This window comes from Pelobates fuscus, chromosome 5 (genome assembly GCF_036172605.1).
Source record: "Pelobates fuscus isolate aPelFus1 chromosome 5, aPelFus1.pri, whole genome shotgun sequence".
Taxonomy (NCBI): Eukaryota; Metazoa; Chordata; class Amphibia; order Anura; family Pelobatidae; genus Pelobates; species Pelobates fuscus.
This window is the reverse complement of record NC_086321.1, coordinates 119,626,885-119,686,995: the sequence shown is the minus strand read 5'-3', so window position 1 is coordinate 119,686,995 and position 60,111 is coordinate 119,626,885. Positions and strand designations below refer to the sequence as shown.

Here is a 60,111-nt window from a genome sequence, read left to right as displayed (position 1 = left end):
TTCTGAACTCCCTGTACCTATACATACAATACATGAAGACGTAATTAATTATGTACAAAGCAATGATTCCCAACCCAGTCCACAAAGCACACAAGTGGTCCAGGTTTTGTCAGTATCCCCAGTGGAACACAAATGGGCAATGTCTAAATCCTAAACTGTTGGTGTGCCTCAAGGACTGAGTGGTGCAAAGTGGTGGGTAAAGTTCTAAACGTGGAACAATCACCATGGAAAAGCATGGAATATTCCAGCTGTTTGTTCCAAGTCTAGAACTCTGAACTATAAGCAATCCCCTAGAACATTGAGGCATATGTAGTTTATGCAGTGCATATATTAAAACAAAAACATATCTGTCAGTAAGTGTAAGTTTCCTGTCCCTGTAACCTTGTAACACAAATAACAAATGCTATTGCATAGGGATATGTTATTCAGCATAGGATAGGATTGTTTATTTTTCCTAGATTTATCTCTTTTATAATTTTTTTTCACTCCATGTACATTACTTGGATATTATACCTGTCAACTCTTTGCTTTTCTATAGTGTGTTTATTTTGTCACATGTTTTGTATTTATAGGCTAGTAAATATGGGTCGCTCTCTGTTAGACAAGTGGCAAGGTTCACAGGATAGAGTCCTCCGTAGGAGGAAATACAAGGTTCATCTCATTTAGGATACAGGTTAAAAAACATTGCGGAATTCCAGGAGCAGAATACAATAAATGTATCTGTGTTTCCGCAATGAAACAAACCCAGCCGCGGAGGACTTGCTCCTTCTAACAGGGATCCTGTGGTGAGATGTGCATTGTGCTCTCTGGCAGAAGGATTATTGAGGTGTAACTTCATATCCATTTTCATCATAAGTTATCACTTGGGTTACCCACTTCTATGTCTTCAGAGATGTCACCGAATAAGGCTGGACTGATGTCTGTAAAAGTAAATAAGAAGACTGTTGGAAATACTTAATGGAACACTACATACAAAAATCAAATTACGAACATTTAGCAGATATACTAGACCCAGATCAACGCAGACACTTACTTCAACCTTGAATTATAGGGTGTCAGGAAAACATTTGAGATTTATAAAGTATCCTGTTCTCTTGAAATCTTGAAAGCCTGCAACACTTTTATGAAAAAAGCCTGCAGGGACTGGAACATTGAATATCACGCCAAAATAACCAAGCTATGACTACAACAAAATTTGGGAATTTTTACCTAAAGTCAGCCATTCTTACCTAAATTTTGTAATTCAATTTTCAACATACTACAGCCTTATAACTGCGTACTTATGGGAATTTACTAGACTTGTGCTCAGTGGCAAAATGTGTCCAAAAAAAACAACAAAAAAAAACAGGAAGGCGTAATTTAAAGCTTATGGTCGTTTGACTCATTAGAATTTTGTATACTGAAAAGCAATTTGGGAAACAAATCAGAGAAAACAAAGGGAAAAAATGGGTCAATCAGTGTACTAATGATAGATAGATAGAATTTTGGGTTCACATATCAGGTGGGAAAAAGTAACCAATAGAGGAAGATAAACAAGATGCTAAGCAATAAATCTATAATATAATATATAGAGATATTTTTTTTATTTTTTGTTACTGATCCTCACTTTTTCCCCTCAATTGGTAACTTCTCACTTGAAACGGGAATAAAATCAATATTTAGTTGCTGTCGCCTAGCCATCAATTAATTTTTTTTCCCATTAGTTATCTTTTTTTTTATCACAAACACAAATCAAATGAACATGCTTGTCCATTGCATGAGTAAATTTTTTTGTGATTAGTCTATATGGTAGAAAATTGGGAATTCGGATGAACCCCCAATCTCAGTTAAGTAGTCTGGGTGCAGTGGCCCTCCTGTTTTGAGTCTGTGATGTAAATATTGCTGTTTTAGAGATACAATTTCATTGCGGGCTACGCACAAGACTCGTGACTGTGTCCCTGATGGCTACTAGATGGTGCTTCCACACTCCTAACCAAGTCTTTGATATTTAACTTCCAATTGCATTGCATGAGGATGTAAAATGTCCTCTGATGCTTCTCATAATTCATTGCTTCTCTATGAGAAGCATTTGATTGCCAAAGTGTGGCAATTGGCAGAGTACAACAATTTGCACACATGTGCCTTTTGTCCACAATGCTCTTGTATGAGAAGCACTTGATTGGACAAAAGGGTATCAAGCATGATGTCCTCAGAGAGGCTGATGGGCTGCTCAGAAGAGGACTTCTTTCGCTGGATTCAAAGTGAGTAAATTATTATTTTGATGGATTCTTTTTTTTTTTTTTTTTATTAAAATAGGGGGCCCCTCAATCTAAAAAAACTGCCTGGCTATTTCAGCACCAATTGTTTTATATTTTATATTTACTAAGGGTATCACAGTGTTCGTTCACACTAAATGTGAATTATTGGGAGTTAAAGCAAAGGTCAAACCATTGACTTGGAGAGTTGTTGTTTTTACACATCAGCTATTTTTACCTAAAATGCTTAATTCAGGGTTATCTAAAATGTGAAATTTGTAGCAAATTAAAACCCAAAATGTATGCTAAAATAGCTTCTTTGGAAATATTTTCTCAATCCGTGAGTCACAGCGCAGCTATTTTCCATAGCGCTTTACAATATTGTAAGAGGGGGGATTTAACTATAAATAGGACAATGACCAGAAAACTTACAGGAACGATAGGTGGAAGAGCACCCTGCTCAAATGAGCTTACAGTCTATAGGTTCTATCAATACTTGTAGAGTGGAACTAAGTACCCTAAAGGTTTACATATTACTTATCTCATATTACTGCTACATTTTTCTCATGTCCCTAGCTACAGTGTTACCTTGCATTAAGTATAAACAAAGTCTAATACTTTATTTTACCATGTACGTTGGTTAGTGGAAAACCGACCAAGTGTAAATATGGCAACCTTTATGTTTAGACCAAGCACAAAGGAGAGTTGTGTTTATTTTCTGCAGTCAGTAATTCACTTGTATAAAAGGACAAACAATCTGACGTTTGTTTGTAATAATGCAAGCAATCCCACAGCAGCGCACTCAGTTATTAGTTATTTTTCTCACAACTTGTATTTCAGAATAAATTACTTTGTCCAGGTTAATTACAAAGCAAAAAGGTAGGAGTGATTCTGCTAGGGAAATTAGGAAATGCACAAAATAGTTCTTAACTTGCCTTTCCTATCTTCCCTAGCAGTATCGCCCCCCTCCTGTTTTGCTTTGTATCTTTCCTTAGGATTTACGGCCTAAGGAAAGTCTAATTCATTTATTTCTATTTTTTGCACACAAAATTTGCACTTTATAAGGTTTGATAGGTTGTAATGGTCACCACAGATATTTATATAGGTTACTTGATTATATAGCACAATCCAAGCACCCTAATGAACGATGCTCCTTACATAGATCTACCGGACCTTGTCTTACCTCATCTTATTCATAATCGCTGCAGTATTTAGCAAGCATCATTGCATGTCCACTTTTCACGTTCCTATTCTGAGATTTTATAACTTCATGATCACCAAACAAAATCTTGTATGGTTATGTATGACGGAAATTATAGGGAAACACATAGAAAAAAATATGAATAAAGGACTTCAAAAAGTTAGTAGCAGATAAGGGGCAAACATCTTTACCTTATTTATAATTTTGTATGGGAAAACCTATATTCCATTATAAATGTGGTGCAGCTACTGGCTGGAGTCCCCCATTTAAATGTGCAGAGGGCAACAGGCTCCTCTCAGTAGTCCAAATGAAAATGTTATTTATATATTGGCCAGTGCTGGCCTCATTCAAACATGATACAAGTTGGCAAGTGCTACAAAATATTATGAGATACCTACACGGACTAGTTTATGTTCTATATACAGTATCTCACATTTTTGTAAATATTTTGTTATATCTTTTCATGTGACATCACTGAAGAAATTACACTCTGCTACAATGTAAAGTAGTAAGTGTATAGCCTGTATAACAGTGTAAATTTGCTGTCCCCTCAAAATAACAACACACAGCCATTAATGTCTAAACCGTTGGCAACAAAAGTGAGTACACCCCTAAGTGGAAATGTCCAAATTGGGCCCAATTTTCCATTTTCCCTCCCCGGTGTCATGTGACTCGTTAATGTTACAATTACAAGGTCTTAGGTGTGAATGGGGAGCAGATGTGTTAAATTTAGTGTTATCGCTTACACTCTCTTATAATGATCACTGGAAGTTCAACATGGCACCTCATGGCAAAGAGCTCTTTCAGGATCTGAAAAAAAGAATTGTTGCTCTACATAAAGATGGCCTAGACTATAAGAAGATTGCCAAGATTGCGTCATATCCAGAGGTTATCTTTAGGAAATAGACATTTGAGTGCTGCCAGCATTGCTGCAGAGGTTGAAGGGGTGGGGGGGTCAGCCTGTCAGTGCTCAGACCATACGCCGCAAACTGCATCAAATTGGTCTGCATGGCTGTCGTCCCAGAAGGAAGCCTCTTCTAAAGAGGATGCAGAAGAAAGCCCACAAACAGTTTGCTGAAGAAAAGCAGACTAAGGACATTTATTACTGGAACCATGTCTTGTGGTCCGATGACACCAAGATAAACTTATTTGGTTCAGATGGTGTCAAGCGTGTGTGGCGGCAACCAGGTGAGGAGTACAAAGACAAGTGCGTATTGCCTAGAGTCAAGCATGGTAGTTGGAGTGTCATGGTTTGGGCCTGCATGAGTGCTGCCGGCACTGGGGAGCTACAGTTCATTGAGGGAACCATGAATGCCAAAATGTACTGTGACATACTGAAACTGAGCATAATCTCCTCCCTTTAGAGACTGACCCGCAGGGCAGTAATCCAACATGATAATGACCCAAAACACACCTTCAAGACGACCACTGCCTTGCTAAAGAGACTGAAGGTAAAGGTGATGGACTGGCCAAGCAGGTCTCCAGACCTAAACCCTATTGACCATCTGTGGGGCATCTTCAAATGAAGGTGGGGGAGTGCAAGGTCTCTAACATCCACCAGCTCTGTGATGTCATTATGGACAATTGGAAGAGGACTCCAGTGGCAACCTGTGAATCTCTGGTGATCTCCATGCCCATGAGGGTTAAGGCAGTGCTGAAATATAATGGGGGCCACACAAAATATTGACAATTTGGGCCCAATTTGGACATTTCCACATAGGGGTGTACTCACTTTTGTTGCCAATTGTTTAGACATTAATGGCTGTGTGTTGAGTTATTTTGAGAGGACAGCAAATTCCCACTGTTATACAGGCTGTACACTTACTACTTTACATTGTAGCAGAGTGTCATTTCTTCAGTGTTGTCACATGAAAAGATATAATAAAATATTTACAAATATGTGAGGGGTGTACCAACCTTTGTGAGATACTGTATCTCCTGCTAGACCATGGTGCTGTGTATACATGTGTCACATATATTCACTACATCATTCAAGAACGACCTGGTAGGTACTCATGCACATGACATTGTGGGAATAAATTTATATAGGCTGAAATAATATATGAAATACCGGTACATTGTAGTAATCCAGAGTATGTTGACTGCTGTTCTGTGTACTTCATTATTTTCACAAGTAGCCAAACATTCCAACACAAAATCACCATTAGCGGAATTATTCCTGTGTGGAGGTCATTTTTTTACATTCTTTCCTTTACTTACTGTCTGGAGGATGATGGAACAAAGCTTCATGTTTGTAGATATTTCCATTTACAGCAGGAGGACTCTCAGTCTCTGTGTTCAAGGTACTTTCGGTCGGTTCCCTCATATCTTCCAACTCCTCTTCTTCCTCGTCATCTACCAACACCATGACTTCAGTTCCTGACGATCTAAAACAGTCAGGATAAGTGATGTTTATCACCAAGCGAATTAATCTTACCAACAAAAACATTTACTATTTCTGCAAAGCATTGTCATCGGGGGAAACTATGTATTGTTTCTCTCACTTGTATGAGACCAATTTTATTTTTAAAATATATAAACTAGATCTTAGCAAACTATTGTAGTCAGCTCTGGGCAACAGACCAGTGCAACAATTGCACTTTTGTATATAGTATATAGCATAGTATAGCATAGTATCGTTTTTTATTTTTTTAAGCCTTTTCTTTTCACCATGTGTTTTCTTTCTGTTGGAACACTCTAAATAATTGTTTTCAAATAACCACAGAGGTTTACCAGTACAGTCCTCTCTGGTACTTACTACTGGACTGATTTTCGATTTCCTTTATTGTGCTTTAAGGGATTTATTATGTTCCCTGGCCGACGTGCCATACAAGTGTTCATGATGCTATACTCATGCCTATTTTTTTAGTACTTAACCTTTCAAGGCAGTGCATTGACTTCAATGAGATAAAGCAGGTACAGTGTATCTTTTTAACATGCATTAAAGGGTCATTTTTTTAAATATATATTTTAGGTCTGAATATAGGAACTGTGCAACAGCCATGACTGGTTTGTGCCACCTTCTTCTGTTCTATGAAAGGTAGACCCCAGCTGTTGCAGATCTACAGACCTCACTAAACAGAGTGGAATACTTTTATTTTATTTTTTAAACACAAAAAAAAACAACAAAAAAAACTGATAATGAAAACAAATTAAAGGAACACTTCAAATACCATTACCATTAGAGTACACTGTAGAGTTTATGGTGCCAGAAGAGCATTCGTGCTCCCCCATCGCCCAATGAAAGTAAGGGTGCCAGTGCCACTCTCCAATCCTCACGGCTGAATGTGAGAACTGGAAGGCTGCTAATTCTAGGAGGTTATTATATCTCCTGAAGCTCTGCAAGGTTAACTGAGAGCATCAAAGTGAATACATAAATTACTATAAACAAAACAAAGAAACAAAAAATAGTGTAATATTAATAATAATGATACACCTATACAATAAGTGGAATATTGCACTCAAAAGCTCTACATTGATGTTAGGTATATCACCCAATAGCTGGTACAAACTTATACTTCCAAGTCATTTGGGTGATATAACTACAATCAAATCTACTCTTTGTGAGTGCAATATTCCACTTATATTATAGATGTATCAACAATATTATACTATTTGTTTCTTTGTTCTGTTTGTAGATATTTATGTATGTATTTTGATATTTCTATTAAGAGGATTCTTTTATATCTACAATTTTAGTGTGGAAATGGTAAATGTAATTTCAGATCCTTCCATATATTTTACAGTATTTTACAGTATAATTTAACTGAGAACATCAGTTGATCATTCTCAACCAATAAAATAAGCCCTGCACTATCAGGCTTTAACTCAGTGATAGACCCTAGGTAAAAAGTAAAACTTAATTTAAAATTAAAGGAAATGGGGGAGCCAGGGCCTGTAGTGGTTATGGTTTCTGGAGTGTTCCTTTAATTTCACAGTGAAGACTTTTCATGAGCCCCAAGTATTTAAAGCTCACCATGATCTCAATTCTCAGAGTAAAAAAAAATCATAATCAAATGTATCTTAAGAGTTTGCTGAGATACCATACATGATAAATTATAAAATGCTCATGACCTTATTATCATACTTTTGCAATAAGTACATAGATGAAGTTCTAGAGAACAAGCAAAATATACATACTCACCGTAAAAAATGTGCTGCCATAGTCCAACAAGCAGAATGAAAAGAGAAATAAAGAAAGAAAATTATGTTACTAGAACAACTAGCTTACTTTCATAAACACATAAAATATTTAGCTTTATAATAATTGACATGTTCTGCTAATTAATAATAATTAAATGTATTACTTTTACACGAACCAACAGAAGCTAGACATATGTATGAAAGGTTTTCCCTGATTTTTTTTAAATCTACGTTTCTTTTTAACTGTATCAAAATATACCAAAAAGTGACTTAACATGATAAAACTTTAAAATAATATCAACAAATGCTATTCACCTGCATGCCATTGCCCTTATTAGGTGAACACGTGAGATGCAGGACACAGCTACATGGAGGCAAGCACATGTAAAAAATTGTACAAAAATTTACCTTCACTGTGTACAAAAATATGTATAGTGAAGGTAATGGGATTTAATGAGGTAAAAGTAAGCTGCAATACAGCTGCAAACATATATGGTCAACATATCAAATTCTGAATATGTGATTTAATGAGGTAAAAGTAAACAGACAAGGTTTTCACTAAAGTATAAAAAGTTGACAATGCAAAATGAAAAGGCTACTCCGAGCATCACAACCATTACAGACCACTGGATGAAATATGATGCTAGTAGTACCCTGGCACCGTTCCCCAGTAATGGGGCAAAACATTTTGCAATGGGTTGCCTCTTTTCTGGGTCCCACCGGTTGTGAGTCTCCTCTAAATGTCAGGAGACGCACATTTAGCATCTTCTCTGCAAAGCTATAGCACCCGTATAGAGATCCCATTTCATTGGCCTAGTGTCAGCTGAGCACTGCCAGCCAATGAATGACCCTCTCTGCAAGGAATATGCACAGTATTGACATCAATGTTCCAGATGGAACCATTAGCCACCTATATTCCAGGTATCTTATGACGTTGCCAGAAAAGGAGTTACACCTTCAGCAGGTAACTTTAATATCTCTGTGTGTGCGGTGTTTCATACTGAAATGCTACACATATAAAGTTTAAGCCCACTTAATATTTCAAATCACTAAAGTGATCATGGCGCTTGGAGTAACACTTGCTTTCTAAATTTTAGGTCATATTAGCCGAATTGAAAACATGGCTAGCTGATTTGGAGATGATTTCTTCTTTGGTTATTTTGGTAAAAGTTTTGGAAGTCCCTTTGAATCCAGTTATTTGGATTCAGGTGGGAATATGTATGGACAGGATTTGTATGGCTTTGGTTGATGGGTATTGAAATCTCACATTTGCTGGAAGGACACTGATCTCTCTGGTATTGCAATAAGGAATGTTTCGTACCTTTCAGGTAGAGTTGAGGGTCACAGTAATAAATAATGCCTGTGATTAAAGCCACCACCAGGAGAACGAGGATAAGGATCGCAAACACCAGTCCGAGAATGTTACGTGGCTCTGAAAAACAAATATAATACAACACAGCACATTAAGTAATCCTTCAGTTTAATCCTTTAGGGACTAGTAACATTGACTGCAAAATTCACAATGTAATTACTGAAGTCTTTTACCGGTATCAAATTTCCAATTTATGTAGCATAAACAGCACTAGATGGAACTAGTACTGCCAAGTGGGATTTTCTATTGTGGAATAGGATGATTAAAAACAGGTTGTTAACAAGGTTAGACTGTTATTGGTCCTTAAGGGACCGTTAATAATGAAATCTTTAATCATGAGATCCTTGTCGGCAGGATACAGCTATGGTGACACTGACCTGAAGGATGAATATTTAACATTATACAATAATGTTTTTTATGTGGTCCTTGTAGGCACTGGCAGGACAAAGCTATGAGGACACTGACCTGGAGGATAACCATTTAAAATGACACTAGTTACCATTTCAAGAGGTTGTTACACTTAAAAGGAATGAGCACATTCTGCTGCAAGACAAAAAAACAAACAAACAGTAAAAACATTTAAACTACTTACTGGTTACTGTCAGATATACATTAATCTCTTTCATCCCCAAGACGTTCTCTGCTTTGCAGACATAGTATCCCTCATCTCCATCATTGGAGCAGTTGGATATTGTGAGAAAGGAAGTCGTGTTGCTCTGGAAGATTAAGTATTTTTTTCCTGATTGGAGTTCCATGTCTGGGTTACTCCAGTTGCGAAGCCAAGTGATCACGGCCAGGGGAATGGCCCCCGAAGCAGTACAGGACAGGGTTACATTCCCCCCCAGGAGACAGGTGCGCAAGGGCTGGGACTCAAGCACAGGAAGTGCTGCAATAGAGAAAGATTATAGCTCCAAATCAGTGAACACAGAAAATGTAACGGGGAAGCAACACCAGTGGAGGAATTTGCACACAGAATTCGCAGCTAGATGCCATAAGCACTAAATCACACATAAGTCTGGGAGGACCTTACTACCATCCCAACATGGCATGGTGGTCTGTGTCTCATCCTCTTGGACTAACGGAAGCCTGGCAAATACTGTGCTCTAAATTGGGAGAGTGTGTTGCACAAAAAAAACAACTGTATCCGGTAAAATAGAAGCCAGGTTGAAGAATGTGAAAATGTGGACAGTTTGACCTAAGTGTTGCAATTGCCCAGTCAATACTCAACTTTTTCTGGTTTAGTGGAATAAAAAAACTAAAAAAAACTCATGCATTATTCAGATTTTAAAATGAAATATTGATTCAAATGTAAGCTCATTTTATGGATGTTTTATTTTTTCCTGGTGAAGTGATTTCACTGTGCAGGAAATTACCACTAAGGTAATGCCGGATACATAACAACATTTCATCCCATGAGAGTAAAGGCTGGAATGAGATTTGATATTTACAGACTGAACTACCTGCATGTCATTGGAGTTTACATGTGCTAATAACAAGCCACCAAGGAATGTTGTGATTGCTGGTATACTACAGCACCCTCTCCTGGGATTTCAATTGTATCATTTCCAGAGTGAGAATTGTGCTCAAAGAATGTCCCTGCCATGCTGCTCAACAATCAAAAGCCATTTTTCTAAGGGTAAAAGACAGTGTATAGTAGAGCTATTTTCCCCTTAAAGTGGTTATTAGTTTTAGATTTTTTTTTATGTTTTTATATCATGACCAGTGAAATACAAAGAACAGGTGTACAGAAAACTAAAGCAGCACTACACAGAAATACATGGTGTGCGCTAAATGACAACATTTTGTGCGTTCCATTTAGAATTTCTTATCTCCTACTTTGCTAATAGCCCGCAGGAGCCGTGTGTGATTAAAGTTCAATTACCAGAGCAGGAGATAAAACAATTCAAAATTCTTAAAGCACACTGTACTGTAATAGCTGTCTGAAAATGAAACCATTTTTTCATGCAGATGTGAGTCACCAGCTAAGGGAGGTGTAGCTAAGGCTGAATAAACAGAAAAAAAAGTTAATTGGCTCCTAATTATCATTGAATTAATCAGTGAGAGTTCAGGGGCATGATCTATACGCCAAAACTGCTTCATTAAACTAAAGTTGTTTTGGTACCTAGGGTGTCCTTTTAAAGGGGCACTATAGTCACCAAAACAACTTTAGCTAAATTAAGCAGTTACGGTGTATAGATCATGCCCCTGAGGTCTCACTGCTCAATTCTCTGCCGTTAAGCTAGCATTACAATACTGAAAGAGGACTACATCTTCACATCGAAAAAAAGATCCTCTGAGGAAGTCACTTTGAGTGATGAAACGCGTTGGGCGGGTACCATTGGTGACATCAATGGTAAAGTTGATTATAGGCTTCTTTTATATGTTTTTATGTTATGTATAAAATAAATGCGCTGTTTATTTTATTATACTGGTGTCCTGCACAATTTGTCTTTCATTTTATTTCATCGAGGTTTTTGCCCTTATTCTGTTTCAAATTGGTGAATAATGGACCGGTAAAGATTTTACAGATGGCTCTCTTATATTGATGTTTATAAGAGACAATTTTTGGTGGCGGTGTTTAGTGGGTACTGCACCATTATTTTCTTTATATTCTATAGGAACTGCTGTATATCCGCTCTATATATATATATATACTCTATATATCTTGGGTGAAACAGACTTTTTTTTACCGAAAAGTATATTTTATATGATTTTATATGATCATATGTGTGAACCACTGTCACAACTATTTTTTCTTCAAATAACAGTAGTCTGACCAAACATGACTGCTCAGCCAGATTAAGAATAATACAATGACAATGTCTAAAAAAACAAATACACATATATATATATATATATATATATATATATACACACACACACACACACACACATAATGTAAAATATGTACACTATTAAGTGTCATTAAATTTAATAAACATTTAAAAACTGAGAAGTGAAAGTGAAAATTTGATGACAGTTATCCTTTAACTCACGGCTTAACTCGCAGAAAAAACAGCTGGGTGTACTTACTGCTTTGTGTTTTCTAGGAAGATATTTCGAGTGATGTTTACTATACTGTTATATCAACTTTTTATAATGAATGAATGACTGCATATACACTGCAGCTGCACCCACTACATTTCTTATTTCATACTGAGTTATTTGAAGAATGTTTTCACTTATCCGATAATAAAGGACTTACAGTGAAGCTCTGTCACCCACTGATGTTGACACGCCAGGCTTAGTAATTGCTGTTATCAACCCACATCTTTCATGCAGTGTAAATACCATACAGGGCATGCCATTCACGTGCTAGCCTAGTTAATAGCCAATAGGTTTTGGAATGATTGTACACTACTGTTTTAGAGCAGTGTAGGTAAGGTTTTTACAAGCTAACTGTAAGAGCGGGAAATCATGCATGCAGTAATATTCAATACAAACAGAGGGTTGTGTATGTTAAGTAACTATAGGGGGTAAGAGTCTGAGATGAGCAATAAAGCCAGAAACTAATGGAATTAGCTCACAAACTAATTTAGTCCCTGTGATGATTTCTCCATCTTTTTACCCACTCAGCGATATTTTTATACATTTCCCCAACAAACATTTATTAACAAGTGACAGGAAACAGCCTAAACATGTATTATATTATTTTACACAGAAAATACACACAAGCATTGTTTTAACAGATTATACAACAGGGAAGTTAAATAAACTGTTCTAGATAGAAACTCTCAGTGGACATTGTCCAGGAAGCTTAAATGGACACTATAGTTACCAAAATAACTTTAGCTTAATGAAGCAGTTTTGGTGTATAGATCTTGCCACTGCAGCCTCACTGCTCAATCCTCTGCCATTTAGGAGTTAAATCATTTAGTTTATGCACCCCTAGGCACACCTCCCTGCATGTGACTTGCACAGCCTTCCTAAATACTACCCAAATAAAGTAATGTTTACACTTCCTTTATTGCAAATTCTGTTTAATTTAAAATTGTTGTATCTCCTTTTCTTTTAATAACCTTCTAGACCCTACAGGAGCCTCCTGTATGTAATTAAAGTTTAATTTACAGAGCATATGATAACTGTTGAATTAAGTTACATCTGATTGATAATTAAACCATTTTCTTTTCACCTTGGCTGTGTCAGTCACAGACAGAGGAGGTGTGTCTGTGGCTGCATAAACAAAAAAAAGTGTTTTAATACCTCAATGGCAGTGAATGTCAGAGGCATGATTTATATACTAAAACTACTTCAATAAACTAAAGTTGTTTTGGTAACTATAGTGTCCCTTTAAAAACAATATTTTCCAATAAAGCATGAATGTACCTCAAACCACATATGGTAGGGATTACTCAATTATGTTCAAATGGTTCCTGAAAGTTCGATTGAGAACAACTGGTCTAAGTACAAAAGTACTTGCGTTCAAAACACAGACATTTACAAATAATTACTACTTGTCTGCATTTAATACTAGTAGTACTTTACTAATCAAATTGCAAATTGTATATGTGCACAAATTAGAATTATTTTAGCACTGCTAAGTATATACTAAGTAATGTGTTCTATTTTGTGGAAGTGATCTTGTCGGTGCACTTTTTTTTATTATTTATCACAGTAGTACAATTATATTGTAGATTTGTTACAATTAAAGCCAATACAAGGAAAATAAATCTGATTGTTAATTTATTATGACTTTTTTCATCATGCTGTTTATATTTATGATGATTTTTTTTTTTCAATTGCGGCCGGTTAGTACATGCCCCTCTTAATGTGCAACCTTGTCTTAAAGAAACACTATAGCATTAGAAATGTAATTATGTGTCCCTTTGCCCCGGTGAATTACATTAAAAAAATAATTAAAAAATTACAATTATTCTTTTCCTTACCTGTCAACCTCCCACATCACAGAGGAGGCATAGCATAGTGATGGTCCTATACTCCTCATACAGGAATAAGCATGCATTCAAACTTACCTGGGCTTCCGTGTCATGTGACCGAGTTTTACTCAGTCAGTGTCGCAGAAGCATCTCTAGTGGCTGCTATACTAACAGCCACTAGAGGAGGACTTACCCTGCAATGTAAACATCGCAGTTTCTCCCAAAACGGCAATGTTTTATATTGCAGAGTTAAGACAACAGGGACAATGCACCCAGACCACTTCTTTGAAATGGAATGGTCTGGGTGACTATAGTGTTCCTTTTCCTTCCAATTAGACTTGACAAAGATTTGTCAGAGCTGAAAAATAGTCCCACATGAGTTTGCCACGAGCTCCTGGAGGAGCCTGCTTGCCAGCCTCCTGCTCACAGACTACGGGCCCTGCAGAGAAACCTGTAAAAGACTACCGAATTTGACCGACCGTTAAACACTGATTCAGTGGAACTGTTTTGGGCATAGGACCATGTGCACAGTCGGTTAACCCCTGAACCGATCTGGGTGATTTTTGGATATGTTGGTCCCACAGATCGGGGCTATCAGGGGACATGACTGTGGGGTTTCCATGTGTTTTGGGGGTACTTTCAGGTTATTGTAAAATGTATGCTTTCTGTGCCTGAAGATAATTGAGTTTAGTACAGTGCCTGACTCAATTATCTCTCAGGCACAGGGGAGTGATTACCCTGTTTTGTGTGGGAGCGTCCTGGACCTGAGAGCCAATATAATTACAGTGTGTACTTTGTCATAGTCCCCTCTCAGGTCCAGTGGGGAATGCTCCTGAAATTTGTCATGGACTTGCATATAAGGCCAGTTGTGGCTGCCACTAAACAGTTCCTCTTCACCCTCAACATAGAGCCTTGCCTCATGTGTGGAGGGGACAGCAATATTCACTCTGGGGATAGCTATATCACTATACTCCCTTGGATTACAACACTAGCCCTTGTAAGAGCTATCCTGCTATACTCTCTGGAGTAGGAGAGGTCTGCCCACTGGAAGCTGGATCCCTGACTGGTGGGTGGAGGACAGTGAGACCCCAGCCAAGCTGCGGCAGCTGTGGGGTTTACACTGGTTATGGTGTTCCAGTGTGGTGCTAATGGTGCTCGCAATTACTAGTAATCAGCCAGGCAGTCCGTTGCACTTCTATTCAACTAAAGTCTTCCTTAGCACGACTCCTGTGTGCCCAGACCACTTCTTGATATCTATTTAACATCCCGTTAGAGACACCAGGACAGCATTTTAAAAACAGAGATTTAAGATTTCCACAATCTGCATGATATTTATAAACACACCCTAAGCTGCTTCCAGAATTATTTACTAAACCATGAACTGATCAGGGAAATACAAACTAAACTGGAAAGTAATAAGTTACAGATTTTGTTTTCTTCCCATTCATTATGGCTTAAAATTTGCAGCCTCACATGTGAGTTCTCCATAAACTGTTTAATGAATAAATCACTATGTATTCTTACCATGCATTTAGAATTAAAATTAATTTAGGGTGCATATGAACTATGCATTTTATTGGGTGGCCCTCAGTCAACACCTCGCTGCAATGACTAATAGAGGTATGCTGTAGGATTTATGTACCTGGGTAAGGCTCATATAAAAGATTCCATAATATTCTCAGGCTCCCAGCTGCCAAAATCCTCTACTACTCCATCTCATTGTTCCAAAGGGAACAGGCCTCCTTTCTCACTCCCATGTGAGTCTGTAATGTGTGACGTTATGACATAATAAAGACAGCAGTCAACCTCCTACTATCACACCAATCAGATAAAGCCTGGCAGTGAAATTTTAAACTTTTGGGGACAAGGTGCTAGGCCCTGGTGTTCATGGGTGTTAGGAAGTCTCCTAACTGACCTCACACTGGAGCTGCCTCAGATGACAAAGTATCTGTTTTTGCAAAACACGCAACAACTGCCATCATAAACACAATAGTAAGACTTTCTGAAGATATCTCTATGTTGGCACCGTAGACCAATAATTTTAGGCATGTGTACAACATTTTAAAACAAGAAAGTGCATAGGCTAGTTATTAAGTCTTTATAAATACATTTAAAAAATAGGGTAAGCAGGTAAAAGATCAGTTTATCCGGTATATATGCTTAAGTGTGTTCCACTGACAATGGCGGGAGGGGACGGGGGGCGCCACTCCTAAGTTTCACACAGGGTATCTGGAGGCCTAAATGACTTTGTAATTGTGATTTAGCTAATTCAAAGTTAAAGTCATTTTCACATGGTGTTCACCATTGTATCCCTCCCTCTATTAGTTATAAGTCAGCAAGAAGCAGACCTGTATTGAGGGCAGCATAGCATGTGATCAAGTTCTCTGACAAGCCTGGCCAATGATACAAGGGATACAGTCAATGTAGAAACTGAATCCATATAATTATGAAATGTTCAACATTTCGTTTAGTGTTATATTTCTGGTATACCGATTTGGCTAGTTTTACTTCCCTAATCTCTGTACTCCTTATTCTGACCTGGCATTTAGTTTCTGTGTACTTCTGGATTCTGTGACCTTGTTTACTGACTTAGTCTTCAGGAAGGAAGCACCCTTAGTGGCTGTTAGTCTGACAGCAACTAGAGCCATGTTTTTCTGAATTGTCAGAACGAAGGTGCAGGGTCTAGGCAACAAAGTCACTTCAGTAATATGAAGTGGTTTTAGTGCTTAAAGTGTTCCTTTAAATATTTTACCAACGATCACTTGCTCTTCCACCAACATGACCAGCTAGATGTTGTGAACAGAATATCACAACATGCAGTTGCACATGCAGCCTCCCATACCGCTAATCAGAGAGCACTGAGATATGGACAAGTAATAGCAATAACAAAAAATAATACATTGTAAAAAAAAAATACACCGATGCATTTGCTAACAATGTAATATACACAATATACAGATGGAATTTTATTCTTTATAAAATGCCACCAGGCTGTTACATTATGGAAGGTGCACTTTAAAGAAACATTTATCCACAAAGAGCATGCTGTGTTCTTGCATACAAATATTGCATTGATACTGATTATATACTGTCCTAAAGAGGATGATAAAGCAAGACAAAAACAATGATTTTACTATGTTTTACCTGTCTGAAGTTGGCACTTCTCTTTTCTTTGATCATTTGTCAGGTGCTTTCCTTGGCATTCAAATTGTTGGCCAGCACTAAGCTGGGTGCGATTTAATGATAGTACCAAGGGGTCACTGATGCCGGTCTGATTTTTCAGTGCTTTGTCATCTTGTATCCACTGCAGATCTGGAGAGGGGTATCCCCCTGGCCAGCTGCAAGAGAGAACTAATTGCAAAAGATCATCTGAATTGTTTGCATAGCATGCCATTGGAAAGCTAGGTGGATCTGTAAGAAATAAGAGTAAATAAGACCACTAAATAACAAAAACATGTAGAACTGTAATATCTGTGTTATTTCACAACAGAATTATCAGAAAAGGTAAGTTATAGTGATGCGCTGTGACTTTAAAAAAACTCTGGCAAGAGACAAAGGGATCCAATGTCTTGCTTAAAGGGACAATCTTAGCACCAAACCTACTACAGCTTAAAGAAACACTATGGGCTATTTTGTCTCAATATATTTCCTACGCCTGACATTTCTAGACACTGGGCGGAGCTACCAGTGTCCAGAAGTGTCAATCTCTGACTCCCAGCCATAACCAGTGATGGCTGCAGAGATATTGGCTGTATCTATGGAGAATCTCGCGAAATCCTCCATAGACCTCAATGCAGTACTCTCACGCATGCGATACGATGGATGAGGACAGATGAAGGCCAGCCAAAAGAATACGGCTGCACCAGCGAGGGACAGGTTCAGGTAATAAAACCTGACCTTTCTCTCTCCTCCTGGCCACCGGACCACCAGTGGTTACACACCAGTGGTATAACCAGTGGTTATACAAAGTTCCCAGACAGACAAAGTGCTGCTTTAAGACCTTCAAAAATTAAAAGGTCTTCATTTTCAGTATCAGGATGAAGAGTATGATGATGCCAAACCACATAAGTATTCTGTACTTCACTATGAAAAGCATCAGATTGTCAGAGTGCGGCAATTGCTGTGCATGTGTATGAACCCTATGTCCCCAATGCTTCACTATGAGAAGTACTTAATCAAATTTCCAACCTACATTTCTGTGGTCTTTCTTAAAGCAACCCTCTATAAAACACTCCAAAAATTGATGGTTATTTCCCATGGCATGCTGGACGAGATGCAGACACAACATCCTTCAGAATTACAGTGTCTGAGACAGTTTGTTTTGTTTTATTAAGTTTTTCATATGATATGTAGATCCTGTGCAGTGGTATAATTGAGAACTAAATAGTTTTAAAGGGAACCTATAGTCCCAAAAAATAACAATAGTTCTGTCAACTACCCTTTGTCCTCCCCCCTTTGTTATTAAAAAATTAAATAAAGATTACTTTGCCTCATTTCCAGCTCAATGATTCCTCTGCTGCAGGTTCCCCCTCCGCCTTCGAAGAGATCAGCCTGACATCTTCTGCAATCTGCTCCAATCCAATGCTTCTCATAGAAAGGCAGCAGATTGGAAAAAAAGCATTCATGGCCAAATAAATGTTGCTATAATTCACTCAGTTCTGGAGAAGGAAGCACCTCTCGTGGTTGTCAGGAAGACAGTTACTAGAGGTGCATTTAACCTTGCAATGTTGTACAAAACTGCAGTGTATTACAGTACAGGGTTAAAATATCAGGACCCCTGCACCCAGACCACTTCACTGAGATGAAGTGTTCTGGGTGATTTAAGTGGTCCTTTAAACATATATGACATCTCCAGCACAAATCTTATAACAGTAGACTAGTGCAAAAGAAAAGAACTGAAGGGCATGTTCTACTTACGGTAAACCAGAAGTTCCATGGTTGAGGACACTTTCCGTCCACTTACGGGGTTCTCTGATGAACAGGAATAGTTACCCTGGTAATCAGAAGCTATATGGGTAATGTTAAAGTTTATAACGGATGCATTGTTATGATGAAACTGCTCTGATGTATTTTGTAATCTGTAGAGTGTCCATGTCATCTTTGGTTCAGGGTATGACTGACAGGAACAGTTAAAAGTCAGGTTAGCACCCCATGATGTGTAAAATGTGCCATTTGGGAGAATCTTTGTTGGAAAAATGTTTGCAGATATATTATGTGGACCACCTGAAAAGGGAGATAGAAATATCATGAGGCTTTTACATTGTTTTAAAATTATATAAAAAATGAAGGGGGTTACCCAGTATACCTAGGGTGTGAGGTTAAGCATTACTGACACATTTTAGCAATGAGTAATACTTTGCTAAAGGAATTTGCCTGAGCCTGATAATAAGAATTTGAAAACTTACACTTTCACATTCCAGCTAGAATCCATTTGTAAGCAATTTAACCGGAATAGCTATTTCTAAGCTCTCATAAAATATTACTTTCGGATCAGCCCTGAGCCTTTTCTTTTTCTGTAGTTTCTTTCTTGAAAACTGCTGTTTACAGCTGTACGATATATTCAAGGTAGGGACTTACCATTAATTTACAAAAAGGCAGTAGTCAGGTTCATGACTTAACTTGGCAGCTGTTGACTGACATTTTAACCTAGTTCACATGTCTATAACTACTTCTCAATCGTTCTCTTTTAACAATATCCCTAATCTTATATAGGTAAGGTCCATAAGGAAGGTATTTATACTCTTTAAAGTATAAATAACAGGTTTATTCTCCATGCCAAAATGTGTAACTTTGCATTTATCTACAGCACTGAATCTCATATGATCAGTCCAGTCCCGTAATTTATCCAGATCCTTTGGTAGAAAATATATTTAATATCCTTCTCAGATGGTATTACTTTATCTAATATTGTACCTCTTTCTAAAAACTGAATTTCAGTATAGTTTGCAAGATCATTAAACATGTTAAAAAGAACTATACCAAGTATTATTGTTTGGTGTAAGGTCCTAACGTTGATTTATATTTCATCAATCATTTGTTTCCATTGCTAAATATTCAAAGCAGTGTTTTAAAAATACCTGCCATTTGCTGACCCTCATTCACCAATTCTGTATTTGTTCTTTTTTACATCTTGACTAACCCTACCTCACTGCTAACCTATATTGGTTTTGATTTACTTGTCTGTTTGTTTCGAGGTGGATAGTTGAGCAATTATTTTTAGATTAATAATGAAAAGATAGTTTACATTTTTTTAGGTTCAAACGGCTTTTATTTGTGTCACCGAAAATTTATAACAATGCGATAGGATAGTAAAATAGGAGACACGCAGGGAGCAGCCATATAAATATAAATAAATGAACACTGAAATAATATTAACAATTAGAAGGTAGTACAGTAGCAACATCGTTAACTTAGTTACGGTACATGTAGCAAATATGCAAACATCTGCATCTTATAGTCGGATGTGAAGGGGTAAGTTTGTCATCTCTGTGTGAGCCAGGTAGTAACTGTGTAGTATATGGTCAAGATACGCCAGTCATCATAATGGCTGTGTACAGCCGAGGAGTATCTTTGAAGCGGATAGGGGCTATTATAACGTCTGTGGTAAGGCTGACCTGAAGATATAAATCGGAGAGAGGACTCGTCGTCCTATATATTATTGAGGAATAGTGTGTTTCCATTGGTTCCCATTGCCTCGCGTGGGCCCTGTTTTGTCGTGCGAGTTTTAATTTTTTTTAAATGATCTCAGATGACACCAATATGATTGCCAGGTCACTACTTCATAAATACCCCCTTAGCGTCCCAAACAAGGATAAATTGTAATCAACTCTAATTTAGCAGGTTCACACACATTACATATACATATGTATAAAAGAAACATGAAAAGTGACTGCATGATTCGATGTATTTTGGAACCATGTTGCATATATCTGGATAGAATTTGGGAAATTCATAATTCTTTTTTCACAATTCTTTATTTATTTGTTTTACCTTTTAAAGGGTAAAATAAAAGTGCATAATATGCCTATCTTGCTATCTGTGCTGCTACTTTCATTTAAATGTTAGCTCCAATCATCAATAAAAGTAGCCTTTGGCCCTGTAAACATAGAAACATAGTAATAGACAGCAGATAACAGCTGATTGAAGAGAAAAACATTCTGCCCATTTAACTGGTTGGAAGAATCTAACATAGAGGTGCAATAGGGGATAGAATCTGCAGCAAGCTAAACGCTTTATGCGTGGAGCGTTCCTTTAACAAGCCAAGCGGTAGCATAACTAACCCTTCTGGTGTTTAATTCCAGTCTCACTGTTCTTTATCTATGAATGTGTCATTTCCTAACTTTTGGAAACCAAAACTTGTACATAAATTCTCAAATCTCAAAATGGACATATTAACCCCTTAAGGACACATGACGTGTGTGACACGTCATGATTCCATTTTATTCCAGAAGTTTGGTCCTTAAGGGGTTAAAGGTATTATATCATCAACAAAATGTATTTAACAGAGTCCTCTTCAAGTATGTATATGTGTATATCTATAAATCATGCTGGTGTAAAGATTAAAATATGCATTTATCTAAAGAACAGATATAGGTCTCTTCAAGCTCCATCAGAAATGGCTGCCAGTTTGTTGTGCATGCAGCCACCAACAGCTATTTGATGCCCATGGCATCCCACAATGCATCATGTGTGCTTTCCATAGAGCATAGTACATTAATTTCTATTAGACATTTCTTTTCACGTATTTCCCATGCCAAGGTAGGTAAACTACTTTACGGGTTCCTCCAAGTACCATGACTACTTCCATGATCTGGAGTGGTCAGGTGCCTGGAGTCTGTATGTGCAGTGTTTCGCGTATATGGAGATTAACCCCTCCACTTCCGACAGTGTCTATGGTGGTCATCAGCCAAACAGGAACGCTAATCTCAATACTGTGCAATTTTCAGCCAAACAGGATCGCTAACCTCAATACTGTGCAATTTTCAGCCAAACAGGAACGCTAATCTCAATACTCTCAATACTGTGCAATTTTCATTGCACAGAATGTCAGTCATTGGCTGAGAGTGGTTAGCTGACATTTTTAGCCACTGAATAATTACTGTGGTAGTCGTCACCAGACTTTCATGGAGCCTCAGAGCCCAAACACTTTAGAATGGGACTCTTATGCTTGCCATGAGAAAGGCTTCTAAAATATATATTCCCTACAGAATTTGTGCTGTACAACAGTGTAGCTCCAGCCTCAGAGTACACCAACAGACCGGATATTGTCAGTATGGAACTGAACTGAGAAATGTATTAAATCGTTGTATTAACTGTTGGCATAGCTTAAGGACTGGTCTGGGAACCACTGCTGTGGACCACATAAACATTTTGGTAGCCTTAAATTGAAAGCTGCGACATCCAGAAGACTGGACGCTGTTGGGATGGTGCGATGGAGGGTGGGAGGAAAGGAAGTGGGCCAAGGATTTGATTGTGTCACTGGCTCCACCCCAAAAGGGTCTGCCAAGCAGAAAGGGGAAGGCATGCCCAAATTACTAGCAGGTCAACCTGATGTAAATGCATGCCAGGCTACCTACCTATTGTCCATACCAGCCCACTGAGGACATGGCATGCAGGGAACACTGTTTCAGTGCTGTCTGCGTGGTCCTAGTGCCATGAGCATATTGTCAGTCTCCTGGTGTCCCGATAAGCGGGACTTACGGGAACAAAGTTGGGACAACATAACAGCACGCATAATTTGGGACTGTTCTGCTAAAATCGTGATGGTTAGGAGGCCTGAATTGATTTTGAAAGATATTTAGAGTTGTATTTTAACATCTTAATAATATGTTAAAATAGAATATCTAAAGAATGCAGATTTATCTTTTATCCATATGAGAGAATCTGGTCATGACAAGATGACAGATCTACGTCTGTTAAATAATAGATTTCTTAGAAATGTTGGAAATATATTCATACTATAAATGGTGATTTAGTAAGCCTGTGAGAAAATGTGAAAGTTTTAAAACATTGATTTATAAAATATTACAATGGCTGCTAATTTAGAATACTCACAAACATGAATATTCTATAGGCAGCTGAATATTTTCATAATTACTAATTGATTGTATTTCTGCTTTGATCTCAGCAATGGTTGATGATGCTGACACAGTGACGATAGCATCAGCTGCTCCCATTTTGATGGCATGAAGTTTCATAATTGAAATTGTGCATGTTCTTATAAATGCTGTGTCAAAATGATTGATCACTTTATCTGTTTAAACTGTAATAAGCTTAATGTTAATATTTGATTATTAGAATAAATTAACTATTACCATTGACTGCTAGTTCACGACTAGCTGCTGCAGTGAAACCACTTGCTAATTTATATTTTAAAACTGTGATTGCAAAGACAAAGCAGCATTGTTATATGGATTTAGGTGACTTAATATGAAAGCCAAATTAATACTGCAGGTAGTAAGCTAGTAGAGGGACTGGCCAGAGCTCCGGGGGAGAAATTAATTTATTTGACTTTTCAAGATCTTTGCTGGAGCAGAGGTGATTGTCAGGTATAAAAATAAAGCATTGTTATTCTTTCCTAATTTTGCATAACAATCTATGATTTCACACTTTGTGAACTAAAAGCAGTAACTACACTGATGCTACCCGTTAGCAACAAATCATATTTTAGTTTCACCTAGTCCTTACCCCCTCTGTTTTAAGATATCTATTTTTCATTTTTTTTTTATTGCGAAAATAAATGACAAGGGGAAGCAATGTAAACTGCTAGCATTCAGAGTAACCTCCCCCTATACATTATGCATTACATAAAAATCATGTTGCTTTTAAATAGATATTCAATTTTTGGCTATTCTAACAGTTAGAGGTACCTATATGCATCTCTGGGGTTAATGAGACTTGTCTTCACAGGGCTATCACATTCACCATAATGGTCAGATTTAAAATGATGTGATCCTTTTTCCCATTTACATATATTCTATACAAAGCTGCATACCAAGACCACAAAAATGTCACCGGGTAACATTGTTTTGTTTTGTTTTTTAAATGCAGGAAAACGGGTTTTCGTCTCTAGTGGGTCCATTGGAGAGGGACAGTATTGGGACAGTCTTGTAGCAGTCTTGAAGCAGAAGCAGTGGGTGCTTCCTGCAGCAGGACCACTTGCTATTTCAAGTCCCCATCTCGTTGGTGGGATAGAGCGAGCTAGTCTGTCTACCTTCCCCAGGTTGGTACACAGCCCAGCTCCTGGAACACTATGGTGGGAGGATGCAGGGTGAAGAAACCAAACCCCCATCCCTCACTGACACTGGGTTACAGGGGATGATGGTAAGTGTGAAGGACATGGTGTGCGTGACTGTGTGTGATTGTGTCTGTGTAGCTGTGTGTACTTGTGTGAGTCTGTATATAACCTTGTGTAACTGAGTTTATACTCATGACATGGTGTATACTGACTGTATATGTCAGATAACAGTGTGTAAGTAATTAAATGGGGAGGAAAACTGGGGGACATGATGATATATAATGGGGAAAATTGGGAAATTAACATGAGATGTGCAGATGTATATGGGGAGATGTACATAATGGTAAAATATACTGTGGGTAGGTAGGATATGTACTGTGGGTAGGTAGGATGTGTTAGTCTGGGTAGGTAGGATATGTACTGTGGGTAGGTAGGATAGTGGGTAGATAGGATATGTACGGTGGGTAAGTAGGATATCTATTGTGGGTAGGTAGAATGGTGGGTGAGTAGGATATGTACTGTGGGTAGGTAGGATGATGGGTAGATAGGATATGTACTGTGGGTAGGTAGGATGGTGGGTAGATAGGATATGTACTGTGTGGGTAGATAGGATATGTACTGTGTGGGTAGGTAGGATGGTGGGTAGGTAGGATATGTACTGGCAGATGTCGTCGCTGGGGAATATAGACCTGGGAGTTATATGGAGAGGGGGCATATACCTCCAATAGGTGTGATTAGGGTTATTAATAAATAATTATATGCTGCAGGATGCCGAACACTGATATGGATCGACCTTTTCAACACCTATATGTGTGATGGCAATTAATTCCATCTAGTCAGTTACATATAAGATAATCTGACATGGTTTGTCAGTAGCATAGTACACACTCATTTAAGTTGTTAGACACTTACTTGATACAAGTAGCTGGATGGGATCTTCATTGCCCGTATGTTCCGGACATTCACGACAGGTGTAGTTGCCTTCATCAGGGATCTTTATACTTGATATGACAAGAGAACTATTTTCTCTCAAAAAACGTTCATCTGTAGATTTGTCGCTACCGCAGGAAAGTAAAGCTTGGTTGAAGTTGTCTTTAAACCATGATGTTCCCGATGTATTACTTTTCTGATTTTGGCAAGGTATGACTATCCTTTCATTCACCTCCCCCGTCATGCTTCCAAGAGAAGCTGCCAAAAGATAATCAGATAATGAAATGCAGGACACACTGAGATGTATCATATAGCAATATAAATGTGCATACTGGGTTCTTAGAATTCCTTAAGCAATATGGTCTTGATTTAATATAGTTATATTATCACAATCACAAATAAAATGATTGAGCTACAAAAATTCCCATAGGCTCTAGCAGTTATTTCTGTAGATACATTATTTGGAAAGTTTTCTAATAGATATTAATTATTTGAAAAGTGTATTCAAAAATATTAAACAGAGACCTATATGTGTAGATGAAGAGGTACTAAGGGTCTCCGACATTTTGGCCGAACAAAACCATACAACAGAGATCATTTATAATATGCTCTAGAGTGAGTACACTGCAAATAATGGCTGTGACAGATCCTCTGTCTCTGGGTTATAAATCTATCCTCTGGTTCGTCTGTTTGTTCACCTAAAGCCCAGTCCATTCACTGTCTGTTTGTTCACCTAAAACCTCTTCCATTCACTTTCTGCAAAATGGCACTTCAGATACAGTCCAAGTGTTGAAGTAGCCGTTTGTGTTTTGTCATCGAGTTCATGGAACTCAAATCGGACATGCGATGGCAGGAACACCGCTGAACAGTTACCTTTCAGAGAACTTCGACTATTCAAATGGGAGTTGAATGGCGTTCGGTGAATAGAAGCCCACGAACAAGAGACACACTTTAACTATGACCACTCACCATTCCGTTCGGTAATTCGAACAGTATTTTGACTGTTTTAAATAGACCGGCATCACAGCCTAATTCTCTGGAACAGTTTTGGGCATGAAACCATGCGTGCGGTCGGTCAAAAGAGACTTCCAGGAATTTCTGATCTGGGTGATTTTTGGATATGTTGTTCACCCAGATCAGGGCTATCAGGGGATGTGTTTTGGGGTGTTTTCTATGCTTTGTGTAAAAATGTGTTTTTTCTGCCTGGGGATAATTAATCTACCTTACATTATCTACATTAATTATATCACAGGCAGAGGGGAGGGATTGTGTGTGGGAGTGTCAGACATTGGTACATTGTTCCTCTGGCCCGAGGAATTTTAATATAAAGCCAACCTGTACCATTAAACCTTCAGACTTCTTCACCCTCAATACGGAGTTCTGTCTCTTTTTGTAGGGAACCGCTATATCACAACCACTAGCTCTTGTAAGAGCGGTTCCTGCTTCTCTCACGGATGGCTCTGGGATCACTACAGTACCTCTCACTCTTCGGAAAAGGACGTCTCTGGCGGTGAAACCCTTCTACTACTAGGGGTACCGCTACAATGGACATCTATTTTACATATACAGGTGGAGGCCAGAAAACAGTTGTGTTAAACTTTATAATGCCAATAGCCTCTTTATAATGTGCCTTGATTTTATTTCTGCCAAACTCCTGATTAAAATGTGTATGTTTTAATTTATCTTTGGCATTCTCAAGCTTTAATTGTCGTTCTTACCCAAAGGTTGGGGTTCAATCCCATATATCTATATTGTCCTTTATAGGCGTATGTTGTTGTTTCTTTTTTTGTAGTATTCAAAATAATTAAACCAAGTCTTTTAAAGCGAGTTGAGGAATTACAATAGAACGTGCAATTCAATTTTAAAGCATAGCCTGTTCTGAAGATATTGCAAAAAAGGAAGGGCCTATTCTGTTGTATATATTTACCCAGGGCATCTATTTGGACCCCTTTTATTCTAAACTATGGTTAGTACTTGAAAATGTAACCAATGTTACTGCATGCTAAACTGACTGATAAGCTCCTAACACCTCTTAGACATGTTCAGCTAAATACCAAGAGGGAAATGTGGTCACTCTCAAGCATATCAGTATCAATCTAACATTCGTTTCCACATAGATTCCCAGCCCACACCCAGAACATGGTACTTGAAAAACACCATAGACATTAAAATGGACAAAGTTAATAAGCACCCTTATTTAAGGTATGGAGGAATTGCATTCAAAATGCCACATACCAGTAGGGTGCTGCAATAAAGATGCTGTAGTTGTATGAGTGCAACAATATACTGCTGCAGAAAAAACAAGGATCATTAAAATGGATGCCACGTAGCTAAGGTTTGGGATGGATTGTTTAGCTTTAGGGTCGTCTTGTAAGTTTATGGGGTTAAGGTTTAGAGCAGGGATGCCCAAAACATAGATCCCATGGTAAAACTACAACTGCCATGATCCTTCACATGCAGGCCTGGACTGGCTATCGGGCAGGGGAGATTACAGGATCTATCCAAGCGCCAGCCCTGCTGTGTGCCTTCATGAGCCAGTAGAGAGATCAAAGATCTCCCTCACCGGCCCACAGGCACAAACATCCTGCCGCCAGCTGGGGAAGGAAGGAGGCAGGAAAGGACTTGGGGAGCTCTAGCCAGCAGCTCCTCTGGGTTCCTCTTGCGAAGTTGGAGCGTTGCCGCGGTTACCACGGCAACGCTCAGATCTCGTGAGGGGAAATCTAGCCCTGCTGGCTAGAGTTCACTCTCACCACAAGGACCATCAGGGATGGATGGCAGCACGGTCCCTCCTCCATGGCAGCACGGCTCCCCACGCCCCAGGCTAAAGGCAAGAGGGGAGGGGGGGATATAACTTTTTTTATATATAAATTTATATATCAATTTATATATTTAAATTTAAAAACATATTCACACACAGCACACTCACACAAACAGCACCCTCACACACACACAACACATACACACAGCATACTAACAGCTTCCCTATGCACACACTACATTCCTTGTAAGCAAACACATACAACATTCTCTAAACACACACTTGCTACAACCCCTACACGCACTACATCATCTATATACACACACTCTCTACAGTCCCTAGCCACACATATTACAGCACAAACACGAATGAAATCAACCTATTTACGTATACCACACCACAATCAGCTCACTCTATCCCACAAGCAGGTTCCAAACACATACACAATACGCTTTCCTGGCCCTTTTGTCCTATGGTATCCCACTTATGGAGACACCAGAGACAAATTAAAAGCATACACAGCGCAAGCATGTTATTACATTTGCTTGCGCTGCGCAGAATAAATATAGGGCCTTTTTCTCATGCTAGAGCTCTTCAGCGAGGCTCTGCGGATTAAACCAACATGCTCACTTTGAGAGGGGGCGTGCTTGTCAATAGTGATGACAAAACACACACTCTCTGGGCCCGCCACTGTGATTGAAAAATGCCCGTGCCGAATTTTTTTCCCAGTCCGGCCCTGTTCACATGCGTTTAGAATGCCTTTAGAATCACAAAGCATCATGGAAGCTGTAGCTTTAACCCATTCAGGACGGATGACGGACGAGGTCCGTCATCCAGGGGAGACCCTTAACTACGGGTGACGGACAAGGTCCGTCACACCTTAAAATTAACCCCAGATCGCCTCGATCACAGGGTTAACAGTGCTCCGGCCTGCCTCTGTATTAGAGACAGAGCGGGAGCACAAGATCGGGCTGCCCCTGCAGCAGTGCTCGCTCTAACAGGCTGTCAGAGCAAGCACATGTACTGCATAGACTTACCTTCCGCCTCCCTGCACTTCCGGGTTCTGTGTGCAGTGCAGGGAGACGGATCAGACCTGATCTTGTCCCTGTTAAAAAAAAATTAAAAAAAATAAAGTTCATTTAAATTCCCACCCCCCAGGGGGGCGGAGCCAGCGCCTGAGCGAGCAAGTCGCAATACACGACAGCTCCGAGTTCGGGACCCGCTAAACCTCGCATTTCCGCGGCCAGAACGAACTCTGAGACCCGTAAACCGGTCCCCCGGTCCCCTACACCATGGGGAAGAAGGCTAAGAAAAGCCAAGCCGATCTGGGCCCTGGTTCCCAAGATATTGGCACTTTTCTGCGACAGGCACAAAGGCAAGGGCCCGCCAAGATGGCGCCGAGCGAGGCCTATGTCTCCCAATCCTCGGATGAGGATAGTGTGCCTGACACTGTTCCCGCTCCAGGGAGGACACAAACCATATCCCTGCTGCCTCACGAGCTGGGGGACGCGGCTCCAGCTACAAAGGCCGACATCAAAGCTCTAATGCAGGATATTAAGGCGATGTTCGACGCGGACATGGCACAAGTTCGAGGTGAGGTCTCGACGATCAATGGCCACGTGGGGTTAATCGCGGAGTCCCTAAAAGGCACCAGGGTGGCGCAAGCGGCCACGGATGCCACACTAGGATCCTTGCAAAAGCAGTGTGCAACGCTGACAGCCCAAATGGCCAGCATGGAAGACAAGGCAAAAGCCAGGAATTTGCGGATCAGAGGTGTTCCCAAAACGATCACCAAAATGGAACTGCCACATTATTGCAGGAGGCTCATAGCCACGTTACTGGTCCCAAAACAAGCAAAGCAAGTAGGGATGGACTCCTGCTTTCGTCTACCTAAAGCAGGGGTAGGCAACTTACGGCACTAGTGCCATGCGCGGCACTCGAGGTGTCTTTGCACGGCACTCAAGGCTGCTAGAGCCAAACAGGCTCTGGCCTATCAGGAGTCCCAGTAAAACTTCAGATATCTGCTAATCCGAAAAGGTGGTGAAGGACAATGCTCAATTTATGTATTGCAGCACGTAGAGGTAGTTATCTCAGATCACTTCCTCCCAGCACTTGTGAATAGGAATCCACACTGTAGTAGAGCAGCTTGCAGTTGCTGTTGCAGTTGTCCTTGACCTGTACCTGGCCGGCCTAGTCCCCACTGGAAGCCACCCACACTGCTAGATATACACAGAAATGCAGAATAACCCTCCCCTGATACAAATAATACGGACAGCCCACACACAATCCGCACAAATGAAACACCACTAACAATCCACATACATGCACACAAGCCCAAATGCAATACCCCAAACAGCCCCCCCCCACACACTGTGACATATCCATCCACACACACACACACACAATTCCACAAGCAGCCCCCATACACTGCCCAAATTCATATGTATCATACACAATACCATAAACTACTCATGAACATATACAATGTAATAGCTCATATACGCAGGGCCGTCTTTAACGCGGGGCAAACTGGCCAGCTGCACCGGGAGCCCTGCTTGCCTCAACTATTTCTAACTTTCTGGCCGGTAACCCACACACTAAGGAGGCCCACCGGGTGGCCCATGCACCAAGGACCACCCGGTGGGCTTCTGTCAGCAGGGGCCCGGTCGCACGCTGAGGCGCTTTAACAGCGCAAGCGGGCACCTTGCTTTTCGGCAGCAGGCTGGGAGGAAGTGACGGCCACGCATCACTTCCTCCTACAAAGAGAGGAGCGCACGGGAAAGAAGAGTAGGCAGATTGGAGGGGGGCTTATGTCTTTGTGTGTCAGTATATCTGTGTGTGTGTGTGTGTGTCAGCATCTCTCTGTGTCAGGATGTGTGTCAGTATATCTGTGTGTGTGTCAGTATGTTTGTATGTCAGCATGTCTGTGTGTGTCAGTATATCTGTGTGTATATCTGTGTGTGTGTGCGCGCATTTCAGTGTGTATATATCTGTGTGTGTGTGTATATGTGCATACATCTCAGCATTCACACACTAACACTACACACAAATACACCCCTGCATTCAAATTTCAACACTACGTACAAACACATGTCTGTGTTACACACCAAAATTATATGTAAATACACCCCTGCATTCAAAAACCAACACTACACAAATACATGCTTGCAATCACGCCAACACCACATACAAACATATTCCATACAAAAACCTGTTTACATTCTAACACACAAAAACTGCTTAGTGCAAAGTACAGACCTGTAAACATGGGTAAATGGTAGAGCCCCAGCTGTCAATGCATTCTGGAGTTGCACGACAGATGGGGATCTACCTTTTAATCACCCGTGCAACAGGGAGACCCCAAAAAATTCTTGCACCTCTCTACTTTAGGTCCGCCACTGCGCTGAGGTGGAGGACGTGATTGCATGCCTGGGGAGGGGGAGCAGGGACCAGGGGGCCCCAAGCAAATGATTTGCCCAGGGTCCAGTCACTATTAAAGAAGGCCCTGCAAATACGCACAAATACAACGATACAAAGCAATTACAGTAAAAATAACAAGCAGAATACGGCAGCATACACACCTCGATTTAAAAAAAATAAAAATTAAATAGGACCGGCATGCCTAGGGACATCACAATCCTATAACGGCACAGTGTTGCTAAAAGGTTGCCTACCCCTGACCTAAAGCTACCAAGGCACCCCAGGAAGCTCCAAGAGAAGTGCTCGTTAAATTCATTCGGGACTCAGACCGAGGGGCCTTAATGGGAGCTGCAAAGGGATCACCTACAGTTACCTTTGAGGGTGATACCCTAACGTTATACAGAGACCTATCCAGACAGACCCTCACATGGCGTAGGTCCCTCCGCCCCGTTACCCTGCAACTGAAGGAGAACACCATCCCTTACAAATGGGGCCAGCACCGCCTCACGACGGAACATGCCGGAAAGCAGGTCTCCATATCTCATGTCTCTGAGGCATCTACCTTCTTACAGTCGATGGGACTTTCACTGCCGGCAGCATCTACGGGCACCCGCCCGAAATGGAACGTGGAAGACATCACCCCGTTTGCACCCAGGAACATGGCACCGAAAGCGACAGGCTCTCTGACCTGAGACCCACCTAATGGACATTATACCTACAATTGGCCTTAGCTAAACACCAATGCAGGCCTACGAATAGGACTTTTAGTACTAACTCTGGTACTTGGTAAACCCGTTGATTTTAAGTGTTCCTATTGTATTTTTAGTTTAATTCAATTTTATAGTTGCTTTCATAACATAATTCCTAAGAATACTCGTGTATTGATGATAGCTTGCAAAGTCTTTTAGCATACGTAACTATTGCATCTGGCTCCGTAAGCGAATAGCCCGCAATTCTGTTTAAGACGACCTCCCCCTCCTCATATAGCTGGTCACAAGCACCCTCCAAATACGCAGCATCGAATAAATATGCCTAGCAAGTGGGGGTTTTGAGGCGAATCTTTAAATAAAAAACGGGTAGATTGGCAAGGGTGCAAATATCTCCAACATGTGAAGCCTCTGTTAAATGTATTGTATACATCTGTTCCTCTATATGCACCTGATGTAAAACAAGTTTGACTTCTGCATGCCCATAAAAATAAAGAATTTAAAAATAAAAAATCCCACCCCCCTTTAACCATTTTAATAAAAAATTAACCCCTTCCCTGCCAATTGATCACTGACTACAGTGATCAATTGGCAGGGTATACATTTAACTGTGATCTGCTTTTTTTTTTTCAATCCCTGAGGGTCAACTTTTATTTTTTGTAACCCTCAGGGGTTAATTTTATTGGGGGAATTGGGGAATTTGGTGTTAGGCTAGTTAGGGGTTAACATTAAAAAAAAGTTTTAAAAAAAGTTTTACAAATGTTTTAATATTTTTTTTAAAGTAAAAAAAATCCCACCCTCCTTTACCCAGTCCTAATAAAAATTAACCCCTTCCCTGCCAGTTGATCACTACCTACAGTGATCAAAATACAGATCACAGTATTATACTGTGATCCGATTTTTTTTAACCCCTTAGGGTTAACTTTTTTTTTTTTTTAACCCTCAGGGGTTCAATTAATTAATTAATTTAAATATTTTAAAATGATATATTTTGCTAGCTGGGGTGGGTGGGAGTTATGGGAAATTGGGGAATTTACCATTAGTGCTCCTTACTGCTAGTTAGGAGTTAACTGTAAAAAAAAAAGCTTATAAAAATGTTACATCTGTAAAAAAAAAAAAGTTTTAGGAAAGTTTAAAAAAAATAATAAGAAAAAAAGTTTAAAAACTAGTTTCAAAAAGTTAAAAAGTCTTAAAGAGAGGGGGGCGGGGCCGGACCGCCATGCTGGCAGGTCGCATTACTGAACGGCTCCTGCTAATCTTCTCAGTTTTTCATTAAAATACGACCTAAAAACAACTACTAAAATGACTGAAATTGGAGGACCTGCATGAGAGGATACCCTGGTTCCGGGGAGAGGCTTGCTGCACAGCTTAAGTCCCCCGGTGGGACGCTCTCCGTCTCCCGCGATGGGGAGCGCTCGGGCGGTGAGCGGGGTGGACGGCCGCCGCCCTGCTATCCTGCCCACCAGCGGTCCGCCTGAGGAACGAAGCAGGGGGGTCCGGCCCTGTTCCCCCCCCCCCATGGGCCGGTGGGGGTGATCCCGGCCCCCACCCCGGACCCGCCAGCGTGCAAATGCACCAACATGCCGGGCGACGACAGCACAGTTTCTGCTCCAAAATGGCAGAGATGGCATAGTGAGCAACCGGAGCCAAAGAGAAGAAGGAAGCGCCCACCTTACGCGAACAGACAACCGACATGGGCCACGAGGACACCGGCACACACCGAATAAGTCTCACCCCGGGCCCAAACACAAGGTGCACGAGCAGCCGGAACCACACTGACTCAAGGATGGCGGCAGAGTACACAATTGGCGGGAACCGGAGCCAACGACCTAACAGTCCAGACCACCAAACAGAAAGGGCCCCCCCAGTGACAAAGCCCTGTAAGCCAAGCAACATGAGGAGGCCGAAATACTTGGACCGACAGCACGCAGCCACGAGGCCCAACCCGACAACCAACAAGACTGCATGATCCTGACTCCCACCAGTGACAAGCACAGGACTAAAACTCGCAAACATACCAAGAGGGGACCATCACCAAGCCATTTACCTGGACTGAGCCTCACATGGCAGTACCCTGACTCCCGCCCATACAATGCCAATATACCTCACAGACAGGTCCCACAGCAAGTAACTACTGAGCCTTATCTGGCGGCTGGGGGGTTAACCTGGGGTCGAAAATTTTAAGCATGATAAAGCCTTTTGTGTATCGTTAAGTTAGCTTGCTAGGATTAGTCCTCTGGGCATAGTGTGGCAGGGCAGCTAGTGTGCTAGGCAAACATTACGAATGTTCTTTTAATGCATGCTGAGCTAAGATGCTAGTGTAGCTGAGTGGCATTATCTGTACCTTTAAACTCAGAGTAAGCGCAATTAGCCTGTTATACGCATGTAATGCCATAAAAATGATGCCTAGGGGCCTGATATCTTCATGTAACATAAAAAACGTAAATGTGCCGTTTGCCCAGCTACTGTTCTATTGCAAATCATAATGCCACACTATAACAACACTAACAATGCCAACCTGGTACCATAAAGCGGTTATCACCTTACCATATTATTATAGCGATTTCACTGTTTAGCCAAGCCTGTTATGACTATTTAAAAATGTGCAATGTCTCATGCCACTATCAAACTTATATGCATCCACAAACACGCTGTTGTGGCGTATGTCAATCATATGTAATAAACTGCACAACAAAAATAAAGAATTAAAAAAAAAAAAAAAAAAAGTCTTAAAGAGTAAAAAAATACATTTAAAAATGCTCATTACCACTACACCTGGAACAACTAGAGAGAAAAAATTATCCTACGCTAAGGTTCAAAATACGCCTTTTGAATTACCCCAGAGTGTATTCTTTAATAAATAGTATGTATTTGTGGGGAAGTTTCAATAACCAACCATCTAAACTACTCCAAAATGGAATATGGACAAAGCGTAAAACTTCAAAGTTAGAAAAAAACTGAATGGCTGCGTCTCAAATGTGCCCCTTCAACATCCACATATACCTGGCAAAGGTACATACGGGGGTATTGCTGTACTCAGACGACATAGCTGAGCAACATATGTAGTATTATACAGGTTTGCAAAATATACTGTGCAAACTCACTTTGTGTGTCAAAAAGGCAGAAAAAACGCTTATTACCACTACAGTTGGTACAAGCTAGCGGAAAAATTATCCCACGCTAAGGTTCAAAATATGCCTTTTGAAATACCCTGGGATGTGTTCTTTAAGAAATGGTATGCCTTTATGGTGTAGTTGTAATATGTAGCCTGCTCAAGTGCTCCAAAGTGGGACACGGACACATCACCTTTGAAAACCTTTGAAAATTCACCTTTGAAAACCTGAACAGGTCACGTCTCTTTAACACCACTGTAACTTCACAAAATAGTGTCTAGTTCAAACATTGAGCATATTGTTTTACTCAGAAGACTTAGCTGAGCATAATTTGGGGGGTTTGAACTTAGCGGCACATATGAAATAAACAAAATGCCCAGCAAAAATGTAATCCGTATGTAAAAAATGCCCCAAATTATTTTTAAACACATACTTTGGCATATATTGGTGAAAAAATGGGGGCATGTTAAGGCACAATATGCACCATATGAGATACCCTGGAGTGTCTACTTTTACAAATGGTAGGCCTTTGTGGGTTTTTTTTGAACAGTCAAACTGCTATGATACCCCAAATTGAAGCATAGGCCCATTAAATCCGTCTCTCAAAATTCTACTGTAAATACTGAAAAGGACAGGCCTCCTATATGGCACTGTAACTTCACGAAATAGTGCCAAAGACATACAATGGGGGTATCGTTGTACTTAGCAGATGTAGCTGAACACAAAATAAAGGAACAGGAATAGCACACGCCAACTTTACAAAAACACATGAGAAGTTCTTTGTTATAAGTTTGTGTGCCAAAACCCCCCCCCCAAAAAACACAATTTTACTCCAATATTTAGCAGATATTGGCGGTGAAATGGCTATGTAGAAAGTGTCAAAACAACCTTAGGACAATAGCCTGTGATGTCTACTTTATATAAATATATACTTTTGTGTGGCAATTTAGGTTTCTTTTATAGTTATTAAGCTTACAAGACAAACATACCAAATTCTAAAATCGCTTCAAATTAACAGTTTATTTTACTCCTTGTGCTTTGTGAACTGTAACTACAAAAAAAAACTTAAAATCCCAGACACATTAAATATTCTGTAAATCAGAACAACTAAATTAATTTATTTTTAATTACTTTCTTTAACCCGCACTAATTATGCACACATTATTATTGCAAAAAGTGTAAAAAAAAACACAAAAGTTTTTCTGTATATTGTTTTTTATAATAAATAAGCATATATACATATATATACAGTTTTTTAAAGGACAGAAAGGGCTTTATAATTTAATGTTTATATATATATATAAAACATTACATTATAAAGCCCTTTCTGTCCTTTAAAAAACAGTATATAATATGTGTTGGTGCAATAAATGAGAGAGATGCAAATTGCAGTTGGACACAAACAGCAAAAAAATTCAAAAATTGCTCGTGTCAGCTTCCGAAGCTGTGTCCTTAAGGGGTTAAACCATCTGGGGATCTACCTTTTGGGAAGCACTGGTATAGAGAGTACTTGCCTTCAAAGTGCCATGGACTGTGATTTCCAGGATTTTCAGTCAGCCCCAATTAACCCTAAACCTAACCATAGGTCCCTCTAAATCTGTAGAATATAATACACTGATATACCCAATGTTTCTTTATTTTGCAGCATGTTAAAAAAGTATCCCAAGGCACATATTCAGGGTTATTAACTACAGTGGAAATTCAGATTGGATTTACAATTTAAGGGCAAATTAGAGAATTATTCCATTTACGCTATTTTAGCCTTAAATTTGAAATTAATTCTTAGTGAAAAACCTAGAATATGTTAGAGAAACTGCATGAAAGGAATGGGATGTGCGTGCTACAGCTCATTTGATCAAGTCCCTTAACATCTTCTGTTCCTGTACGTCCAAATTTGGAAAGTCCCTTGTTAATTTAATAGAATGTACTATTTGATGGTGAATAGCCAACACGTCTTTAATGTTAATTTTAACAAGTCCTGTTGGAGAAATAAATTAAAAGGAAACAACACACCCTTCTATATAAGCAAACATGTACCCACAGTATAGGAAAAGATGCCGCTGAAAGATTAGCACAGACCTACCCAAAGGTAAAGAAAAGCAAATATTCTCAAACAGAAGCACTACAATGTAAACATTTGTTTAAATATTGTACAAAGTATAAAATGCAGAGTCACGGTGAAGTCCAGCCCTCTAAGCCATGTTTTTCCCCTAACAGATATGAGTTCCAGATGCTGACATCAGGTACATGAATAGTGTTGCGTGGAGTTCTAAATTGTTCAAATGCTATTAGAGAAAAACAAATAATCAATTATAGAAAACATGTGCTAGGAACTAAACGTGTGCACAAATTCGTTTCAGCTGGTATGAACTAATTATATGCCTTTTAATCTGTGCCTGAACGACTCAGTCAATCCAGGATTTACCTGTAGAGTCTCAATAAGTTCAACAGGTGACTCCATTCGTTTAGGCACAGATTAAAAGGAAGAAGACTCCACAGGTAAATTCCAGACAGATTTACAGGTAAATCTCGGAAGGATTAACTGGTTTAATTCGTTTGTGCCAGCTGAAACTAATTTGTGTACAAGTCTACAAGGAACTGCATGAAATAACAGGGTTATTCACAAAAGTGAGAATTCAAAGTGAATTTCAAATTTAAAGTCAAAGTAACAGAACTGACCTTTAAATTTGAAATTCACTTTGAATTCACCCTGAATCCTCACTTTTGTAAACACCCTTTATTGTTTTTTCAGGACTATAGTTTCCATTATCATTGGTAGAAAGAGGATCCAGGCACTCCAAGTATCTTCAAACATATTTATTGGGCTAAGTGAGACACCACAACGTTTCGACCCCTGAAAGGGTCTTTGTCAAACTTTATTTTTTTTATGGTCCTTTTAAGGTCAAAATAGCCAGACGGGAACCATTCTCTAATCTGTGCTTTCAGTTTGGCTATTCTGACCTTAACTTTGAAATTCATTTTGAATTTCAACTTTAGTAAACTTCCCTGTAAATGATTTCCCTTGAGAAGCACAGTATTTCACTAAAGTGAGTACACCCCTCACATTTTTGTAATTATTTTATTATATCTTTTCATGTGACAACACTGAAGAAATGATACTCTGCTACAATGTAAAGTAGTAAGTGTACAGCCTGTATAACAGTGTAAATTTGCTGTACCCCTCAAAATAACTCAGCACACAGCCATTAATGTCTAAACCGTTGGCAACAAAAGTGAGTACACCCAGGGGCGGAATGACCGGTCGGGCACTTCGGACATGGTCCAAGGGCCCGGCCAGGAGGGGGGCCGCCGCCAGGGCTGCCATCAGGGGACTGCACAAGTAGGTGCCACCGGGTGGCCGGTCCAGTGGCACACTCTGAGGGGGCCGGCCACATTCCATCCTGTGCTGGGAATTGTGGGAACCGCAAGGGAGCATGAGAGAGAGACATGCTCCTTCCTCCTTCCGTCCTCAGCATTAGTGACAGGAGTGCCGCCGGACCGGCGAGGCTACCACCCGGCCTGGCGGCTCCAGTGTGGAACGCGGCCGGCCCCTTCTGTCTTCTCTTGGTAAATGGGAGGGGGGAAATAAAACAGAGAGGGGGAATAGATAGAGGCAGGGGAAAGAGGGAAGAAACAGACAGTGGGAGAATAGTGAGAGACACAGGGGGAGGGGAAGGAAAGAAACAGAGGGAGAGAGAGAGTGACACAGGGAAAGGAGGTAGAAAGAGAGAGGGGGAAGAGTGAGACACAGGGGGAGAAAGAGGGGGAATAGAGATGGTGGAGGGGGATAAAGAGACATAGGGGAAGAGAGATGTGGGGTAGAGAAAGACACAGTGAAAGAGGGGAGAAAGAGACAGTGGAAGAGAGACACAGGGAGAAAGGAGAGAGACACACAAGGGGAGGGGGAGAAATAGGCAGAGGGGGAAGAGAGACTGGGAAGGAGAGGGGAAACATGGACACAGAGGAGCAGTGAGGGGGAGAAAGAAACATACAGAGGGACTGGGGGGAGACAAAAAGGCACACAGAGGGACTGTATATATCACTGGTGGATCCCTCCCGGCCGATCTTTCTCCCCAGTCTGCAGGCACCGTGCGGGCAGCTGGCAGGGGAGGGAGGAAGAGAGGACCCGGGAGCTCAGCCTGCAGCTCCTTTGGGTCCTTCTCGCGCGAGCACAGAGCGTTGCCGCGGTTACCATGGCAATGCTCCGGCTCTCGCAAGAGTGAACTCTAGCCCTGGAGCTACTGGCTAGAGTTCACTCTCAACACTGTGACCACCAGGGATTCCTGGTGGTCGCAGAAGTGAGAGTGAACTCTAGCCCCATACACACACTGCCCCCACACACACCATACACATTCACACACTGCCCCCCCCCCACACACACACACACACTGCACCCCCCCCCCACACACACACACATTTACACACATTGCCTCACACACACACATACACTGCCCACCCATACACACACAGCCCCCCATACTAGCATTGCCACACACATACACAGTCCCCCCATACACACATTGCCCCACACACCCTACACATTCACACACTTCACCCCCACACACACACACTGAACCTTTCACACACACTGCACCCCTCACACATTGCACCACTGCTCAAATACCCTACTACAGCCTCATATCCCAGCAGACCCCAGGTAAGTTTTCAAACTGTTCTTAAATGGTTTGACTACTTAAACGGTTTTACTCTGGGAGGGGGTCCCGGCCCTCCTGGCACCATAACCACTACACAGAGCAGCAGTGGTTATTGTGCATGGATTATTTATTGAACTAATCTACAAGTGCCCAGTAGCCAGCCAGCCCACAAGCCAGAAAGCCACCCAGCCAGCCCACAGGCCGGCCAGCCAGCCCGCCCTCATGCCGGCCAGCCAGCCAGCCCACAGGCCAGCCAGCCAGCCAGCCAGCCAGCCAGCTTACAGGCCAACTAGGCCACCAGACAGCCAGCCCACAGGCCACCAGCCAGCCCACTGGCAAGCCAGGCCAGTAGCCAGCCAGCCCACAGGCCACAAGTTAGCCAGGTCAGAAGCCAGCCACAGGCCAGTAGCCAGCCCACAGACCTACAGCAAGCCACAAGCTTACAGCCAGCAAGTCCACAGCCTGCCAGTCGTAGCCTGCAAGCCACAGCCTGCTGGCAGTATCCAGCAAGCCCACAGCCTTCCGGGAAGCCACAGTCTGCCAGCCGCAGCCAGCAAGCCCACAGCCTTCCAGCAAGCCCATAGACTGCCAGCCAGCAACAGTAATTAAGGTAAGAGGAGCCAACTTGGCCTAAGTATCAGCAAGCTATGTTGTGTTGCTATATTATGAATAGGAACCAGAGTGTTGGAGTGATCCCCCTCCAGGCCCCGTTAGACTCCATTGTAGTCTCTAATGGGGCCTGGAGAAGATTCTTTCTAACACATTCTCCAAAGGACACTGAGATAGCCTCTGCTAGAAAGACCTCCCCCACCATGGCCCATTAGCCCTCAATTGTAGTCTCTACTCCCCAGTAGAGACTGTTACTGGTTCCCCAGTAGAGACTGTTTCTGTTTCTAACAGAGGCTCTCTAATGGACGCTGAGATGGCCTCTGCTAGAAAGACCCCCTTCCAAGCCTATTAGACTCCATTGTAGTCTCTAATGGGGCCTGGAGGGGATTCTTTCTAACACACTCTCTAAAGGACACTGAGATAGCCTCTGCTAGAATGCTCCCCCCCTCCATGGCCCATTAGCCCTCAATTGTAGTCCCTACTGGGGCCTCGAGGGGATTATTGCACTTTTGTCCCTTGTGTCTAAAGATTGTGTAGGGTGTGGCTGGAGGCGGGACAAGGGTGGGGCTTGCGGCGCAGCATGGGTGGGGCAGGTAAGGGGGCCCTTGATTTATTTTGCCCGGGTGCCCTGAGGGGTCTCAGTCCACCCTGAGTACACCCCTATGTGGAAATGTCCAAATTGGGCCCAATTAGCCATTTTCCCTTCCCGGTGTCATGTGACTTGTTAATGTTACAAGGTCTCAGGTGTGAATGGGGAACAGGTGTGTTTAATTTGATGTTATCGCTCTCACACTCTCTCATACTGGTCACTGGAAGTTCAACATGGCACCTCATGGCAAAGAACTCTCTGAGGATCTGAAAGAAAGAATTGTTGCTCTACATAAAGATTGCCTAGGGCTAGGCAATAAAGAAGATTGTCAAGACCCTGAAGCTGAGCTGCAGCACGGTGGGCAAGATCATACAGCGGTTTCACAGGACAGGTTCCACTCAGAACAGGCCTCACCATGGTTGACCAAAGAAGTTGAGTGCACGTGCTCAGCGTCATATCCAGAGGTTGTCTTTGAGAAATAGATGTACGAGTGCTGGCAGCATTGCTGCAGAGGTTGAAGGGGTGGGGGGTCAGTCTGTTAGTGCTCAGACCATACACTGCACACTGCATTAAAATGGTCTGCATGGCTTTTGTCCCAGAAGGGAGACTCTTCTAAAGATGATGCACAAGAAAGCCCGCAAACAATTTGCTGAAGACAAGCAGACAAAGGACATGGATTACTGGAACCATGTCCTGTGGTCCGATGAGACCAAGATAAACTTATTTGGTTCAGATGCTGTCAAGCGTGTGTGGCGGCAACCAGGTGAGGAGTACAAAGACAAGTGTGTCTTGCCTACAGTCAAGCATGGTGGAGGGAGTGTCATGGTCTGGGCCTGCATGAGTGTTGCCGGCACTGGGGAGCTACAGTTTATTGAGGGAACCATAAATGCCAACATGTACTGTGACATACTGAAGCAGAGCATGATCCCCTAAATTCATAGACTGTGCTGCAGGGCAGTATTCCAACATGATAACGACCCCAAACACACCTCCAAGATGACCACTGCCTTGCCAAAGAAGCTGAAGGTAAAGGTGATGGACTGGCCAAGCATGTTTTCAGACCTAAACCATATTGAGCATCTAACATCCACCAGCTCTGTGATGTTGTCATGGAGGAGTGGATGAGGACTCCAGTGGCAGCCTGTGAAGCTCTGTTGAACTCCATGCCCATGAGAGTTAAGGCAGTGCTAGAAAATAATGGTGGACACAAAATATTGACGCTTTGTGCCCAATTTGAACATTTCCACTTAGGGGTGTATTCACTTTTGTTGCCAACGGTTTAGACATTAATGGCTGTGTGTTGTTATTTTGAGGGGACAGCAAATTTACACTGTTATACAGGCTATACACTTACTACTTTACATTGTAGCAGAGTGTCATTTCTTCAGTGTTGTCACATGAAAAGATATAATAAAATATTTACAAAAATGTGAGGGGTGTACTCACTTTTGTGGGATACTGTATTGTGGGATACTGTATGTGAATACTGCATACTTTTTGGCAACACTATTATTGATCCTCCTGAAAAACATGTTTAAAATCTAACATACGATAAACAGAGTTTTTGCTTTAAACTTAGTTAAACTGTGAATTGTCAGGAATTCACCAGGAAGCTGAAGAAAAATATATACCAAAAGAGCGAAACTGGAAGAATTCTACTTTGTCAACCATGTTTCCAGTTCAGCTATTTTGGCGTTAAATTTCCGAGTTCAGTATCCCCCTGGAATTTCTCATACAGGAATATGGGTCCAATAACATCTGAATAAACTACCCCTTACCCACATTAGACCCAGAGCAGCCATCCTGTGTAGACAGAGCATTATGGAATCGAATATGTATTGGGGTGAGATGTGTGGCAATGGTAGACAAGTCTATTATGTTTATAATTTTTTTTTCAAAAGTGCCTAATTTTCAGAAAGCTTATTTAGCTAGTGAGTCTCAATGATGTGGTCTATACATGTGGCTTGAACGTGTGATGATAAAGAGGTACATGTTGCAATAAGCAATGTCTCTTAGTGTGGTTTCAAAATATTTTGTGGTCATATTCTATATAATTTCATGTACACAATTTGTATGTTTCCATAGGGTTCTGCTACTCACCAGTTAGACGAGATATAGACAAATATTTCATATTCAAATCAGAGTAGATAATTGATGGTTGATTGGTTTGCCAGTGACAAACCTTGGCTAAAGATCCCCCCCCCCCCCCCCCCCCCACTCCCCAGCTCCCCCTCTTTTTTTTGTTTTACGTCAGACCATGTTTTAGATATTGTGCACTGGAGAGAGTCCTATTGTCAAACATAATTTGTATAAAATCATCATTAGATGTACTGCTAATTCCCCTTGGCATACAACAAAAGAATGTCATGATTTTGTATTGTTCTTTTCCTAGTACAGAGAACTAAACTTTTAAGCTTTTATTAATATTTAGCAAATTAATTGAGTTGGAAAAGATCACGAAGGCAAATTATTTAAATAGAAATTTCTCAAATGTTTCGCACGTACCCAACTGCACCTGAATCAACCCTGAATTTGAACATTTAGAGGCAAAGATTGGGGATTTTTGTACCCAGCAAGTAGATAATTGCAATTAAAATTAAATTAAATACTCATTATGGGTTATCCAGGAGCAACAATTAAAGGAAGAGAGTCAGGACAGACGTCTTCCTCTGCCTTCATCACCTGTGCAGGAGGAAAGGAGCACTTCCGGCTTGCTAGGCGACTCTTGGTCGCCTAAGTGACGCTGGACGTCCTCACGCTCTCCCTGCCAGATGACATTGGAGGAGGCGAAGCACCATGCTGTAATAGGGTACATTCAGTAAGGGCTTTTTAACATTTACAGTGCTGGGGTAGGAGGTCTGTGAGGGAGGGGTGGCCAGAGGGAAATATAGTGTTTGGAATACAGATTTATATACCTAGCACTATAGTATCCCTTTACGTATGTATTTGTGAGCTAGCTCAGCAATTGTTTGAGAAGTAATTCCAGGCCAAATTCCTGAACTAATGTGTCTCAGTTCAGGGTACCGTTGGGTCTCTTGTTGCCACAATATAGTTTAGCATGTTGAATGCCGTTAAAGGACCACTCTAGTGCCAGGAAAACATACTCGTTTTCCTGGCACTAGAGTGCCCTGAGGGTGCCCCCACCCTCAGGGTCCCCCTCCCGCCCGGCTCTGGAAAGGGGAAAAGGGTTAAAACGTACCTTTTTCCAGCGCTGGGCGGGGAGCTCTCCTCCTCCTCTGCGCCTCCGTTCCGCCCCATCGGCTGAATGCGCACGCGCGGCAAGAGCTGCGCGCGCATTCAGCCGGTCGCATAGGAAAGCATTATCAATGCTTTCCTATGGACGCTTGCGTGCTCTCACTGTGATTTTCACAGTGAGAATCACGCAAGCGCCTCTAGCGGCTGTCAATGAGACAGCCACTAGAGGATTAGGGGGAAGGCTTAACCCATTAATAAACATAGCAGTTTCTCTAAAACTGCTATGTTTATTAAAAAAATGGGTTAACCCTAGCTGGACCTTGCACCCAGACCACTTCATTAAGCTGAAGTGGTCTGGGTGCCTAGAGTGGTCCTTTAATGATGATTTGTTACCATTTTTGTATCAATTTGTAGTAACTACAATGCCTGGTTCTTTTTTCTCAATTTGTAGGTGGGTTTCAATATCCTGGAATGAAAAGTTAAGTGTTTGCGGGGGTTTTATTTTTATTTTTTAACCTCTAAATTTCTGAAGTTAAATTTTATTTGTGACATTGTGACAATTTGTATCATTCTGCAGAGGCTCCAAATCCTAGCTAATTTCAATCACTTAAGAGAATTTGCAATAGGCAGGCATTTGTAAATTAATTCCTCTGAATTTAAAAACGTGTAAATTAATTCCTCTGAATTGCTTTTAAATGTTTTTTTTTTGTTTTTACTTGACACTTCTCAACATATTTGAAGTTTAGTAAAACTACCTCACCATTTGAAAAAAAAAATCAATTAGTGGTGAACTTTAATATCAGTGGCGATTTTCCCTACCCCCCTTAATTTAACTTTCTGAGTACAATATTATGCTTTCAGTTTACCATGTGTTAGTAAAGAGGTGAGTTATACCACACAGATATCCAATGTTAGAGTTATTTTTAGTGAACTAAAAATATATCGCTCTCATGTAGCAGGTCTTGAGTTTCGTGGTGTCACGGAATTAATATGCACAAATTATTTTAAAACCATTGAAAATTCATAATTTCAGGCAAAAATAGCCAACCTGGAAAGAGTCTGTTTTAAGTTTGGTTTACATTTGAAAAATGTCTTTATTTCCTAAAAATCATATTTTAGCAAATAACTGTTAATTTATTTTTGTTTCTTTTAAAGATTGACCTTTCATATTTTTTATTTTAGTTTTTCTCTCTAGGTTGTTCATTTTTTAACGCATGTATATCTCTAGATAACACTATATAAACTTTACAAATGGCATATGACGTTTTCCATACATGAGCGGCTTGTGCTACCAGTAACCTGCTTTAAAATTGTCATTCCACACGATAACAAAATGACTCTCAAATAAGTAATTGACCTGAAAGCATAGCTGACTTAGAGAATGATTCCAGTTTGGCAATTTGAACCTTGAATTTAAAATTCACTTTGAATTCTCACATTAGTGAAAAACCATGTAAGAACCATCAGGGATGGTAGGACTCATATTTCTACTCAGTTGATTAGATATCCAGGGATCTGGGCAGAATTTCAACCTACATCCCTCTTACAGGTGACTATTTGTGAAATAGGTTTCTGTTTATTACTGAATAATAATACATGTCTTTGCAAGTGAGTATAAGGTTAAGTGATTTGCCCATTATGCCAAATTTACAGGAATATGCTCTTGTTGGAGCAAATGTGGTTGGGTAGGAGGGGAGGCCCTAATGTGACACCCTGTCTAACCTATTTATAGTGTTCTCCTTTATTGAAGCACTGCGACATATGACTGCTTAATTATTTCATACTGGGGAACTTGTTAGAGAGTTTAAGACACATAGAACACTGCTTCCTTATCCAACCCTCACACAATAGGTAAAACAAGGCTGGTTATATCACCGTTTTAATTCCACTGTGCCACCTCCCCAATGAAAATCTTACAAACCGGTTTAAAGGAACATTTTAACCCGTGCCCTAAGACAGGGCATGTCTGGGTGTAAATAAGTGATTCTAAACATGGAAACTCCAAGCAACACAGCCGGTTGTGTTATTTGAAGCAAATCAAGTCCCATTTCTCATTTTAGCCTGCTCACTATAACTGCACAATTGTGTACTAAAATGTCTCCAGGTACATTCACATAAACACCTCAGTAACGTTAAGGGAACAAGAACACGCCCTGTTAAAATGGCATGTATAGTGGGAACATTCCAAATGACTTCTTTGGACTTTCTCTTATGGTAGCTTTTCATAAGATAACCTGCAGAGCAACTTCACTCATGTATCCTTGAGTACATTCAAGGGACACTATAGTCACCTGAACAACTTTAACTTAATGAAGCAGTTTTGGTGTAAAGAACATGCCCCTGCAGCCTCACTGCTCAATCCTCTGCCGTTTAGGAGTTAAATCCCTTTGTTTATGAACCCTAGTCACACCTCCCTGCATGTGACTTGCACAGCCTTCCATAAACACTTCCTGTAAAGAGAGCCCTATTTAGGCTTTCTTTATTGCAAGTTCTGTTTAATTAAGATTTTCTTATCCCCTGCTATATTAATAGCTTGCTAGACCCTGCAAGAGCCTCCTGTATGTGAATAAAGTTCAATTTAGAGATTGAGATACAATTATTTAAGGTAAATTACATCTGTTTGAAAGTGAAACCAGTTTTTTTTTTTTCATGCAGGCTCTGTCAATCATAGCCAGGGGAGGTGTGGCTAGGGCTGCATATACAGAAACAAAGTGATTTAACTCCTAAATGACAGAGAATTGAGCAGTGTATTTGCAGGCGAATGATCTATACACTAAAACTGCTTTATTTAGCTAAAGTAATTTAGGTGACTATAGTGTTCCTTTCATTAACAAAAAAAAAATCATTTTTTATAAATATTTTAGTCTAGTTTGCAAGTCAATGGAAACTATAAAAACTAGGCACTGGGGTGTATTGATTAATTTCTGAATTATCTCTGGCTAAAAGAGGTGTGATTATAACTTAGTACTATATGTTTTGCAGTTTGGTTTTAAATTCATTGCAATTCAGTGTTTTGCAAATAAACCCATTTTATTTCAAGAATGGAACTCCTTGCCACAACTGAAGTACATAAAATCCAAGAGAACCCACTGAAAACAGGGAACCGAGGGCTTTTAAATCAATAGTGGAAACGTATTTCCAGAATCCTCACTATAACAATGCACCATATTAGGGAACCAGTATTTGGAATCCTTCAGTTGCCTCTGACATTGTATATTACCAGTCATGTAAAAATACCACTGATTAGAATCCCATACTGTACACAAAACTAGCAGTGGAGTGGCAAAACACATGTATCTAAACATAACAGAACTTAGAATGTGACCACACTCGTGCTACAATTTGACATTCCACCAGTATTTTGCCTTGAGCTACTATTCTACCCCAAAGTATTAGCTAAAAAAGCCAACTATAATTAAGTAAAGATAATTAGCATTGCTGAAGGGGGGGGGGGGGGGGGGGGACAGTGAATTCAGTGAATTAGTAGGACAGCTCTGACAGGTAAAGTGTGAGGTCTGAGGATACACAGAGAGCTGGGTCACATCTCATCACTCCTAATTCTGCCTGCAGACCTTACACTTCCGGACATGTCTGTTCCTACAGCTAGATTTAGGGCTGTGAGCTCTGAGGTTACTAAGCACTGTCTATCAGGGAAAGCAGGTGACGATATAGTGAGATCGAGTATCTTACCTTCAGTATTCATCCAGATCTGAATGGAGAGGCACAGGAGTAGCTCCCCTATTACAATCTTGCTGCATGTCCCCATCTAGGAGTCAGCGTGCTTTCCTGCAAGGCGAATAATGGGAGGCAGCTCTAGGAAGTTCACAGAGAGGGCTTTTCCATGCCCAGTACTTAGAACATGACAGAGCAGATTGAGATTAAGAGGGGCTTTGGGATGAAACTGTATACAGTGACATGTCTTCCCTCCTTCAGCCCTCTGATAGATGAGTAGAAACATATAATTTATTGTTCCTTCCGGCTTTCTAAGCTGAACAACACAAACGAGTGAGGCCACTCCCTTCATGCCCAGGTAAGGGAGGTAACACTCCACTAACACAGTCTGTGACAGAGTAAAGCAGCCAAACCAGCTGAGTGTGTCACTGTATTGATACAGTAACCAAACCAGCTCAATGTATCAGTAACTGGATACAGAAAAACCAGCTCAGTGTATCAGTGACTGGATACAGTATAAACTGTCTCAGTGTATCAGTGACTGGATACAGAAAAACCAGCTCAGTGTATCAGTGACTGGATACAGAAAAACCAGCTCAGTGTATCAGTGACTGGATACAGTATAAACTACAAACGTCTCAGTGTATCAGTGACTGGATACAGTATAAACTGTCTCAGTGTATCAGTGACTGGCTACAGTATAAACTGTCTCAGTGTATCAGTGACTGGATACAGTATAAACTACAAACTGTCTCAGTGTATCAGTGACTGGCTACAGTATAAACTGTCTCGGTGTATCAGTGTCTGGATACAGTATAAACTGTCTCATTGTATCAGTGCCTGGATACAGTATAAACTGTCTCATTGTATCAGTGCCTGGATACAGTATAAACTGTCTCAGTGTATCAGTGACTGGATACAGTATAAACTGTCTCAGTGTATCAGTGACTGGATACAGTATAAACTGTCTCAGTGTATCAGTGACTGGATACAGTATAAACTACAAACTGTCTCAGTGTATCAGTGACTGGATACAGAAAAAAACAGCTCAGTGTATCAGTGACTGTATACAATATAAACTGTCTAGTGTACCAGTGACTGGATACAGAAAAATCAGCTCATTGTATCAGTGACTGGATACAGTATAAACTGTCTCAGTGTATCAGTGTCTGGATACAGTATAAACTGTCTCAGTGTATCAGTGTCTGGATACAGTATAAACTGTCTCATTGTATCAGTGCCTGGATACAGTATAAACTGTCTCATTGTATCAGTGCCTGGATACAGTATAAACTGTATCAGTGTATCAGTGACTGGATACAGTATAAACTGTCTCAGTGTATCAGTGATTGGATACAGTATAAACTGTCTCAGTGTATCAGTGTCTGGATACAGTATAAACTGTCTCAGTGTATCAGTGTCTGGATACAGTATAAACTGTCACATTGTATCAGTGTCTGGATACAGTATAAACTGTCTCATTGTATCAGTGACTGGATACAGTATAAGCTACAAACTGTCTCAGTGTATCAGTGACTGGATACAGTATAAACTGTCTCATTGTATCAGTGACTGGATACAGTGTAAGCTACAAACTGTCTCAGTGTATCAGTGTCTGGATACAGTATAAACTGTCTCAGTGTATCAGTAACTGGATACAGTATAAACTACAAACTGTCTCAGTGTATCAGTGACTGGATACAGTATAAGCTACAAACTGTCTCAGTGTATCAGTGTCTGGATACAGTATAAGCTACAAACTGTCTCAGTGTATCAGTGCCTGGATACAGTATAAACTGTCTCAGTGTATCAGTGACTGGATACAGTATAAGCTACAAACTGTCTCAGTGTATCAGTGACTGGATACAGTATAAACTGTCTCATTGTATCAGTGACTGGATACAGTATAAGCTACAAACTGTCTCAGTGTATCAGTGTCTGGATACAGTATAAGCTACAAACTGTCTCAGTGTATCAGTGCCTGGATACAGTATAAACTGTCTCAGTGTATCAGTGACTGGATACAGTATAAGCTACAAACTGTCTCAGTGTATCAGTGACTGGATACAGTATAAACTGTCTCATTGTATCAGTGACTGGATACAGTATAAGCTACAAACTGTCTCAGTGTATCAGTGTCTGGATACAGTATAAACTGTCTCAGTGTATCAGTGACTGGATACAGTATAAACTACAAACTGTCTCAGTGTATCAGTGTCTGGATACAGTATAAACTACAAACTGTCTCAGTGTATCAGTAACTGGATACAGTATAAACTACAAACTGTCTCATTGTATCAGTGACTGGATACAGTATAAACTACAAACTGTCTCAGTGTATCAGTGCCTGGATACAGTATAAACTGTCTCAGTGTATCAGTGCCTGGATACAGTATAAACTGTCTCATTGTATCAGTGACTGGATACAGTATAAACTGTCTCATTGTATCAGTGCCTGGATACAGTATAAACTGTCTCAGTGTATCAGTGTCTGGATACAGTATAAACTGTCTCAGTGTATCAGTGACTGGATACAGTATAAACTGTCTCAGTGTATCAGTGACTGAATACAGTATAAACTGTCTCAGTGTATCAGTGACTGAATACAGTATAAACTGTCTCAGTGTATCAGTGACTGAATACAGTATAAACTGTCTCAGTGTATCAGTGACTGAATACAGTATAAACTGTCTCAGTGTATCAGTGACTGGATACATTATAAACTGTCTTAGTGTATTAGTGGCTGGATATAGTATAAACTGTCTCAGTGTATCAGTGACTGGATACAGTATAAACTGTATCAGTGTATCAGTGACTGGATACAGTATAAACTGTCTCAGTGTATCACTGACTGATACAGCACCCTCGCATACTCACACAAACACACACAGCACCCTCACACAGCACACTACCAGCACCCTCACACACACAGCACACTACCAGCACCCTCACACACACAGCAACCTCACACACACAGCACACTACCAGCACCCTCACACACACAGCAACCTCACACACACAGCACACTACCAGCACCCTCACACACACAGCACCCTTACAGACACAACACCCACACTATCACACAGCACCCTCACACACACACACACACACACACACACAGTACTGAATGTGTACCCTACCCCCACACACAATCCCTCAAAACAAATTCACACACACAGCACCCTTACACACAGCACAATACCAGCACCTTCACACACACAGCACCTTCACACACACAGCACCTTCACACACACAGCACCCTCACACACACAACACCCTCACACACACAACACCCTCACACACACAACACCCTCACACACACAGCACACTACCAGCACACACACACACACACACACACACACACACACACACACACACAGCACACAGTCAGCACCCTCACACACACAGCACCCACACTATCACACAGCACCCTCACACACACAGTACTGTATGTGTACATATACACCTATGACTCTATTCTAATTCTCCTCGACCTTTCTGCTGCTTTTGACAAAGTTGATTATCAACAGCTTCTTCTCATCCTCCCTAATGTCGGTCTACAGGATACCGCTCTCTCCTGGTGCTCTTCCTACCTTTCCCAGTGCTCATTCAGTGTTTCTTTCTCTGGCTCTGCCTCTTCGCCCTCTTGGTCACCTATTGTTCTCAATCTACACTGCCTCCCTTGGTAAACTCATTAGCTCCTTAGGCTTCCAGTATCATTTCTATGCAGATGACACAAATTTATCTGTCCTCCCCTGATTTCTCACCACCCCTGTTGACTTGTGTTTCTGACTGCCTCTCTGTTATTTCCAACTGGATGGCTGCTCATTTCCTTAAACTGAACCTGTCCAAAACAGAACTTCTGGTCTTCCCTCCCTCAAGTGTTGCTACTCCCCTGTCTGTGTCCCTCCAAGTCAATGGAGCTGCAATCTGCTCTAACTCTAAGCCTCGCTGCCTAGGTGTTCTCTTTGACTCCGACCTCTCCTTCACCCCTCATGTCCAATAAATCGCCAAATCCTGCCGCTTCCATCTCAAAAACATTGCCCGCATCTGACCCTACGGCACAGGTGCTTTCTCAATGCTGCTGTCCTCTCTTGTCTTGACTACTGTAATCTGCTTCTCAGTGGTCTTACGTGTACCCAACTTGCCCCATTACAGTCTATAATGAAAACGGCAGGAAGACTCATCTTCCTGTCTGCCTGCACCTATTACGCCTCCCCTTTTCTCAGTCCCTCCATTGACTTCCCGTAAGGTATAGGGCTCAATTTAAGATCCTGACACTTGCTTACAAATCTCTGCACAAGGCTGCTCCCATCTACTTATCCTCACTAAGACACAATAATGTCCCATCTAGGCCCCTACGCTCTGCTGGAGACCTATGTCTATAACCTCTGTTCGCACTCCTACTTCTGATGCTCACCTTAAAGACTTCTCTAGTGAACGCCCTACCCCTCTCTGTTAGACTCTCACCTAATCTCCACTCCTTCAAAAAAATCTTTGAAAACTTACTTCTTTAGGAAAGCATATCAATTAAACTTTCCCTTCCCGCACCCTGATTCCTCTCCTGAAATGATCATCAAAACAAAACACTAAGCCCTCCATGAATACTATCCTAGTAACCTACTTTTCTACCCTACCCTTGCCTTTAGTGTCACTTTACCCCACTCCTTCTAGAATGTAAGCTTATTGAGCAGGGCCCTCAATCCCTCTGTTCCAGTGTGTCCAACTTGTCTGGTTACAAATACGTGTCTATTAGTCCACCCATTGTACAGCGCTACGGATCTTGTTGGCGCTTTATAAATAATAATAATGTGTGCACAGGTCACCCATTTCTATACTACCTAGCCGGCGCTTCTAGGGAGTTTCCATAGCTATGCGCTGTGGTTGCTGTGGGAGGAGAGCAGTGGGACCTCCTGAGCGAGGTGTTTTCTGCTCACTCTTGTTAATCAATGACAAACCCCTATTTTTAATTAAGTTTTTCTCCTAATTTATATGTTTGCTAAGAAAACCGCTAGCACAAAGTATAGATAAAAAATTAATACTGAACTAAATGAGCATAAGTTGTTTAGGAAATGACAGGTGCCCTTTAAGGATATCAAATAAGGGAGTTAACTGCTAAACAATACACTAGTTTGGTATCCTTAATTATTTCACTTAAGCAAATTGGGGAGAAATCTACTAAACAAATAAAAGACCATAATTCAGAAAAGCCATTTTCTTAATTTTGGACTTTTAGTTATTTAGTAGATTTCTAGTTTGTTGACTTGTGGCCTGCAATTGAAAGGAAATGAACTATGTTGTGAATTATTGACACCTGAAGCACTCACAGTGCTTTTCCAATTTCAGGTCAATCTATACAATTTGAACATTTCTCCAACTAAAGCTAACAGGGTTATTCACTACAGTGAAAATTGCAAGGAATTCAAAGTGATTTTCAAATTGCAAGACAAAGTGAAAGCATAGGCGACTGGGATAAATCTTCGGTTTTACCAATTTTGACCCTAAATTTCGAATTCACTTTGAATTTACGTTCAATTCCCTACAAATCTCACATTAGTGAATAACCCCGAATGACCTACACATTTGAAATTGACTTTGAATTCGCACATACTCAACAATTCAAATATTAGTGACTAACCATTTAAGTTAATAAAGCTTACTTTTTAAAACATGTCATCTCTGTACAGACTGCTACATTCTCTCTGGATACACTGATATACCCTCCTCTAGAATGCAAGGTTCATTGCACTCTTCACACCTCAGTCTAGATCAGATTACAGAGAGACCAACCACCGGCTTGCTGCTTATCTGGGTGTAAGAATGTTTCATTTCACATTTATCTGCATTTCTAATTGTTTACTATTGTGCACTTCATCAATGCATAAAGGTGCATTATATTCATTTCTCCTACAGAGGAAGAAGAGGTTGGAGAGGGCACTCAGTGAAAATTGTATTGCCCTGTTAAATATCAAAAGGAGAGAGAGAAATTATTGTAAGGAAAGTGAACAATTGGCTAAGTTTTATCCATTTGTTCAGTCTAATTCTGACTGAATTAGGTATATTTCCAGGTATACATTATTACTACAGTTTTGCGTACCGATTTCTTTCACTATCACTACTTTTAGGATACTTAGAAATCCTCCTAATTTCTCTCTCTCCATTTGCTTTTCATTCATTGGGGTACACCCTGCCCTCCCCGGTACCCCATTTTAGGAGGTTTACTCTGTATCAGCTCCCCAGTCTCCTGTCTTATTTCTTTTCTGTTTTTTCTTTTTTGAGCCCTGTTAAATGTTATTGACATTGCTGTGTAAAATATATTATAATTTATTTTATTGCTAAAAGGAAAAGCACCAAAATGCCCAATGCTTGATCTCAGGAGGTATTTCTCTAAACATTGAATCTTATCTGAATAGACAATATAAGCAGGGTTGTTTACTAATGAGGTAACAGCCAGGAACTCATAATGAATGTCAAATTTAAGGACAAAACAACCAAACCAAACTGTAAACCGAATTCACTTGGAGAATTTCTCTGATTAGGCTTTGTTATTGCTGTCAGTTTTTCACTAAAGTGTAAATTATTGGGGATTAAAAGTGAGTTTCAAATGAAAGAACAAATAGTCAAAATGTAAATACAAATACAAAAAGAGAAGTCCTGCGCTTAGTCCCATTACTGCAGGGCCAGCAGCAAGAACTACAATACACATCAGCCCCAATATATAGTAAAAACCAAAGAAAAGAAAATGTTACCTGCGCTTTCTCCTTAATCCCTATGTACATTTAGACAAATGGAGGTCATTTAGTTGCTCCAATGGCCATTGGAGGGAATGCCCGCCTGCCAACGTCAAGGCAGACCCCCCTAAGCGGGTCCTAACACTGACCCTTCAGCCTGCTTCCTTGAGCTTCTGGCAAAGATATCTCTAATGAGACAGAAAGGGGTATTTTTTATATACACCCCTATACTTATTAACCCTTAATAGGGAACACATGGGATGGGCAGCAGCATTGTAACCAGGCTGTGTGATACAAAGTAAATACAAATACAAAAAGAGAAGTCCTGCGCTTAGTACCATTTGTCACGATTCGGGGAACCCAACACGCTAACACACACACAGACACACACACAGAAAGTGTGCATTACCGGTCCTTAGAGTGGCCGGGTTGAGCACACACAGAATAGTCAGGAGACAAGCCGAGTAAGGGGAACCAGAAAACAGAATAACGAGAAACAAGCCGAGGTCAAAGGGTAGGAGAAAGTTACAAAGTCAGTATAACAAGCCAGAGAGTACGTAACCAGAAAGCACACGTTCAGAATCAATACTATAAAGCAAAGACCACAACAGGGCAGGGAGGAACAGGAAAGGTAAGTATTTAAACCAGAAGGTTAATTCTGATTGGCTAATTTCCAATCAGAATTAACAATCACACGTGGGAGATATCTAAACCTCCCACTGTGATTGAGGCACTGTGCCTTTAACACCGGGTCAGGTGACTGACCCCGGCGTGTAACAAATTGGGCGGTCTCCCAGCGTGCAGCGTCATGCATGCTGCCGCCGGGGGACACGGAAGAAGACGCGGGCGGCACCCGTGGCTGGGAGGATGCCGCCTGCCGAACACATGGCAGGAAGGGGACCGCGGACGGCTGGAGGGTGAGTGCCGCGAGCGGACTGCAGCCTCCCCTCGCAGCCGCCCGCGGGATCCTGACACCATTACTGCAGGGCCAGCAGCAAGAACTACAGTACACATCAGCCCCAATATATAGTAAAAACCAAAGAAAAGAAAATGTTACCTGCGCTTTCTCCTTAATCCCTATGTACATTTAGACAAATGGAGGTAATTTAGTTGCTCCAATGGTCATTGGAGGGAATGCCCGCCTGCCAACGTCAAGGCAGACCCCCCTAAGCGGGTCCTAACACTGACCCTTCAGCCTGCTTCCTTGAGCTTCTGGCAAAGATATCTCTAATGAGACAGAAAGGGGTATTTTTTATATACACCCCTATACTTATTAACCCTTAATAGGGAACACATGGGATGGGCAGCAGCATTGTAACCAGGCTGTGTGATACAAAGTAAATACAAAAAGAGAAGTCCTGCGCTTAGTCCCATTACTGCAGGGCCAACAGCAAGAACTACAATACACATCAGCCCCAATATATAGTAAAAAACCAAAGAAAAGAAAATGTTACCTGCGCTTTCTCCTTAATCCCTATGTACATTTAGACAAATGGAGGTCATTTAGTTGCTCCAATGGCCATTGGAGGGAATGCCCGCTTGCCAACGTCAAGGCAGACCCCCTAAGCGGGTCCTAACACTGACCCTTCAGCCTGCTTCCTTGAGCTTCTGGCAAAGATATCTCTAATAAGACAGAAAGGGGTATTTTTTATATACACCCCTTTACTTATTAACCCTTAATAGGGAACACATGGGATGGGCAGCAGCATTGTAACCAGGCTGTGTGATACAAAGTAAATACAAATACAAAAAGAGAAGTCCTGCGCTTAGTCCCATTACTGCAGGGCAAGCAGCAAGAACTACAATACACATCAGCCCCAATATATAGTAAAAACCAGAGAAAAGAAAATGTTACCTGCGCTTTCTCCTTTTTTGAGCCCTGTTAAATGTTATTGACATTGCTGTGTAAAATATATTATAATTTATTTTATTGCTAAAAGGAAAAGCACCAAAATGCCCAATGCTTGATCTCAGGAGGTATTTCTCTAAACATTGAATTTTATCTGAATAGACAATATAAACAGGGTTGTTTAATAATGAGGGAACAGCCAGGAACTCATAATGAATGTCAAATTTAAGGACAAAACAACCAAACCAAACTGTAAACCGAATTCACTTGGAGAATTTCTCTGATTAGGCTTTGTTATTGCTGTCAGTTTTTCACTAAAGTGTAAATTATTGGGGATTAAAAGTGAATTTCAAATGAAAGAACAAATAGTCAAAATGTAAATACAACTGACTTGAATGAATACTTTTTCCAATTTGCCCATTGTATCATTAGATATAAAAATTAACTTTACATTTCTATGTGCTTTGGTATTTCAAGTTCTATGGGCTTTTTCCCCAGTGTTCCCTCCACCTGTCCAGGCCAGCGGCAAGTGACCCGTGTTTCATAGTCAAAATGATAGTACAGCTGACAAGGAGAACTTTTCCAGTTTAGCTATTTTGCCCTGAAATTTGAAATTTACTGAAATTCACGGCCAACTAGCAGCAGCAGCAGCAAGTGGCAAGGTGACTGTCTGTGTACTTGCTTTTCTCATTTTTAGAACCTCTTTCCAACAATACTGTATGGCCTGTAGGACAAGATTGCTTTTCCTTATCGCATAAGCCTGAGAATGATGGCCTCGTACAGACTGAAAATCACTATGTTCCCAGCAGTCATGTGATTCCTGCACAGATAGCAAAGTTTAAAGCTCACGCCAACATTACGCACTGTTAATACCATGGGCAGATTGTTATAGATTAAGAATGACAGCTGATGCTCTCAGCCAATGACCAGCACCCAAAGCTTCCAAATATTCCCACCTCTGGTCACAGGACAGGTGCAAGGATTTCTGGCTAAACAGGCGAGGACGCATTTTGCTGTCCCCTTAAAATGCATCGTTGTTTGTGTCTCTTAATTTTGTTTTGCCTCTCTTATTCATCCCTTTGCTCCATGTTTGCATCTTACCCATTTTATATAGATTGTATATCACATTTGTCATTATTATACCCCCTCTGGTGTCTTTTATTACCCCTCTGGAATTTTATTACCCCTTTTATTATATCTTATCCCCCTTTTTCCTTTCTTACCTCATACTCATGTATATGACTCTCAACCCCTGTGTTTTTTTTGCTCTTTTCTCCCTTTGCATCTCTTATAGTGGGGCCTAGCAGATCATAGCAGAGGATAAACCTTGGTCTAAAAGTAAAATGCTCGCAGCTCATGCAGCACCCCCTCCAGCATCAGCAAGCTGCCCTCTGTCAGTCCAGGTAGAGGATAAAGAGGAATTACAGGGGGAAGAGAAGTTCATGGGAAGATGAACTGTTTGAGTAGGGAGACGAATGGGGAAATAGGGCTAGTGGGTTTGCTTTTAGTTAATAGCTGGAGGAGATGAATAAAGCTGAAGTGAGATAATTTGGCAAAATAGGATCAAAGGAATATGGCAATAGAGATGGATTATGGGAAATTGTACTGAGGATGCAAGAGAGGCTATACGTATATCGGTTTGGCTCACTGTGTATGAAATACACGGGGGCAGCACACGTGTCAGAGGGAACAATGCGCATACTACATTAGAGGTCCCTAAACTCTTGAGTATGAGACATTCGACTGCCAATACTTGGATGTGAGTATTGTGTGCTGATTGTATACACTTTTCTGCAGGGGATGTGTCCGAAATTGTCAAATCTAATAATTAGAATAAAGAATGTGTTCATCTACTGAAAATCTAGGTACAGTGTTGCACACCATCTCAAGCGGGACACTATCTGAAGCTTTTACTGCCCTCTTGTGGTGAATTTTGAGCACTCAAAAACGATTTTTTGATAGCTTGTTCTCTCTTTTTGATGGTTCAAATGTTATATCTCCTTTTTCTATGCCTTTCCTCATTCACGTTCCTTACCTTCAATACTTTTTTTTGTTATATTATATATTATTATAGGATATTGTGCTTAAAGGAGCTTAACAAACGTCTTGAAACCTTGAATTATAAAAATGAGAATTTGGATAATATTGTGTAGTAAAAGAACGTTAAAAAATATAAAAAATGATAAAAATTTAAGAAACTTGTGCACGTTATGACAGACTTTGGTCAAGTTTGGCGGCAACATTTTTTTTTTCTTTTTTTCAGGACATCAGAAATGTTCACCTTGGATGAATATCTGTCGCGAAAATAATTTGGGACATTTTGTCAATTCTGAGTTACCAAAATTGGATTATTATATATGTGGATAAAAAAAAAAAAATAGGAAGTGAGTGAGCTAAGTTTTTTTTTATAATTATGTATCAGAATCTTTTTCTTTCATTACCTTGTAAAATGTGGAGCGGGAGTCAATTACAGTTGAAAAAAAGGGTTTTGTAAAAAATGAAAGGAAAAGCAGTTGACCATCCACTCACCCTTTGCACCTTGACAAGAACATTGCTTTGCCAGTGCCACACATCCAGTCTGTAGCATTAGTGACGGTTCTTCAATGTGGGGAAAAAACATTACCCTATCAGCTTCTCCCAAATGCACCTGTGGAGGTAATAGGCAATTCAAAATCACAACAATGAAAGGAATTGTAAAAAGGGGAAGATGCAGCAGGACTAGTTCATTTCTCAAGAGTTGGGTAAATGAGGGCATGACCACCACATTTTAAAATATGTTACACTCAGTGTAGGCAGGGTTCACTTGTGTAATAAACTGCAGTTGCACACTCAGTTGCACACTCTGTATAAAACGGTTTTCTGAGTTGATGATTGATGGAGAAAAATCTTAAATAATTATTAAAAACATTGTATAAATATAGATTTTTTTTCTTTACTGCTCCTTCTCTTGTTCCCTCTATTGATGACTTCCACTGACTTGATCTGTGAACCATATGGCTCAAAGATACACCTATTAGTGTACCACAAATTATATACATAATATTTACATTTTTCAATACACTGATTTTCCAGTGTTTAACCCCTTAAGGACCAAACGTCTGGAATAAAAGGGAATCATGACATGTCACACATGTCATGTGTCCTTAAGGGGTTAAATTAAATTAGTAAGGTCACCCACTGTGAAGTCAGAATATTGTCTACTTAGAAATATATCTACTATTTTATGGCTGGGTATTTTATTTCTATTAAAGGAACACTATAGTGTCCGGAATGCACTAATCAGCTTCTCCTCATAGAGCTGCATTGAATCAAATCAACTCTATGCAGTACTGAACCAGGAAGCAGCTCTAGTGGCCATCTGAGTGACTGCCACTAGAGGTGTTCCTAGGCAGTGATGTAAACACTGCCTTTCCACTGAAAAGGCAGTGTATACATTAAAAAGCCTGCAGGGACATACAATACACACCAGAACAACTACATTACTCTGTAGTTTTTCTAGTGACTATAGTGTCCCAAATAAATAAAAATAATAATAATTGTATCTTACATTTTCAGCTGCAACTTGTATTGAAGTGCAAGTCTAAAAAAATGGCTTCAGTGCATGGGTGTGAAATGGCTCAGCCGCTAAAGGATTGGGGGACCCTGTAATGGGGGGGGAAAAGGTTAATATAATAAATTGGTCAATAGTAGCTGACCCTGTAATGGGGCACCTGACAGAGTAAGGGATGCAAGTCCAGGTCAATGCTCCCATATATAGTCTGTAGAAATGAATGGTAGCACTCACTTCAACAAACACATATCACAAAGGTGCTATTGGGA

General features: G+C 40.6%; 1 protein-coding gene across 1 annotated transcript; it reads right to left on the bottom strand.

Moving 5' to 3' along the window:
• Positions 1-431: 431 nt before the first annotated feature.
• VSIG10 (V-set and immunoglobulin domain containing 10) lies at positions 432-48,056 on the bottom strand. The gene is made up of 8 exons (XM_063454184.1): positions 47,731-48,056; positions 24,977-25,252; positions 18,745-19,050; positions 16,972-17,238; positions 9,543-9,836; positions 8,897-9,010; positions 5,656-5,832; positions 432-920 (listed from the first exon to the last, which is right to left on the bottom strand). Exons 1-8 carry the CDS (start codon positions 47,804-47,806, stop codon positions 850-852), a joined length of 1,581 nt encoding a protein of 526 aa, XP_063310254.1. The 5' UTR covers positions 47,807-48,056; the 3' UTR covers positions 432-849.
• Between the last annotated feature and the right edge of the window lie 12,055 nt (positions 48,057-60,111).

What these genes read in the sequence shown, in the direction of transcription:
- VSIG10 (XM_063454184.1), bottom strand. Translation starts at nt 47,806, where the DNA reads ATGGGGACATGCAGCAAGATTGTAATAGGGGAGCTACTCCTGTGCCTC. An exon ending in TGTATATCTGACAGTAACCA is followed by an intron (nt 9,011 to 9,542) that starts GTAAGTAGTTTA and finishes TTTGTTTTTCAG; the next exon opens with AGCCACGTAACATTCTCGGA. An exon ending in TCAACTCTACCTGAAAGGTA is followed by an intron (nt 5,833 to 8,896) that starts CGAAACATTCCT and finishes TCACTTATCCTG; the next exon opens with ACTGTTTTAGATCGTCAGGA.